The 60,948-nt window shown below is 37.3% G+C and overlaps 1 protein-coding gene, 1 long non-coding RNA gene and 1 pseudogene across 2 annotated transcripts; 2 read left to right on the top strand and 1 right to left on the bottom strand.

The window, feature by feature from the left end:
- Positions 1–8,793: 8,793 nt before the first annotated feature.
- LOC141631188 (uncharacterized) lies at positions 8,794–11,212 on the top strand (annotated as a pseudogene).
- A 13,740-nt stretch (positions 11,213–24,952) lies between these two features.
- Positions 24,953–27,924, top strand: LOC141627094 (uncharacterized). Its single transcript, XR_012536655.1, has 4 exons — positions 24,953–25,117; positions 25,217–25,284; positions 26,266–26,352; positions 27,759–27,924. It is a non-coding gene; the product is annotated as an uncharacterized LOC141627094 (long non-coding RNA).
- Positions 27,925–59,834: 31,910 nt separating this feature from the next.
- Positions 59,835–60,584, bottom strand: LOC141631187 (uncharacterized). Its single transcript, XM_074443889.1, has one exon. The coding sequence runs from the start codon at positions 60,582–60,584 to the stop codon at positions 59,835–59,837; it is 750 nt and encodes a 249-aa protein (XP_074299990.1).
- Positions 60,585–60,948: the final 364 nt, after the last annotated feature.

Here is a 60,948-nt window from a genome sequence, read left to right as displayed (position 1 = left end):
GCCAGGACCGTCTTCTCAGCGTCCTCCCTAAGCTTTCGCTCAGCGAGGAAGTCCTTCATGGCGGCCTGGAAGTCCTCCTTCGACTTCTCGGCCTCCTTCTTAGCAGCGGCAAGCTCGAGCCTAAGCCGTTCAAGCGTAGGGGCAGCTCGAGCCATGACCTTTTCTTGCTCCATAATATGAGCGCCGGCTAGTTCAGCCCACTTCACCAACCTCTTGGACATCCTTATGCCTTCCGCCGTAAGCTGAGCGGGGGAAACCTTCTGGGATGAGGAGTCGACGGTGACATTTCTATCGCCCGTCTGCACAAGCTGCTTCTCCAATTGCCGTTCAGTGAGAACGACGGCTGGCGGCGGCTGATCTATAAAAAATCCAGACAAAGCATCCATGTCAACATTCATCGACATATCGTAAAGCTTTGTCATCGTGGGCGCTTTAGGGAACTCGCTAAATCCGAGCCATGGGTTAGATCTGTACCAGTCCTAGCCTTCTTGGGCAGAGGGCCGGCTGACCCCTTCTCTTTCCCTGCCTCTTATTTGAAGAAGAAGGATCCTCCACAACGGTGACCTCCTCTTCAACATCGACGACCACCTGCTACTTTTGGACTACGGGGATTGAAGATTGAGCTGGAGTTGACGCCGTTGCCGCCGTAGACGTTGTTTTTGGTCTCCGGCGCGGCACGTTACCGCCGATCTCCGCTCGAGCCGCCGCCACATCCATTGCCTTCATCGCCTGCTCTATAAGCTCGTGCGGGGCCGGTCTGCGATCACGTGGTGTGGCCTTAGGATGCAGCTCAACAACTCTCCCGCCCTGGTCGAGTCCCAACCTTTTTAGGATATCGGCGGAGAGATTCTGGCCGAATTGATCTGCAAGAAACAGAAGCAAGAGTTAAGTAAAAGAAGTAAACCGGGGCAAATACAGAAGCATAAAAAGCAAAAGTAGGCCTCACACCGACCCCACTCACCCTGGCCGAGGGCCGGTATGAGGCCGACGTGGCAAAGCAGCTCGTCTTGAAGGACGATCTGCGTCGGGGGCATCCATCCCTTCGGCGTGCCATTCTTCTCAGCCTCGAACAGGCTCATTGCCCGCTCTTCGTCCTCCTTAAGATAGACCTTCTTGGCGTCCATCTTAAGCTTATTCCGGGAGACATATCTATCATGCTCCCCCTGATTCTCACACCGCAAGTTGACGCGGCTCTGAAAGGACCGGGGCAGTGGATAGTCCTCCGGCACCTCAACATATACCCACCGCCCCTTCCAGTCCTTGCAAGATGTCAGCTTGGAAACGGTGACGAAACCCGGCTCGGTCTGTATACTATACCACCCCGAGCCGCCTAGGGTAGTCTGCCGAAGATGGTGGAGCCGGCGGAAGAGGTTCACCGTTGGGGCCTCCCCTTTGACGAGACATAACCATACAAAGCCAATAATAGTCCTAATGGCCAACGGATGCAGTTGTGCCACGGCGACGTTCATAGCTTTGATTATGGCGGCGACGTGTTCATTAAGAGGAAATCGGAGCCCATACTCCAGATGTCTGATATACACGCCGATACAGCCTTCGGGAGGGCAACAGACCACCTGATCACCCCCAGGGATAACAATTCTATACCCCCGCCGAAGGACTAATGATCTTCAAAAAGATCAGGCCCGGAACAACTAGCGAACTTGTTCGTCCAAGCACGATCAGGATTGATCGAGCAGGCTTCGTCGTGCCACGAATAACGCGGCCTCTCTCGTGGTCTCTCTGAGTCGGATTGGGTCTCTTCATCATCATCATCATCGAAACCCTCCAAAAATTTCTCCTCAATTTCAGGAGAAGGCGACTTGGGACCCCCAAACCCTATCGGGGTGACAACCAGTGGCTCCTGTTCATCAGGACGCGACGGTTCGCCCCCCGGTGCAGAGGTACTGGGTTGAGCATCAGCAGAAGACATGGTGACAAAAATTATTTAAACAAGTAAATAGTTGGGAAAAAATTTGTTTGTTTACCTTGGAAGAAAGTGTTACGCCGAGTAACGCTTTGAAGACTAGAGAGAAATTTCTTCGAAAAAGCTAAGAGAGAGGAAATTTTTTGAGAAAATGAAGTTTGATGGCCAAAATGAGGGGATAACTGCTCTATTTATAGAGCAAAGCCCATTCAGTGGACCAATCAGAGCAAAGCCCATGAAGCGTCCACCAAGCCACGTGTCAGGCATGCAGCCACGGAATGCCAATCGACATACAATTACCAATCTTCTTCGACACGCTCCTTGGTATCTACTTGCCACCGGCCAGCTGATCAACCAAGCTTGGCAGCACCGGCCGGGGACAATCAAAAGCACACGGCACTCTCAACCTTGGTCTCGGCCAGCGTCATTTTTCTTTTCCACATTGGATGTCCATTACACAACCATGTGGAGGGGGGATATGGTACGGCTTGAACAGAACCAAGCCGAAGAAGAAGCTCAACATGCGCAGAATACGCTCAACACTCATCGAAGGTCCATACCACGGCATAGACTACGCTGGGGGCAAATTGATGGGGCATATTCTGCACCCGCTGACCGAGTCAACATATTGAGCAAGATCAAAGCCAAAAGACAGCAAGTCAACGTATTAGACAACCTAACCGCGCGCGGCTGTCGGCTGTCACTGGGTCTCGGTCTCGGCAACTAGCCGGCCGAGAAGCATATCCGCGTACTCACATCCAGTCCCCTCGGCATGGAGTCAACCAGGCCTGTCGTCCAGGCATGGGTCCCTCGGCCGAGGGTAAGACAGTCTTTCCACCTGCTAGCCACTTGGCCACTACGTGACAAAAGGTGAAAGTCTATAAATACTCCTCAATTCCCATTGAGAAAACGATCCCAAAACCAACCGAAAATCTGGTATAAACTCCCTTATCTCTCTACAATATACTTTGCCAAGTTAACACACAACTTAAATCTCTTTAAGTTTACTGACTTGAGCGTCGGAGTGAGTACGCTCGGTACCAAGCCGAGCCCTCACTTTGTTCATCTTTACAGGAGAGACCGAAAGGAAGAGACAAGCAAAAAGACGTCATTCATCAAGCTTACGTGGTCACAAATCCTGCTCCGGAATTACACTCGGAACACCATGTCTGTTGGATAATTGCGGGGTTAGGGTGTGGCCGACTGGTCGTCGATTGCAAAGGATCGTGGTTGAAAAGAAATCGAGAGAAGAGGCGGTCTTGGTCATAAAACAGTCGGGAATCAGGGTGGTGCTCGGAAGATGAGAAAATCAAGACCCTTAAGTAGTGAAACATTGATAGTCACTTTTGCGTAATAGAAATGAAAGCAAAACACAAAAGAACTACTTCCTCTGTCCCGGTCATTTGTTGTTCTATTCTATTTTGGAGTATCTAATGACTTTAGTCAATTGTTATCCTTTATATTTTAAGAATGAACAGTTTGATCATTCACACTCAATTTGGTTCACTTGTCATTTAGTAATTGACCCCCTCCTTTTTTCTTGGTCTTTCTGTCAAAACCAAAGAACAACAATTGACCGGAATTGAGGGAATACTAAATATGATGAAGGACAACCAACAACAAATTGCAAGACAAATTATAAAGCGCATGTGAATATTTGATAATCATAAGCATAGTACTGTCAGGTTCTTATACAACACATTATTAATCAGCAATAATTAACAACACAAAATCTCATTATAGACGGTATATATCCGTCTATAACTAAAGACGGACCAAATACAATACCACATTCCTAATAGGACAAGCAACAAGTGGGGTGGTGGGGGCCAAAAATATCACCACTTTCAAGCTATTTGACCCGTCTTTAGGCACAGACGGATAAGACTAGCTGAATTAACAATCAAGAAGAATTAAAATATTAAAATTAATTAGTATTCCAAATATAGATTCATATTTGGTTGGTATTTGCAAATTACGAGCAACAGTCCACAAGTGGGGATCCTCTGTCCCATTTGATGTCCCAATCTGTGTGTCACTTCAATCACCTTCTAACACATCAACAAATTAATATAATTATTGCAATATTTTATTTGCAACAAGTGATGTGTCAAAAAGTGAGTGGAGTGACACACACAATGAAACACAAAAGTGGGATATAAAATCCTTACTGAACAGTCCACATGCATGTATATTTGTACATACCTTACGTCCATACCCCATGCTAGTTATTCAAATGATCCGTTTAATTAATTTGCTGAAAAATGTTGAGCAAAGTATGATGTTTCAAGTATAACAATGTTGAGCTCCTAAACTAGGAGTACATGAAAGCACTCAAATGAATTGAATCACTCATATCCCCTTTCGGTCATAGGCAAATACCACGCGTTTTAATTCGGTTTCAAGTGTCGGAAATGACCCGGTGATTGAGTATTGGTCTATTGGGCATACATGGCTATTTTTAGCCTTTTAAGTTAAGTGTTGAATTGTCATGTTAGACATTGTTTAAAATACACTTGAGTAGTCCGGTAATTATGCCGGTAATTGTATAAGCAAACTCGAAAAAAGTACGAAATTTTTAATTAAAAGCTTTGAAATTTTTATCTTCAACAGGGTGAGCGCTCCTATTACCCCTTCCCTAACTCCATCGTTGTTAGGCAAAGTAAAGTACTAAACTTCAATCAAGCTTTTTGGAAATCGAACACACTTGACTTTGTAATGTCTCCAACGACACTTTATCACATATAGACTTTTTAAGATAGAGCCATATTGCCATGTTAGACACCAGAAAGATATACGAAGCCCATATTATTATTATTAGGGTTTTTTTTTATAACTGCTACCATAAGTAAACCAATTTTTGAGAACTGCTACCAAGGTAATAAAAGTTTAAAAAATGCTACCATAATTCTTGCTTCGTTAGAAATCCAGTACCAATTCATTAAACGAGCCTACTTGAATCAAGCTAAGCCATTCATTTCAAATGTTTAGTTTAAGTTATATTTTCCATACCTATTATACCCTTCCCCCATCTTTATAACATACCCTCTTCTTCACTTCTTTACACTTTAATTACTTCAACCGTTCAACTCCATTAATTCTTCTTCAATTTCTCATTTGTTCTTCCCTAATTCTAATTTCCCCAATTGAAGTTATTCATTGAATCTTTCTCTTTGAATCTATTATCAGGTAACAATTCCTTTCAATTCATTCATTCTCTCTCCTTCTACTCCATTAATTATTACTTTTAAATCTCGCCACTGTCATTCTTAGGCAAATTAAGGCATATGATGATGAGGTTGTGGTTAATCGAAACAACAATATGAAGAGAAGTAGAACATTGTTGAAATGGATTGTTGTTGTTGTTGTTGTTTGCCTTTTAGTAGTTTTATTTAGGCTTCTATTGAAACTGTAAGCTTGTCAGTTAGATAGCTTATAAGGCAGATGGCTTCTAAGGCATATGTTAGTTGATAGGTTTAGCAGCTCAAATGAAATCATTTGAGCAATTTTCTAATGTAAAATGAAAAACCTATCAATAAAGGAGGGTTGCATTTTCTGTTCAAATGTTGTTAAAAATAGACATGTTGATTCAATTTTTTTCTTCTTTTGATTTCCTTGTTCAAGTAACAATAAACTGGAAAAGAGACAATTAAACCAAGTAACATTGAAATAGATTGTTAAATTGTCTTACAAACCCATGATGAAATAAACACTTAATTGTTTGACATAATTGTTCAACAAAAACCAAAACATAACTAAAAGCATTACAAGTCCATCATCAGTCCTCAAAAGTTAGCTTCTTCTTTGAATTTGCAGCAAGTGCTCCATGATTGGCACTAGCTTGACCCTTGGACACTTGGTTACTGGCTAAATGAAGGGCCAGACAGTGCATCCACCACTGCAGCATCTTGTAGCTTCTTTGCCTTTCTTCTTGCAACACCATCCCTTACCTTGGCACTCCAGGCTGATTTACTTATCCCTGATCTTGTTGCTGTCACCTTCTCTTTTTTCTTGACTCATTGGAGGGTTCTTACAAGTCTTCATATTATGGCCATTCAAGCCACACTTGCCACAAGTTTTAATCTGCCTCATTTTTTTGGGTTATCCACTAGTTCCCTCTCCTACCTCTCTTCTCCTATTTTTTAGCTTAGGTCTGCCAGGCAACTTCTTGAATGGTGGTGGTGTAGGAGATGTGAGCCCAACTTTCTCCTAGTCTTCATATCCAGGCATGGATGCTATGGGATGCTGAAATGCTCTCAAATAGGTGGCTTTGGTGTAAGCCTCATCAACATAGTCTAGGACCTCATGTCTTTGGTCTGTTATGCACATCATTGCATGTGGACATGGAATTCCTGTTAGCTCCCAAGTCTTACAAGTACCTGTCCTATTTGTGAGATTAACAACCTTTTGCTTCCCTCTATGAAGCACCTTAAACTCTTCACCAAATGCAGGGATTAAAGTGCAAAACCTGGTTTCACTATCAACCCACTTCAAATACTTTGTTACAAAGGGCATTACCCTATCCTCAAACCCAGCAACTCCTGTCCTTTTATCGTAATGCCTTTTCATGACATATCTTCTTATCCATTCCATAAGGCTGATAATAGGCTTATCTCTGGCTTCTTTTAAAGCTACATTGAATGACTCACATATGTTGTTCAACAACATGTTGGACTTGCTTGTTGTTGAGAATGCATGTTTTGACCAGTGCTTGGCTGGTATGGCAGATAGGTATGCATGTGCATCCTTGTTCAACAACTTGAATCCTTCCATTTCTTTATGGAACTCACCCCTTGAACATGCCCTAGCTGCAGCCCAAAAATGACTCCTTCATCAGTGTACCAGGCCATTGCAACTTAAAAATTAGCCCATATGTGTCTTGCACAAAGCCTTATTTCTGCCTTTGGAGTGACAGTATTGAAAGCCTCCAATAACTTCTGTCGAAAATACAAAGCATTGTCAAAAAAACAAAAAATGTAGAAAATTGCATAGAATAAGGTAGTTACATATTAAAGTGTGCACACCTTTTGTCTGTCTTACATTATAGTCAGCCCTTCTCCATCCACCTTCTCTATATCTTCCATCAATAAGCTCAAGAACCAAGTCCAAGTCTGGGTATTTTCAACCTCAACCACAGCCCATGCCACAGGATAGATGTTGTTATTTCCATCCATACTGACAGCAACTAAACACATGCCTGGGTATGGGCCCTTAAGATGACAGCCATCAACACCAATCAGTGGCCTACAACCAGCCAAAAAACCCACCTTGCAAGCCTTCAAACACACATACATTCTTTGAAACTAGGGGGATTTTCGACATGGTCCACAACAACAATGACTATTGTTCTTGGATTATAGGTGATCAAGGCATGTGCATAATCCCACACTCTACCATATTCATCAGCCCCGTCACCATTAATCATTAGTTTTGCCCTAGCCCTAGTTAACCATGCTTGGGAATAACTAATTTTCACCCCCATTGTCCTATACACATTTTTCACAAATTTAGACAAATCCCAACCAGGATTTTCTCTCCAATCCTCAAGATATTTTTCAGCTAAATATTCTGAAGAGAGTTTCCTAGTAACTCCTTTAAATGAACATTTATGGGTCAAGTTCATTGTTCTAATCACCATAAACTCCTTATTATCTGATGATGTGGCATATACTCTAAATGGACACAGAAAATTGTGACACACACACACACACACACCTAATCTTACTTCTTACCTTGTCCCATGGACATTTACATTTGTATTTACTGTAGACTGTTACTTTTACTTTACCATTATGTAAAAAATAATAGTCATACCTATTTTCAATGGCATGAGCCCTCAGTGCTTGCCTCCAGGGGCGTATCAGGCCCAAGGCAGCCCAGTGCGCCTGAACTGGGCCTCTAAAATTTGGGCCCAAGTTCTCGTTATCCTTTCCTATGTAAAAAAAAAAAAAAAGAACTACCAAACCTAATAATGATAACGTTTGAGTCAATAGTCAAGATATCAGTATAATTAATCCTTCAATCACTCCTTATATTTCTCCTTCCCAATATATCGATTGAGATTTCCCCAAATAATCAAACGTTCAAAAATCTCTAAATCTTTGATTATATATTCTTGAATCTTCACACAATTATGGCACTGATTTACTATCACTTCTCATCCCTCAATTTTTCCTTCAATCAAATTAGTAATTACTCATCGTTGTTCATCAATTTCAAGGCGAAAGGTTTACACAGACGAAATAATCTAAAGATAAGGTATTAATTCCTCCCTAATTTTATGAATTTTAGTTTTAATTCATTTGTAATTCATAATTAATTTCGTTAATTCTTTAAATGGGTCTGAAAAATTATCGACGGCGACGGGGTTTAAATATCTGGCCAAAATCTACCCCTCAATTGTTCATTGTTGCAATATTGACCACTGACCGTCTAAATCATCCAAAGTAATTAGGCATATTTGATATTTCAGTTTATCAAAATTTCACGCCTAACTCTTCTTTTTTCATTAATTGGGGATCAATCATATGACTAAATTATTTATGATGTTTTTATTGAAGGTTCTCCTAATCAAATCTATAAGTTTTATTGATGGAAATCGATTCAAACCGTGGAGTATAGAACACCTGTACATCGATTTCAAGACTACTGTATCAGGTTGTTTCTTTAACTTCTATCAATTTTTAATATGCCACCGAGAAAGTTTGATTCCGGGTCTGAAAAACGTAAAAAAAGGAAACGAATAGAAGAGTTAACTCGATCCCAAACCGGAGCCCTTGATAAATTTTTTGTGAAAGAGTCAAGTACTCCGGCAGAAAATGCTATTGATGATGATAATTTGGTTATTGTTAACAAAACGGCTGCAAATTATGCCCACAAAGACGACTCTTGTAATGTTATGGTTGCAAATGATAATATTGTCAATGACGATGATACTACTACTAACAATAATGATGATGATTACAATGAAAATAATAATGATAATGATAATAATAATGGCAATAGGATTGATGATGCTACTGTGAACGAAGTTGTTGGTATAAATGTTGATAATGTTGAGAGTGTTTTAGATATTTTTGATCCGAGAAATTGGAATGTGCTTGACAATGATACGATTAGTATTTTAGCTGATAAAGGTCCCCGGAGAGATTTATCATTTGAAAAAGGGCCCAAGGATAGACGATCTAGACAATTTTCTTCGACGTGGTTCACTAGAGTCTTTACAAAATGGAGAGAAGTGTGATAGGGATTGACTTGTATATTCCAAAGAGCTTGATAAAGTATTTTGTTTTTGTTGTAAAATATTTAGGAAAGGGGGTGGTAGAGGTCAATTAGCTAACGAGGGTTTTGGGAATTGGTCTCATCTTAGTGAAAGACTTAATGAGCATGAAAATGGTGTTGAACATTTCACTAATATGACTGATTGGTACGATTTACGAGAACGAGTTCGGAAGAATAAAACAATTGATAAAGTGGCTAAAAAGAAAATGAAAAAGGAGAAAGAACATTGGAAAAAATTATTGCAAAGAATTATATATGTAGTAGAATTTCTAGCAAAACATAACTTGCCCTTCCGTGGTAAGAAACAAAGATTGTATCAAAATAACAATGGTAATTTTTTAGGTTTAATTGAAATGTTAGTGAAATTTGACCCTATTATTCAAGAGCATGTTCTTCGTATATCTAATGCTAAGATTCATTCTCATTATCTTGGTCATAATATTCAAAATGAATTGATACTTCTTATTGCTTCTATTATTAAGGTTGAAATTATTAAAAATGTTAAACAAGCAAAGTATTTTTCGATTATTCTTGACTGCACTCCTGATATTAGTCATCAAGAACAAATGTCATTGATTTTGAGATATGTTGATGTGTCGTCTAATTCTGTTTGTGTTCAAGAGTCTTTCTTAGGATTTTTGAATGTTGACGATACTACTGGTCAAGGTCTTTTTAATGTTTTAAAAAGTGAGTTGAAATCACTTGACCTTGATGTTGATGATGTGAGAGGACAAAGTTAAGATAACGGGTCAAATATGAAAGGTAAACACCAAGGTGTACAAAAAAAACTTTTAGATACAAATTCTCGAGCATTTTTTACTCCTTGTGGTTCTCATAGTCTTAACGTAACATTATGTGATATTGCGAATAGTTGTGGGAAGGCAAAGGATTTTTTTGGAATCATTCAACGAATATATACTATTTTTTCAAATTCAACAAAAAGATGGAAAATTTTGTTAGAAAATTTACCCGATCTTACTTTAAAACCGTTATCATCTACTCGTTGGGAGAGCCGTGTGGAAAGTGTTCAAGCTATAAGATTTCAAATTGCGGAGGTACGTGAAGCTTTACTTCAAGTAGGCGAAACTGATAATGATTCTAAGATAAGGAGTGAAGCTAACTCCTTGGCAAAAAATGAACTTGTTGATTTTGAGTTTTTGGTAGCACTAGTCATTTGGTATGAAATATTATATAGAGTTAATTATGTTAGTAAAAATTTACAATCCCATGATATGGTTCTTGATATAGCAATTGAAGATATTAGGAAATTGAATTTTTTTTGAAGAATATAGAGAATTTGGATTTTTGGATGCTGTAAGTGTAGCTAAAAAAATTGCTGTTGAATTGAATGTGGATCCAGTATTTCCAAAAAAACGAGTAATTCGAAGGAAACGACAATTTGATGAAAATCAAACAAGCTTATCTGATGAGGTTCACCAAACTACCGAAGAGTCATTTAGAGTGAATTATTTCGTATATATTGTTGATCAGGCTATCGGTTCACTCGGTAAAAGATTTGAGCAATATAAAGAGTTTCAAAGTATTTTTGGATTTTTGTTCACTTCTAATAATTTGCAATCATTAGATAATGAGACTTTAAATTCTCAGTGTATTAATCTTGAAAAGGCTCTTACTAATGGCAAACAATTTGATATTAATGAAAACGATCTTTATATGGAGTTAAAATTGCTTAAAGAAACTTTGCCTAATGAAGAGATGAAAGCCATGGATATCTTAGCGTTTTTGAAACGTAACTGTTATTTTCGTAATGCATTTATTGTGTATCGAATTTTGTTGACTATACCTGTGACGGTTGCATCTGCAGAGAGGAGTTTCTCAAAGCTGAAGTTGTTGAAATATTATTTACGCTCCACAATGTTGCAAGAAAGACTTAATGGATTGGCATTGATAGCCATAGAGAAAGATTTGCTGAAAAGGGTTGATTATGAAAATTTGATTGATATATTTGCTTCAAGAAAGGCTCGTAAGAGGTTACTTTTCCAATAAATAGGAGTACAAGAAATATGGTTGGAGTATTTTGAATGAATAAATGATGTAATCAAAGTTAAGCAAATGGAAATTTAATATGTTCGGGTTTTTTTTTACAAAGTTTCGAGTGTAATTTTAGGGCCTCCTTTTTTTTTCGCACCGGATCTCCGATTGTTTTGAGACGCCCCTGCTTGCCTTAGTACCTCAACACTGGTGAACTGTAAACCAGTGTCCAACTTCACCTTTTTCTTAAAGTCAGTGGCAGGGTTGAAAACAACACCACCACCCCCTCATCATCTGAACCCTGAAGGCTTCTCAAATCATCATCAGATTCATAGACTTCCTCCTCTAATTCTTCTAAAAATTCAGCTTTACTTTTCCCTTTATCCCCTTTTCTCTTATCCTCTGTCTTTTGGAACAGATCTTCAGCAACAAGGTCTTCTTCCTTAACCTCAAAATCTGAATCTGCAAGGTCAGATTCCCCTTCACTTACTACAAATTGTTCCCCTTCATCATCTTCACTAAGCACAGGTTTCCTTACAGCTTTGCCTTTTTTAATATTTTTTTTACCAACCACTTGTTTTTTTCCCTTCCCCTTCTCAGTCACCTTCACAGTCACCTCCTTTTTACCCTTCTCCTTCTCAGCCACGTGCTTCTTACCCTTCACCTTCTCAGTACCCTTCACTGCCTCACTAGCATTTACCTACTCAGGTCCTCTAACTGGCACACTACCCTTCACCTTCTCAGGTCCTCTAACTGACACACTACCCTTCACCTGCTCAGTTCAATTCCTCCAAAAGCAGCACCACCTACAGCAGATCTTTGTACACCATGTCCACCAACACCAGATCCACCAACATCAACAGATTTAACCCCACCTAAATCAGACACAGAAGCAACACCTTCAACTTGAACAGTAGGTTTCACAGGTCTTCTAAAAGGTATTTTTGATGCTGTTTTTTAGGGTACTTGAAATGGTGTTTTTGAGGGTATTTTGAATGATGTATTTGATGTTGTTGGGTGAATAACCTGTAATGGTGGTATGTCAAGAGGGATGTCCTCATCTGAATCATGAATATAAAAGTGGTTGGTAAATCTAGGGCTCCTTCTAAATGGGCTGCTGGAAGTGGGCTTTTTTTTAGGTGATGGCTTTTTGGAAGGCCTAGCTTTTTGTCCAATGAGCTCATAAATCTTATCTAGCTCATTCACCAATTTTGTTCTGTATTTATGAGGAGAACTGATGTTTGGAGTTACAAAGGGAATAGCCCTTGTGGTGACATACAAGTCCACCCTGTTATCCTTATCCCTTGACTTGAGCACATCAGGAATATCCCTATCATTTAATACTAGTGTTCTCCCAAAATTCAAAGTCAAACCATGCCTCCTAAACCATATAAAGACACTCACATCCTGGCCCACCTTTTTTTTGCTTCATTAACTATCATGCAGTAAGTGAGTTTGGTACTCAAAATACCAGTCATCAAAACAAGGATACCACCAACATATTGGGTTTTTCCAGAAATAGACTCAAAACGCCCACCAACATGAAGTCTGACATCAATATAGAAAGGAGTATCCATCCTAAAATTAAACAGTAGGATATTAAATAATGCTATTAACTTTCTAGAAGAAAACCCATTAAATTAGACAAATCTATTTAATCAATCAGGTTTAAAGTGATAACAAAGACAAAAGTTGAATTAAACAAATCAATGGAACAAATTTCAATCAATTGAAAATTCGACACTACTACAAAATTAAGCTATTGCAACATTTCGACCGCAACACTTATTTTTTGTGTTGCGTTTTATAATAAAAATATTAGCTACGCAACACTTTTAATAAAAATATTGCATAAAGTTCTATAATGCATCGTTTCAACAAAAGTGTTGCTTATATGAATACCAAATGCAACACTCATACTCAAATAGACAAATACTGCCTGATTTTTGATTTTTTTTTATTAGGCGGTCAAAATAAAGTAGTGAAAGTTAGGCGGGAAGCAAAAATGAACTTTCGAGAATACAGCGCTTTAGCCTTTAGCAAAAAAAAAAAAAAAAAACACCGCTTCATCTTCATCTCTATCAAAAATACACCGCCGAAGACCTTTTGTCTTCTTTCAGATGATCTTCATCTTCATCTTTCAGATCATCTTCATTTACCATATACTGAAGTCCTTTCGTTTTCTTCTTCTACGTACCATCTTCGTTATTTGATTGCTGATTCCAGTACGACGCCGTAAATGTAAGCTTTCTAATTACGATTCATCTTCTAAATTTTTTCAATTATTCTCTTTTCTATTACGAGTCGATCTCATTTTATGGTATATTATCGTAAATTGGAGCATAACTTTATGAATTTCGAGTTTTATGATTCTTGTATTTCCGTAAAATGGGTTTTAGTTTCGATAATCTGAACATTCAATTTGTTGAATATAGCAAGCAGAACGTACATCTTGATTCATTAATTGCTTTAAGATTCCTGAAAATATAGAATGTTAATTCGCAACACGATGTGTTTAATGGAATTTATCCAAACAATTGGAGAAGTCAATAGATATCACCATCAAACACTGGAATTCTTATCAAACTGGAAAAACTTCAATCTCAGTGAAGGTCAACCCTAAATTTAAACAAGTGGTTGCTTAACATAACTCTGGTGATTGTAATGGGTGTTGATCTGATATTTAGTATGATGCTAATGTGGGGATTTTGAAAGCTCCTTTGTTGGTGATTGTGTAGTTTGGTGTTACTAGGTTGCTCTCGATTTGATTTTGAAAGCATGATGACAATTTCAAACTACGGGTTAGTTTAGACATCATTGGATTTGAGGTAGTATCCTAGGGGAATGATATATTTATCTTCATTGATATGAGTTTCTACATCTATACTTTGTCATAGTTTTAGTACTTAGGGTTCTAAGCAATGCTGATTTGATTCAGCATATGACAGATGCTATATATTCTTGGTGTAATAATGGAAGCAACTGTATCATTATCAGACGTCTCCAATAACAAGCTTTAACACTAATTGACGTTAAAACCAGTGAAAAACATTAAAATATTTTCAAAAACTTTAGTTCAAAAATTTTTTTTTATAAGGATAATAATTCCATTAGCTATAGATAAGCTCACGGTCATTGATCCAAGAACGCAACAATTATTAAACGACAATCAACAAACAGGTTAGTACCTAACAAAGAGCAAACACAAAGAGACTACAACATAAGATCCTAAATCTACCCATCTTACCCGTCTCTCAAGTTTATTATTTTAAGGTCAAGTTATTTAGTGCCTACTGCCGAAGATTGAAGATTTGTTCAAGTATTGAAGAATGCTTTTTCTTCCTTAAAGATGTTCCTTATTCTTTTTGTATCTCGCCTTATTCTTAATCTCTTGGTGCCTATCCTTCTTCTAAACTCTCTATTCTTCTTCCTAGGAAGTTACATTTGTATCCTCCCAACTTGTCCTTTCACCCTTGCTAATCCTCCCTTAACGCCTTCTAGATAGTTCTCTTTCTTTTGTGGGGTGTTAACCTTAGTTGGAAAATTCGATTTTTGAGGAGATTGTTTGTGTCTGACCCTTAACCCTGGCTTTGAGAAGTCGTGATGTTAGAAAGACTTAGGTAAGGTGATGAGACATACTTAGTGATTCTTATACCTAGTTCCTTGACAAAGTAAGTATAATCGATTGGTGGATTCTTTGTGTTAAGAGTGAGTTGCCTATGTTACTAAAATTATAGAACTTGGCTTTGTTGTTTATGTTTGGGATTTGAAAGCTTAGTAGGTTGAGCGTTATTACCTTAGGAGTAAAACATGGAGTAAAGTTTATGACGTGATTTTGGAAAGAGATACCTTTAGGATGTTAGATTGTATAAAAGAACTTTTGAACTTGGATTTTTGATTGATGGTTTACCATCTTTAGGAGCTCATAGTTGACACTAGTTGGATATGGGTATAGCGTTGTTAGGAGCTTTGACCTTGACCTCATGGAGGTGGTTAGTAGATGTTTGAGGATTTGAAGTGGTGAAATCACACTTATAGTGAAGTACCTTGTTTCATGGAATAGCTTAAGATGATGTAACATAAGTGTTTTGAGGAAACCCTTGGGAGTGATGTTATTTGGGATTCAAGTACTTGGCGTTCCCTTCTTGTCTAATTCCCTTCTTCTTCGACCATAAGTGTTACCGTTCATACCTCCTTTCCTCGCTTCATCTTGCTCCTCCTTTAAGTTTGACACTCGTATCTTGGAAAACTCTATCTTTAACATCCTTGTAATTTTGACTTCAATTTTTACCCTATGAAAGTCATTATAGCTCTTTTGTTGGTTAAGCTTGAACCCTCTTAGCATACTTGTATTTATGATGCCCAACTTACTTTTCATTTCACACAATTTCAAAATATTTCAAACTACTATTTTTGGTTCGTTGTTAAAAATTTATGTTACCATTACAAAATTTTCCCTACTTGTAAAGATTTGGAAAATGAAAATTCGATTTGATTCTCTAATTGTTCTTTGAGTATAGACTTCCTTATCATGGTTTTGAGTTGCTAAACCTGAGATTTTTGTAAATTTTATCCAATTTCTACTCACTTTGATCTATTATGATGCCTTTGTCAAAGTTTAATATTATATTGCAGGAATTTAACTCCCCTTTTAGTTATTTAAAGGTGAAACCTTTATTTCTATTTTGGTTTTTTTTTTGCAAAAGAAAATTTGAGTAGATTACCTTTCTCTTATTTTGATTTTAACGTTGATCGGATGTTAAAACTCGTTATTAGAAACGTTTAATAACTTGTTCTACTCTTGTCGATGAGTGATTTTCGGTTTTAAATTTGTCTTTGACATGGAAAGTTAGCGCTCTTGGGTGCACGACAAGGGCAATTTCGTTCCATGAATGAGACTTATACTTTTGAAAACTCTTCATTAATGTTTTCGAAAGTATTTTGATTTTCGATTTATACAAATGATTTACTTTTTGACCTTATCTTTGATTTGGAATGTGATGTTCTTGAATACGTAACGAGGACACTTCCGTTCCTCTGATGAGAGTCTGGTTCTGTCGGAAAATTTTATTTGAAACTTTTGAAAGAATTTTAGGTCTTACAATAAGTAACCTTTTAAATGTTTTGGTTACCGATTCCAAAGTTCCAGTTTTGTTTTATATAACCTTTCATTTCTACTTTCAAGTTTCGAGGACGAAACTTTTTAAAAGGTGGGGTGATTGTAACACCCCGTATTTTAATAAGTTGGATAAAATTCTTTTAATTGCTACTTTATATTTAATTACGTTGGTTAACGATTTATATATTTATTTTCTCAGCTAATTAATTAATTTCTTTATTGATGGGGCATATTCTGCACCGCTGACCAAAGTCAACACACTGAGCAAGGTCAAAGATATCCACAGCAAGTCAACGACTTAGACTGTCTAGCCGATGCATCCCATCGGCCAGATAGCCAGCGTCTCGGCCTGACAACCTGCCAGCCGGGACACATACCCGCGTACTCATATCCAAGACCCTCTGCCGGCCTGCCATAGGTTCATCGGCCGAGGGTAGAACGGTCTTTCCACCTGATAAGCCACTTGGCCACTTGGCCACTACGTGACAAAAGGTGAAAGCCTATAAATACTCCTCAACCTTCTTTGAGGAAAGGATCTCCCAACTAAACCTAAATACACTATTCATCTGGTAACATCTCTCTTATCTCTCTACAATACATTCCTAGCCAATTAGCATACAACTTATACCTCTAAGTTCACTGACTTGGGCGTCGGAGTGGGTACGCTTGGCACAAAGCCAAGCCCTCAGTTCGTTCATTGTTGCAGGGAAGGCCGAGGGAGACGATAGAAGCACGAAGGGTCTAACCCAAGACATTATTCTACAAGCCACGGGTGGTAACGATACTTGCTCTGGAATTATACCCGGAACAATTGGCGCCGTCTGTGGGAAAAGACACTAGAAGCTAGTCACATTGATTCCCAAACAAAAACCCACCCAAAAAGCTAAGAAAATGTCGAAACAACAAGATGCAGTCGTAACCGACGAAACCACATTTTACCAAGATGATACTTTCAACAATTACGAGTCGTACGACCCTCCACCGGCGGTGTAATCCAACCGGAGTTCGGGATGCCATCAATACCCGACACGCCACTGCCAGCCAACCAGGTCACCATCATGGGACATGTGGTTGACGTAGCAAGGCTGAAGATGCTCCTAGACCTAATTAGTAATACGCCCGCTCACACTGTCACGTCGACAAGAGCGGCGGAAACTGTCCGGGAGACCAGGGCCCAAAATATGACTCCGAGAAATTTGAACGGAGCACTAGGAGAAGCCGGCCCAATCAAGACGCCGGGGGAGCCCAAAGTGGGCGCGGTAGACCTAAGTCCTTCCCGCACTCGGGGGAGGACAGCGTCCCCGCCACACGAACGAGGCTCACCCCGAAGAAGCCAGGAGGAGTCCGACTCGGCGAGTTGGAGAAGAAGCCCGAGTCGAAGAAGGAGCCCCTCCCGTCACGGAGGAAGGAGCCAGGTTAGGGACGCAAGAAGCCGATCGCCGCGTGTCGTTCGACACATGGTTAGGCGGCCCCTCAACGCCTACGTCTTAGAAGTCCGGTGCCGAACAAGCTCAAGCTACCACCTCGTCGTACAAGGAGATGGTGATCCGATCGACCACGCGAGGCTTTCGAGTCTTACATGTCGGTATGGGAGCGGCCGATGAGGTCAGTGCCGAATTTTCCCAACAACTTTGCATGGGATGGCTCGGAGAGGCGGTACAAAGGACTTCCTGACGGCTCGGTGTATTATTACGCCGACTTGAAGGGCGCTTTCCTAGCCCGGTACTCTGCCCAACAAGAGAAGGGCCGTAGAGACATCGACCTCCCGACTATCGACAGGGAGGGGCGAGTCTCTCCGGAGCTATGTGAAGAGGTTCGATGGAAAAGTCCAGCAGATTCGAGAAATTAATCCCGAGCCGGCGGCCTTCGCGATGAAGGGCCTCCCGGGGAGCCTTAAAAACGAGCTCATCAAGAGCGGAGGCCTAGGCCGGACGCCGCCCGAGAAAGTTGGCCGACCCGAGGCCATCAAGGTGGAAGACTACCACAAAACACGGAAGATCCCCGCGAAGCCGAGCACTCCGAAAAAGAAGAGTCACGGGCGGGACGGCCCGGGACGAAGGACGCCGCGACAACAACGGCTCGCGGTCCGAAGGAAGACGCCGCGAGAATAACGAGATCACGGTCGGACGGTCCGACCGGAAACAAGACTCGGCGGGCGCCGGGTGGAATCCAGGAACGTACCACCAGAGGCGGTATAGTGAAAAAACCCCTCTCATCGCATCAGCCGCCGAAGTCTTCGCCCTGAGCAAAAACGAGGGCCAGAAGTGGGAGAGACCCCCCAAGCCAAAAAGTGACGGTGACACGAGCCAGTACTGTGAGTACCACGGCCACACCGGCCATTTAACCAACGATCGCCGCCATCGAAGAATGCCATAGAGGAGCGATCCTAAGGGAAGCCTCGGCAAGTACGTTGCAAAAGGCCAAAAGACCGACGCCGGCGGTTCAGATAGGAAGTCCGTCTTCGAGCGAATTGGCGTGATACATGTTGTCATCGGGGGCAACGAAAACGGAGGGTCCGCTCATGGGCACAAGCGGCACCTAAACGAGCTATACCAGGCCATCAACTTTGTGCCCAACTCAAGGATCCCCTCTGCAAGCATCCCCGATATGACTATCGGAAGAAAGGACTACGAAGGGGTCATCGCCCCTCACAGCGACCCGCTTGTAGTCAATTTGGACATATCCAACCACCTGGTCAAGAGGTGCCTGATTGACACAGGTGCATACACGAATATCATGTTTAGGGAGTGCTTTCTCGGCCTTGGCCTGAAGATCAAGGACTTAAGCCCCTGCACCAACCCCCTATACAGCTTCGCTGGGGCCGGCCTGGTGCCGCTGGGATCAATTAGACTCCCGGTGACGTTCGGCGAAAAGAACGCGGCTAAAAACATCCTAGCTGAGTTCATCGTCATTGACGGCTCGTCTGCCTACAACGTTCTCATAGGCCGAGTCACCCTGAGCGAGGCCGACGCAGATGTCCCATCCGGGCCCTAACGCTGATGTATGTCTCGGACCGGGGGGAAGCGCATAAGCTCGTCTCCAAAAACGAGAAGGATGAGGTGGTCAACGTCCAGATAGCCGCCCGAGGTTGCAACATGCAATCCCTCAAAGAGGCGAAGAAGTCCGAAAAAGGAAAAAGCCCGTCCTTACAACAGGGGGGCGACCTCATGGATACGACTAGTGGCTGATTGGGGGGATGTGCCTGTGATGAGCCGTTAGGGCATTGGTAATCTCGTAAAATTTATGTAGCTGCGGAGGTGTCCGAAATAGCTGTGGACACCCCGACGCATGTTTTTCTTTTTAAACCATCCAAGCCTTTCATCAAAGCAGAATTTTGCCATCAGTTATCTATCGAGAAACAGACGCCGGCTCACACTGTCATACCGACAAGAGCGGCAGTCTCCATCAAGAAACTAGCGCCGTCGCGTCACCCCCAAGTAGTAGACGCCACGGCAATCACCCCAAGAGGTTTGATGCCGTCGCAGTCACTCCAAGTGGTAGACGCCACGTAACACGCTATCAAGAAACAGACGCCGGCTCACACCGTCATACCGACAAGAGCGGCGCCTCCATCAAGAAACTAGCGCCGTCGCAGTCACCCCAAGTAGTAGACGCCACGGCAGCCACCCCAAGAGGTTTGATGCCGTCGCAGTCACTCCAAGTGGTAGACGCCACGTAACACGCTATCAAGAAACAGACGCCGCTCACACTGTCATACCGACAAGAGCGGCGCCTCCATCAAGAAACTAGCGCCGTCGCAGCCCCCAAGTAGTAGACGCCACGGCAGCCACCCCAAGAGGTTTGATGCCGTCGCAGTCACTCCAAGTGGTAGACGCCACGTAACACGCTATCAAGAAACAGACGCGCTCACACTTGTCATACCGACAAGAGCGGCGGTCTCCATCAAGAAACTAGCGCCAGCTCACACTGTCGCACCGATAAGAGTGGCAACCACCCTCGTAAGGCGGATACCACGACAAGAATTAACGGCCGTCCGCACACTACGTTCGCAAAAGCAAAAGTGTCTTGGAAGCATTGAGACACAGTCGAGATACACACTTTAAGACGGCCCCGGCCAGGTCAAGACGGAAACGAAAAGAGCGCTCAATCAGGAAAACGGGAGAACTCGACAAAGATGAGATAAAGACCTCGGCCAGGCCGAAGGCGAAAGAAACGAACTATTATTAGAAGATAAGTTACAAGAATTACAAGTGAAAAGAATACAGACGACGGCCGTCCCCACAGGGATAAGCCGAAATATAATCTACCAAGGTCAATTTGTACAAAAAGAGGCAAAAACTAGCATTATGTTCGAGAACCGAGAGATAGCGGAGAGGAAGGGCTGAGTAATTGACCCCTGGAAAGCTGAAGCAGACCTGCTGTAAACTTGTTCTCATCAAGCAGCACATGGTAGCATGTGAGGAGCTGAAACAGATCTGCTGTAAACTTGTTCTCATCAAGCCGCGTCTTCTTCGGCGGCAACCCAAATGAGCTTTTTTCTAGCGGCCTCGGCCTTGGCCTCGGCATCCTCAAATGCCCTCATCCTTTCGGCTTCTTCCTTGGCTACTCTAGCCCTCTCTCAAGAAGAGTCGCTTTCTCCGCGCCGCCTCCCTCTCCATCTTCGCCTTCACCGCCTCCTTGGCCTTCTCCGCCGCGGCATCCACCTTAGCCTGGAGCTTGTCATCAAGCGGACGTCGAATCGCTTACGGGAAGGAACCATCAAGAGGGAAAATCTCCCCGATAACTTCCCTAGCAAGCATCTTCGGACAAATCCGAACTCGGCGCAAGACTTGGGAAGCGGTCGGTTTGCGGCATCTCGATGTCCGCCTCCTTTTGCTTGATGATGGCATCTCCGCCCCGAACCACCTCCGCCCCGAGCCTTAAATAGGTCCCGGGACTCGTTCCTCTGCTTGAGGTAGAGGTCGGCGCGCCCTGAGCAAGCTCACATTTCCTCCGCAGATTCCGCGGCTTCGGTAGCCGCAGCCTCGGCTTTAGCCCTCTCAGCAAGGACCTCCTTTTCAGCGTCCTCCCTGAGTTTTCTCTCTGCCGAGAGCGCCTTCTCAGCTTCTCCCCTAAGCCTCTGCTCGTTGAGGAGATCCAGCTTCGCCGATGCAGCCACCTGCTTTGTGGCATTACGCTCATGAACAGCCCGAGCCACGGCCTTCTCTTGCTCCCTGAGACGAGCAGCGGTAGCCACGTTCCACCTCGCCAGCTCCCTAATAAGCTTCGTGCCCTCCTCTATAAGCTCGGAGACGGAAGCCTTCTGGGATGAAGGGACGACGGTGGCAATTTGGCCACTAGCCTGTGGCTGGGAGACGAAAGCCGTCCGAGATGAAGGGTTGACGGTGGTGCATTGATCACCAACCTGTGCAGAGGATCCCACCGCCTGCCGCCCAACGCCACAAACCGGATAGGTACCATGCTTGGGCTTCTTGGCCGGAGGAGGCACTTCCTTGCCCGCGGTAGAAGCTGTCCTTTTCCTCCTACGAGATAAGAGGAGGTCCCTCCGCATCGTAGTCCCCCTCATCGGGAATTTCAACAACCTCCACCTTCTTAGGGGAGGGACGGGGCCCGAAACCGGCGCCGCTTTCCGCGCCCGACGCACCACACCGGTAACAACCCTCGCTGCGCCTCCTCCTTGCCCAAGACCTTTAGCCGCTCCCATAAGATCATTCGACGACATCCTGCGGTCATGGGCTGGAGCCTTGGGGTGCAAATTAGCAACGGTTTTATCTTTGTGTAGCCCCATTCTCCGAAGAAGATCCTCAGGTAGTTCCGGTCCAAAGTGGTCTACGAAAGAAACAAAGCAAAAGTCAAGTAGAAGAAATGAATCGAAGTTCGAAAATCAAGAAACATTGAGAGCGGCGGAGGGCCTCACACCGACCCCACTCACCCCGTGCTAGGGCCGGTATGAGGCCGACATAGCAGAGCGGCTCATCCTGAAGAATGATCTGCGTTGGGGGAATCCATCTTTTCGGCATCCCACGCTTGTCCACCTCAAAGAGCCTCATCGCCAGTCTCTCATCCTCCGTAAGAGGGACCCTGCTAGCGTCCATTTTAAGATGCTTACGAGTGACCCATCTGTCATGCTCCGCCCTAGTCTCACACCGCAGATTAACCCGGTGCTGGAAGGAACGGGGCAGCGGATAGTCATTCGGCACTTTGACATACACCCACTGACCTTGCCAGCCCTTGCAAGAAGAAGGTTTGTCAGCAGAGACATAACCCTGCTCCGTTTGTACACTGTACCACCCAACACGGCCAGAGAGTGACGGTTTGAGATGATGGAGTCGGCGGAATAAATTCACCGTCGGAGCCTCTCCCTTAAAAAGACAAAGCCAGACAAAACCAATTATGGTCCTCATGGCCAGGGTGCGGTTGGGCAACAGAACGTTCATGGCTCTAATTATGGCCACAACGTACCCGTTCAGCGGAAACCGAAGCCCGAACTCCAAATGCCGCAGGTACACGCCAGTACAGCCCGGCGGAGGGCAGCATACAGCCTGACCCTCCTTAGGGATAACAATTTCATATCCCCTACCCAAGAAAAAATGATCCTCGAAAAGTTTCCCGCCGGAACAACGGGCAAGCTTACGGGACCAAGCACGATCAAGGCAGATCTTACAGACATAGCCGTGATCCATGATGTACTGTCTCCCCTCACTAGGGCGGGACCTTTCCACTTCATCACCAAAATCATCACCAAAGTCGCCACAGGAATCAGAGTCCTCCCATTCCTCAAGAATTTGAGGATCAACTTCAGGAGAGGGAGACCTAGGGCCCCCCGACGCAGGTTTACTAGGTCCAGCATCAGCAGAAGACATGTTCACAACAAATTACTAACAAAAAAAAAAATAAAAGTTCGCTTGTTTACCTTAAAGAAAAACACTCGCCGGGTCAAAAACTCCGAAGATCAAGAAGAAGAAAACCCTTGAAAGTTTGGAGAGATGAAGATTTTAGAGAAAAATTTTCGAAAAATAAAATGGAGGCCAAAATCACGGAATAACTTCCCCATTTATAGAGGAAAGCCCATGAAGAAGGACCAATCAGGGCACAGCCCATGAAGTGTCAACCAATCAGCGAACACACACGTGTCAAGCATGCAACCGCGGAATGTCAATCGTCAATTGGTTGAATGTCAATCAATGCAACAGTGACCAAGCGTCTTCAACAAGCCTATTCACATCTCTGCGACTGTTCATTTCAAGCAAATTCCTGGGTATCTACTCTCCGCCGGCTACCGATCAAGCAAGTCATGGAGCACCGGCCGGGGGCAATCAAAGTCACCAAGACTCTCGGCCCTGGTCTCGGCCAGCGTCATGTTCCTTTTCCACATCGGATACCCTTTACGCATCCATGTGGAGGGGGATATGGTATATGGTGCGGCTGACAAGAGCCACGCCGGTACACAAGAAGACACCGATCTGAAATTTGCGGAAGATTGTGCGAGAATATACGCTCGGATACATCGGAGCCCATACCACGGCATAGACTACGCTGGGGCAAATTGATGGGGCATATTCTCGCACCGACCCAAAGTCAACACACCGAGCAAGGTCAAAGATATCCACAAAAAGTCAACGACTTAGACTGTCTAGCCGATGCATCCCATCGGCCAGGATAGCCAGCGTCTCGGCCGACAACTCCGGTAATGGACACATACCCGCGTACTCATATCCAAGACCCTCTGTAGGCTGCCATAGGTTCATCGGCCGAGGGTAGAACGGTCTTTCCACCTGATAAGCCACTTGGCCACTTGGCCACTACGTGACAAAAGGTGAAAGCCTATAAATACTCCTCAACCTTCTTTGAGGAAAGGATCTCCCAACTAAACCTAAATACACTATTCATCTGGTAACATCTCTCTTATCTCTCTACAATACATTCCTAGCCAATTAGCATACAACTTATACCTCTAAGTTCACTGACTTGGGCGTCGGAGTGGGTACGCTTGGCACAAAGCCAAGCCCTCAGTTCGTTCATTGTTGCAGGGAAGGCCGAGGGAGACGATAGAAGCACGAAGGGTCTAACCCAAGACATTATTCTACAAGCCACGGGTGGTAACGATACTTGCTCTGGAATTATACCCGGAACATTTATAATTCGTTACGTTAAATTTAATAATCATTAATAAGTTCTTTTAAAAGTTAGCTCGAGTTTGTTTAGTTGACTTTTTATGGGTTCATGTAAATAGTTTTATTTATTTAATAACTTTTTGTTTCTTTCTAAGTCCCTTATCGAAGTCGAGCTAAGTGGGCTCCAGACGGATCAGTTAGCTATTTCGAGTTTGTTCCGCTAAATTAGCAAATATCTTTAAAAACCGCTAATTTAGTTAAAATCTCTAATAATTCCGATTCGAGCTAATTTCGTATTATTTTAGTTAACTAGCTGAGTTTATTTTATTTTCATTCATTAAATTTATTTATTATTGAGTATGTTTTATCTCGAAAAACTTTACTAAAATCGCTTCTATTTAACTCGAGACGATTTTAAAAACGAGTGAAATTACTTAACGATGAAGAAACGTACGTATAATATATAGCAGGCAAGCAAGCTCGTCACTCATTCTTTTATATATTATTATTATTATTATTATTATTAATAATAATATACTCACGTCCCCACCCCTCTCTTCCCCTTTGTTTATTTGCAACAACAACAGTAACACGCAGCACCGAATCAACAAAACAAAGACGCCATTTTTAATCGACCCTTCAAACCTCAGATCCCGGCCCATTTCTCGACCAAATTCCGTAATTTTTGTACCATTCTCTTCCCCTTTCCTTCCTCCTCCTTTTAAGGTAAGAAAGTCTCCTTTTTGTAGTGGTTTCGTCTTTCGCCGTCTTATAAAAGTGTCGTCTTTTAGCTTCTTTATTCCGTTTTCTTGCCCTTTTATGAAGGATTCGAAGACCCGGGGTGAGGCTCGTGCCTTGTGGACCATTTATTCGAAAAATAAGGGGCGTTTAAGGTAACACGATTCTATCGGCCCTAATATTATTATTATTATTTGGGGTTTTAAGTAGAACAGGTAACATGGAATTGGATTGTGTGGTACTTAGTCATTATTGAAATAGCTAATGGTGATAGATTTTAGTATGAAAACCTGTTCGTAAGATTAATGCTTCTTAGTGAAGTGAGTTTTGAGTTTTTCTTATATAAAGGATCTCTAGTATACATTACGGAGTATTATATTTAGAATGGTTCTCAAATCTTTGGCCGACATGGATTATTTCGACAGTTAAGTATGTTTTGGTAATTAGATTTTGTGTACATATGGTTCAATATGGTTTAGATGGTGGTGGCGTTGTATTGAATTTTGAGCAGCATGGTTTTATTCCCATAGGAATTATGTGAGAGTATGCATGTGACCATGAATTATGGATATATCATTGTACCTCATCGAGAGTTGAGGCACTTAATTATTTGGCAACGACTCTGAGGTTTGGTTATGATATCTGGAATGGGTTTTACGTAGTGTGTTTTAATTGTCGCTCTCTTTGTACAAGGCTAGTGGGTGAGTAGCTTGGAGTTATACTCTAAATGTTGAGCAATTCCTTTAATGGAATATTTGACAATATCGATATTGAAATTGAGATGGAAATCTGGTTACTATGGAGTATTATATTATAGGACGGAGTAATGAGAGAGATGGGGTAGAGAGTTGAGATTGAATTAATTTTTGGGACGAGTGACTTTTATAAGGTTGGCCTAGCAAACGGCTTTGGCCGTGGCTCTTTAGCTGGCCGTGGCTGTTGTAGCCTAGCAAAGAATTTGGCGATGGCTTTGCCGTGGCCTAGGCGATGCTTTGGCTAAATCGCGAGTTTGCGCCGTATCTATAAATTGTTTTGACGCTAGTTTGGTTTATTTAAAATATAATTAAATTAATTTCCGTCTCATATTTTATATAACGATAATTCGTTAATATCGTCCTTTCACATAATTATTTTAGGTGACTCATATGTGGTTGAAGATGAAGAGTAATTTTGGGTTTTAGAAGCTTTCTCAAGTTTATTGCTTGTCTCTTTGCTAGCTTAAGGTAACTATTCCGAGTTACTCGACGAATTAATGTCACATTAGTAGTTAATGTTGTGCTTGTTGTTTGTTAAGTGTTTAGGTGATTGATAATGTGTTACTTTCGTTTTTCACATGATAGAAATTGGAAATAGCATGAGAATAATATAGCGATAAAATTTGTAATTTGGGCCAAAGTAGGCCAAGACTCTGAGCTGGGCCAGATTGACCGAACGAGTTTGGTCAAGCTAGGTTTAAACCAGTCAGCCTCGATTTGACCGATGACCCGTCGCGGGACTCGGGTCGAGGGTTTGTCTTTGAGGTGAGATTCGATGTTTTATGTTATGCCTTGATATTTGTAATTATCATTTCACATGTTGGTTGTTGGATGCTTTGGATGCTTTATACTTGAGTCTTCTTGCCTTGTTGCCATTTTAGCTTGTTCTCATGAATTATGAGATTAACGGTTAGCAGGAATTTGGATTATCATTGATATTGAGGATATTGTTGGATTGTCTGCTGAATAGACATTTATATAGCCTTTCACATGATAGAATGTTAGCATTTATGTTGGTAAGTTGGACTCTTTGCCCTCTTAGGGTTAAGTGGGTGTCTTACTTGTCTTGTGTGGTGTGGGCTAAAGTATTCAAGTCGGGACTAGGCGGGACTAGGTCCTAGGTGAGTATTTCGGCCTTCATCATAGATAGGTCTTTATAGTCTTTGACGAGTATATGTTCACTGCTTGATAGCCTTTGTGTTCCTGACTAGTGGATTTATATCCAAGTTGGGGCATGACCTCGTTACTTATTTTGATAGTAAGTGGTCAGCTTAAGTACTAGCCAACCCTTTGGTGGACTCCTTAGGGTACTCACTTTGTTTTAGAAAAATTGTGGGTCTTGGGTGCGGTGGTGTGTATCCGCATGTCTAGGTCTGCGCAGATTTTAGGCTAGGGTTGTGTTGTGTCTTGGCCATGTTTTATTAATATTAACCGCTGAGCCAAGATACCGGTTCGATTACCTTCCCTACCTCGTGGTATAGACTCGAGTTACAGAGTGACTATTGACGGTACTAAGAACTTATGCCTGTCTTTGATATATTGCCCTTTCTTGTTTGATGATTCTATGAATCATAGAAGGTGAGATGCAAGCCGGCTATGGTTGATAGAGTTTGGATTCCTGGATGTTATGTGATTCACATGATAGTGTAGTATGAGCCGGTCTAGTATTCACATGCTAGGACTATGTGTTGTTATATTATTGTTCACATGATGAGCATGATTGTCTAGCATCTATATGCTAAGGCTATGAGTTATTCATATTCATATTCTTATGTTTACATGTTATATTAATTATGACATTTCGTGGCTGGGAGAACTCGGAGTTACTCCCCACTGACTGTGGCTTTCGTATTTGTATAAAATGCGAATGACAGGTAGGTGATGCATATATGGGGTACATGGACGAGCTAGCGAGCAAAGTAACCTTGGGACCTAGACTGGTTTTATTTCATTGTGACCCTTAAACCCTTTTTATGTCACATTCATTTTAGGGACATATGTCTCCCTTTCTCATATTTGGTTTGTATAACTTCTTTTATTTTGGACCTTGCATGTTTGACACCTTCCCTTTTGGATATCTTTATAACAGGTTCAGGTTTTAAAAATTACAGGTTTTTACCCAATTGAACCTATTACAAACATATCCTGTCAGTTTTTCTGTAAAATTACGTGTTTACTTTTCCGCGATAATTGAGGGTGTTACAGTATCGACTTTCATGCTAACAGGTTTCAACTCAGTTCTTAAGTGTCACCATGTAATGATTTTACCAGCTAAGTGAAGACTGATTGGCTAATCTAATGGTGTAAAAGCTGAAATATTTTCTGGGCCCTAAACATTCAGAAATAGTGAATATTAAGTTAATCTGAACTAATTGATGATCAAATATGAGTTAGGATGAGTGAATAAATGTAAACTAAATTGTTTGAGTTGTTGTTGGTAGTTTTTTTCTTTGTTGTAAATATGATTCATTTCTCATTCAGTATCGCTCTTGCAAAATATTTATAAGATATGACCTTGTTTATATTTTCTTTCCCAGGGTTCAAATGGGTAAGGCAGGGAATCAAGATGTCGTCGTCAACGAGTTTGAAAGAATTCAAAATGAAAGGATTGCACAAAATTGTTGGAATATGTGTCCTCCGACAATAATGCGATCACAATTGTCGATCATGATGATCACATGTTTAAATCTCATTTTTAAGAATACGTAAGGGATGATTCATTTTATAGTCAACTGATCAACATTAATCGGTAACGATTGGCTTGCTAGAGTTTGACGTTACTGTCGTGGTACGGTGGTGGTCAGTTGATCCCTTAAGGTCACACCTAAAGGATGATGCCCTTATCCGTAAAGTTGATTAATTGTATGACGATACAAGTTAATCAATACTTTAAAATTGAACAATTCAATTTGCGAGAGAGAATATTGATATCTTATTATAATGGGATTAAATAAGATTTATTTTAGTAATTGAAATACTTTATTACTAAAATTGTTTATTGTTTGTGAAACAATAAAGATAAAAATGAATGGTTAATTATAATTATAAGATGTTGTGAATTATAATTTTATGACCCATTTTATTTATGTGATCAAGTATCACTAGTCAATTTGTTGTACGTAATTTAATTAATTCATGAAATGATATTTATGTGATAAATATGCATCAAATTAATTAATAACATGTAACATACTACATGTGACATATTGTGTGACAAATGACAAATTGACAAAATAAAATGGTAGTCCATTTTATGTATATAGACCGAAATAATGGAGGTGGAAGGTGTTAGTGGGTGAATTATTTTATGAGATAAAATAACCTAATCATGGCCTACCTACAACTAGCCTTACACCTACTCTTACACATCTTACACACCTAATTCTTGTGAAAACAAAAAGAGAAAGTAAGATGCCCTATGTTGGTAGTCCCAACCGTGAACCCTCCTCTAGATTTAAGGGAATTAGTTCTCTTATTCATTCATTCTAATATATCACATGCAAAAGTTCATGAATTTTCTCTTCTCTCTTTAATCTTCATCAAAACATGAGATTTTTGATTCAAATTGTTCATAAAAGATTACTAAAATTATTAGTGTAATATATGAGTGTTAGTAATCAATTTTAAGGTAAACTACTAAACTAATATCTAGCTAATATTATTTAGTGGGGATAAGGGATAATCTTGGGTGCAATCAAGAGGAGAATCTCTATTTTGGGATTTTTGGAGGATCATCCTTATATTCATGGAAAGCTCAAGAACTAACAAGAAGAATATCTTGTTGGTGCCCATAAAACCGAAATCCCATAGTAAGGAAAATGTTTTTCCATCTCTTGTAATTTATGTTTGCATGCATAAGATCTAGTTTTATTTTTATGACTAAATTAAGATGTAACATATATGAATATGTTGTGTATAATGAGATATAGATTTTCAAACAAGCGGTATCAAGAGCCTTAGGTTGTTTGCATGCAAATCGGTTATAATTTTTCCGAGTTATACGATTAACATATAAAAATTATAATATTGTGTTTATTATGATATATCACGAAATTTATTATACATGTTAAAAATTCTGATCCTAAAATGTATTTAGGATTTTTGGGTTAATTTATGGATTTTTATTGTTCATTTTATATAATAATGGCATTAAAATGTGCTTTTTATGATAAAAATGTCATTTTTGGACGAAAAATAGCTGAACTTCGAATTTTCCAGTGGTTTTTGGGTATGTTTTCACATTATATTATTTTTAGATGACCTGTAAAATTTCATAATTTTTGGAGTTTTTATGCTCGAAATATGGATTTTTCATGATAAAAATCGAATTTAAATGAAAAATAGGTTAATATGAGAAATATTTCGAATCTGGTCATTGAAATTTAATATGTTGTCACATGAAATTTTACAAGATGTGTGTAAAATAATAGGCTATAATGAAGTCTTTATGCATGATTTATGAATTTTTGATGAAAAATAGCATAAATAGTGACTTTAATTAGTGAATAATTGCTAAACATACTTCATGACCAAGGAAAAATGTCACATGTTGCATTTTATTACCTTTTTCAGATCTAAAATTTAAAAGTTGATAAATATAATTTTTCTCATGTTTTTATGATTATAATTGATAAATCCGTTAAACCGCAACATTGTTTTTCCCGACAAATTTCGAAAATTTTAACCTAATTTTTTGAACATTATGAGTGTCATGGTATTTTTCCAGAATGTTCATGAGTTTAAATTTCAAATTTTGAATCTATTTGAAATTTTTATGATTTATTTGAAGTTTATAGTATTTTATTGTAATTTTGAGTCCATTAATGAACAATTTTGAGAAATATAAGTTAATTATTGTCATAAGTTAGTGGAGACTAATTTTGAGTTCTAAGTTGGTTAGGGTAATTAACTTGTGCATAAATATGATTTTATGTAATTTATTGTGATTTTAAAAGGTTGAATCACGCAAATCCGTAAAAAACCATTTAATATACGATATTGGCTCCTTAAAGGCGATTTAGCATAAAATTGGGCATGTTCATATATATTATAATGCTGCATTTTATTTATAATTGTCATAATTTTATTTTATGTAATTTTTACTTAGTATGGTCTTAGTTTTTAATTGGTATTACCCGAAATGTATGGGAATATCGATTCGGTTGTAATTTATTGTGATCTCGAATCACCGTTTTGTAATTTAATAAATTTATTTTATTTTAATTACAAATGTATAATAGGAAATTATATAATTTGTTATGTAATTTATTTATTTCGGAGTTCCTTGAAGACGGTGTCACTCAAGGAAGACGATACATAAAGACGGTGTTACCTCGAGATGCGTTCCAAAACCGAAGTTCAAGGGACCAATGGTGTTGGTTTCCAAATATGTAATAGTTAATTAGATTTTCTATTTTAGGAAGGCCATACTAGGATTTTATTTATGTTTTGCATTTTATTTATATGTTGCATGCATCGCTAAATCGTCATAACTAAAACATGCATTATCATTAAATCGAGTTATTCGACCGTGTCAATTACAATTATCGTAGTTCACCGCTTTAGTTCACTTAAAACGTGATAGATAATAAATTGACATGACCTCTCGCTAAAATAAACAATTGAGACTTAGCCTTACCAAAAAGTAGAAACCATGAAAACATATTTCATGAGGGAGTGCACTCGGCTACCTGGGTAAAAACCTTGTTACGTAGGGGAAGTGGGTGATAAATGTCTATCCACCGAATTCATGTTGATAAGGGATGAATCGGCCCTACCGTGCCCAAGTTGAAGTGGATTTGGATCATGGACACATTTATTCAAAATTTGGATTGAGCTCAACGGAAGTATTCGTGACCGTAGTCGCATGTGTTCCGGGCTAAAGATAAATATTAATGTAATTTTATCGACCAAGAGTTCTAAAAGTAGAATCGATTAAAGCGTTAATCCACCGAGTTATATTGATAAGGGATGAATCGGCCCTACCGTGCCCAAGTTAATATGAATTTGGATCTTGGAATCATTTATCATAGTTGGGTAGAGGTCACTATGTAAATGCTTTACTTGTTATTATATTTACAAGTATTATTATAACGATAAATGTTAAGTTTTTTCCACCATTCCGTTATCATATTGTTCTATTTCTTTACCACAATTCATATACGATATCATTTCGATTTTTGATTCAAATCTCCATTAAAACATCGTAACTAAAGACAAATATGAATTTGCTTCCAAAACCTCATATAAACCATTGCTAAGGATCTCTTGCGAAGAGTATAGATAAAAGTTATTCGTGATCAAAAGGGTTTTTGATTCTTGACTAACATATCTACTTACAATGAATTGTTTCTCATATGCTTAATTGAGTTAAGTACTTTGAAACTTTACAACATTTTGGTAACTAGATTTGTTTGAAATCAAAATTGACCAAAATACCGTAACCACTTCAATGAAAGTTTTAAAGACTAAACGATTGAATTGAAGAGAAGTCTTCATAAGATTCAACTTTGCTTCTCTAAGTAAAGACTCATTGAAATGAGTAGGAGCATTCTCTTAAACCGTTAAGGATAAGGTTTTAAAGAAGTAAAATTAGAATGGAATTGATACAAGGTAATGTTAAAAGTAAAGTTATTGAGAATAACGATACTAAACCTATCAATCCCGACCGATATATTTTCCATTGTCTTAAATGTTGGACACTAGAAAGAAAACTACCTCAAATTATTGAAGAATCAACAAGTTAGTTGTGGGACATCTAATGGGACCTTCTTCTTTAAATGTTTATTTGATTGACATAAATTTTGCTAGTACTACTTCGTCAATATTAGAAACCGGTGGTGGTTTTCATCATTATGTTTGATACATGGGATGATTAGAATATGACGACTAGCAACCATGAAGTCGAGAGATAGAGTCATTGTGTACTAAATCTAGTTTTTGGGTTTGGAGTTGTACTTAATTGTGACTATTAAGTACATAAACTCTAAATAAGAATATAAACTTGTTAAGATACAAAAGAGGTTTCACTTTTGTGACCCTATACACCAAGATTTGATGTATGGCTAGCCCATTATTAAGGTGAATATATTCTAAACCAAACTAGAATGATACATCATGTAGATGATGCAAGACTCAAATTGGTATCCCAAGATTAAACCTTAAATTCTAGAATGATGAACGCAAAGAGTTATCGAGTACTCTTGAAACCATTAGATCTTATGGTATATGCGTATCTTGTATTCAAAGCAAGATGTCTCGTGCTTTTTGGTTGAAAAGGAGATCGAGGTTGTAAATCATTTATCCAAAATAGGTTGATCATTTTCTTTTACCAATGATTTAAGTTGACGCTAATGTGTTCACTTAATAAGGTAAATAGAGAAATCTTTGAATAAGTTCAAAGAGTTCGAGGAATCACGATTTAGTCGTGATGGGATTATCAAAGTGAAGACTTTTATATAAGCCAAATGAAATGTGATATAGTATCACAAGTTAATCTCTCTTAACACACATTATGGGATAATGTGTGGTTGGATAAGAAATCAAACGCTATTTGATATGGTTTGGACTTCAATCAAGTTACTTTGAGTTACTTGATCCTTTTGGGGATTTTATCATTTTGTCTAAATTATTTTTCCACTAAATCTAAAACGAATCATATGAGATATGAACTGGTAGAGTACCATGCTTGTAAGTTTTCAAAAGAAACAAATGCTCATTTTTTCCTTATTATAATCACGAGTACAACGGGTTTGTGGCTCGTGAAGCTGTCTTTCTAAAATACAAGTTATTTCTAGAAGACAGAGTGGGAGAAATTATTCAAGAACCACAAAGAATGTTATGTCGTAAGAAACTGGTCTTTCTTGGCTACATGAGACGTTTTGTGTAAGACGTTGTTTCTTCAAAACCTAGGAGGTTAAAGTCATCACTTGTTGAAAATGATGAAATAGTGTTACTTTTAGAAAGTAAAGAGCTTGAAACTTACAAAGAAATTGTTTGATTCAAGTTGATTACTTCTAGAAATAATGAACATATGACTTACATGAGAATGTTGAAGTCACAACTCAATACAAGGCTTAGAGCCATAAAAATCCTAAATAAAAGGCTTGATTAGCGACAAAGAGTTTTGCACTAATAAAGAGAGGTTTCAAAGCTTTATTGGTAGCAAAGGGTTTTGCACTAGTTGAAATGCTTAAGTCTATTTGGATCTTCTTAGGGATTGTGTTTCATTATGATGATATACATATAGCAAGTGAATCTAAAACCCACTTCTTCAATTAGAAGGAATGTATTCAATACATGCCTTGAGTTTTGTAGATTCTTGCAATCCTAAGATAATGTGAAACTTAAGAGAGGGTCTTAAGTAGGACATCATTGAGTTGGAATCAACATTTTTGATCATGTGATAAAACTTTTCTCAATAGGTTGAGAAGTTATGTTTATAGATGAAGTTTAGTGGGAGTTACGGAAATTTTAATTAGTCTTATATGTGGATGACATATTGATCATTGGGAATGATTTAAGACTTTTGGAGTAATATAATACATCTTTAATATCCAGATTTATGGAGATAAATCCACATAATATTAGCGTCAAATAAGAAGTCTTATGTTAATAAGATTCATGACTAGTTCAATTAAGTTGAACACATTTGATTGATTCCATTTGCTTCCGCTGCCGAATCAATTAAATAGGAAATGATGTATAATACTTCATATACTTTGAGTATGATGAATTGTTTCAAATCGAATTTAAGTAATAATTACCAAGTAAGCCATGAAGATTACCCTTAAGTGCTTGCAGAAGCATTAAGGATATAATGCAAAGTATTTTTGATTCAATTTTGGGTAAGGGTGTTACACAAGTGACAATTGACAATTGAGATTGCGCATGGTTTCCGACAAAACCATAATCAAAACACATTAGGATGGTTAAGATACCATTGTGGCTATGTTATTTAAGAAATAGATTTTCTAGAATCGTTCTAGGCAATAAAGAACAATGAGAAATATTTACGACGGAAATTGAGTACACTTGCAATCATGAGATGTGCAAAAGGATGAGTCCCGCACATTGTGAAAACAGTGGGAGCTATTTTAAGGCTAGAGAGCTTATGTCTAGATTGTATCTCGACACGTACTCAAAAAGTTTTGTAATGCAAATGTATACATTACAAAGGAAAACGAGTATGTAGTAAGGTTGAGTAAGGTACAAGAAGTTGATAAAACTTACTAATCAAAGCCTTCTCATAGGCTTAACATAATGAGTCATGTCATTTCAATTGAATTGAGATGAACAACTAAATTCAAGATCAAACTGGATTATAGAATATGAAGTAGTAATCAGTCATTGACTATTCATATGTGATAATCACATTTGTCGTTCGAGTTTTTCAATCTAAAAACTCCTTTTATACCTTGTTACATCCAAACGGGTTGTAGAGACAATATTGAACCCCGTTAAAGTGAACTCGAATTAACATGGTATTCGCCCATAGTTGCTTGTATGAGGTGACGTCTCGAAGTGACTGGAGTGTGATGCGATTGATGGCAAGTTCAAGTGTCATAGAGTCATATGAGAATGACTAGTCGATCACATAGGCAGACTGTTGGGAACACTTTGTCGGGCAGTGACCGCTTATAGAGTTCTGGCAAATTTATATAGCCTGGTCATGGCGAGAGCTACTATAGTATTCTAATGAGTCGATTCTTTTGACTAAAGACTGTTCGCCTAAGGTGGCACAGTTTCAGATTAACTTTGATTTGTGTTACTACGACCTTCGTAAATTGGGTCAAATGGGCATATTTCGGGTTATGATGGCTGTGGCTAGTCAAAGTGAACAAGTGCAATAGGAATTGTCCACTCCTTGTCAGGGTTATAACAATATCTCAGGGCCACTCGAGGAGTAATGAACTGGAAATGCGTGGCCACGCTCGGAAGGTATCTATGGTAGATAAATTCAGGTCAATCAGTTATTCTCCAGATCGAGGAAACCACTCTCGATATGATCACTCGCAAGTACGACCCGAAAGACACCTTGCATTGAGTGGGAGATAGTAATAGAACAAGAGAATTGGTGATGCACACTTGTCGAGGACAAGTGGGAGATTGTTGGAATATGTGTCCTCTGACAATAATGCGATCACAATTGTCAATCATGATGATCACATGTTTAAATCTCATTTTTAAGAATACGTAAGGGATGATTCATTTTATAGTCAACTGATCAACATTAATCGGTAACGATTGGCTTGCTAGAGTTTGACGTTACTGTCGTGGGACGGTGGTGGTCAGTTGATCCCTTAAGGTCACACCTAAAGGATGATGCCCTTATCCGTAAAGTTGATTAATTGTATGACGATACAAGTTAATCAATTCCTTAAAATTGAACAATTCAATTTGCGAGAGAGAATATTGATATCTTATTATAATGGGATTAAATAAGATTAATTTTAGTAATTGAAATACTTTATTACTAAAATTGTTTATTGTTTGTGAAACAATAAAGATAAGAATGAATGGTTAATTATAATTACAAGATGTTGTGAATTATAATTTTATGACCCATTTTATTTATGTGATCAAGTATCACTAGTCAATTTGTTGTACGTAATTTAATTAATTCATGAAATGATATTTATGTGATAAATATGCATCAAATTAATTAATAACATGTAACATACTACATGTGACATATTGTGTGACAAATGATAAATTGACAAAATAAAATGGAAGTCCATTTTATGTATATGGACCGAAATAATGGAGGTGAAAGGTGTTAGTGGGTGAATTATTTTATGAGATAAAATAACCTAATCATGGCCTACCTACAACTAGCCTTACACCTACTCTTACACATCTTACACACCTAATTCTTGTGAAGACAAAAAGAGAAAGTAAGATGCCCTATGTTGGTAGTTCCAACCGTGAACCCTCCTCTAGTTTTAAGGGAATTAGTTCTCTTATTCATTCATTCTAATATATCACACGAAAAGTTCATGAATTTTCTCTTCTCTCTTTAATCTTCATCAAAACATGAGATTTTTGATTCAAATTGTTCATAAAAGATTACTAAAATTATTAGTGTAATATATGAGTGTTAGTAATCAATTTTAAGGTAAACTACTAAACTAATATATAGCTAATATTATTTAGTGGGGATAAGGGATAATCTTGGGTGCAATCAAGAGGAGAATCTCTATTTTGGGATTTTTGGAGGATCATCCTTATATTCATGGAAAGCTCAAGAACTAACAAGAAGGAGATCTTGTTGGTGCCCATAAAACCGAAATCCCATAGTAAAGAAAATGTTTTTCCATCTCTTGTAATTTATGTTTGCATGCATAATATCTAGTTTTAATTTTATGACTAAATTAAAATGTAACATATATGAATATGTTGTATATAATGAGATATAGATTTTCAAACAAAAATAAGACAAGGCTACAACAGTTTGAAGTTCTCAATAATTCTAAGTCACTGTCAGGTTTGGTGAAAAGTACCAAGGGCAACAAGACGAATGAGAAGGAGAATATGATTATCAATGATACGAAAGGAAACCGAGATACATATCAATGAAGAGCAGATGATTGGAAATCGAGATGGACAAGAAGCAATTTCAAAGCAAACAAATTGTGACAAAAGTTTCACTATGAGACTTCATCTTACATAAAAAAAAACAGCAAGAAAAAAGAAAAGAAGCGGTTAATTACCATGTTAATCCTTCGCCACATTTTGGGCCTGGTACTCAGAATATAAGTAGTAGTTGAGGCTGAATTTTCAGTGTGTCTCTCGATCTCTAGAGGAAGATCTGTCAGCCATATCCCTAAGTGTGGTATGATTCATTTCGGCATCTTATTTTGGTTTCATGAACTTATTATGCAACATACTAACTCTTAATTTTTATTATCAAGCATCACTGGATCACCAAGTTCAGTTCAAAGGACCTGAACTAGACAAATATAGGGATGATCCACTTGATTAGGAGGATGAAGGATTATCTGACTCCATGAATGAATTTTGTAAAGAATTAGTTAAGCAAGAACCTGAACACGAACAAGAAGCTATTGAAGATGAAAGTGAGGTGCAGATGCGAAAATAATTGTATTGTGCAGATGCGTTGTTCTTGTAACAGGGACCATCGTATGTCCCATAGAAACATGCACAGTGTTGGTCGGAGAAGCTTTCCAACAATATGTGAGCTAATGGTAATTTTTTTTAGTACGATACTTCAATTACCACTGCTTATCCTTGCTGTTGACTGGTAGTTTTGCTTTATATTTGACCTCCTCCTTCACTATATGCATACTCATATGTATCTTAGTTCCGTTTCTTAGGTTATCATAGTCCATGTAGCTTATCTGTGCATTAATGCTCATGGATAGCCACTCTTTAGAAGATTTAATACCACCCTCCTGTAACTACAATCCCAATATAAATGCTTGTGGCTTTCAATACCCAGACCACAAATACAGCATCCATCATCATTACAAACACCAAGCCTGCTCAACCTATCTTTAGTGTCTAGTCTCTCAAGCATACACGTCTCCATCCATCTCCATTTATCTTCATATTGATATAAGCTTTGAAAATGTTATTTATACAGTATACATTATACAGAGGGAGAGGGCGAGGGAGAATACGACTGAGAAGATATTACGAAAGATACTGGAAAGCCCCCCTGAAGTTGTTAATCAATACTTTTCTTAGAGGTACGGTTTTAAATGTAACGCCCCGTAATTTCGGACCGTTAATATATTTCGAAAATAATTTATTAATCAAATAAAATTTGATATTTAAGTATTTAAAGTAAAAATAATTCAAAGAAATATAATTTTATTATATTTTGAAGAAAAGTATTTATTTTGATAGTTTCGAGATGTTTAAAAATAGTTTAAACCGTGTAAAACTTTTTATTTCGAAATAAGGGCGTATCGGGGGGAAAATGACAATTCTTTTGAACATCGGGTAAACGAATTTGGAAATGGTTCGTATGAGTATTCAATTTTCTTGTAATCTCGTGTTTAAAAACTTTGGTCTTGTCGGAATTTGCATTTGACCTACGGTTCTAATTATTATCGAAACGCAGTAATTTAACCGACTCGTAAAATCCCGACTCAAACCCGCTCTCTTCCTTTCCTTTCTCCCTTTTCCGCGGACACCCCTCCCCCTTCCTTTCTTTTTCTGTTTTTTTTTGTTCTTTTGTTCATCTTCCTCTACCTTCTCTAATATTCCATCATCAACACCATTTTTATACATTTCAAGCTTAAAATCATCACATCTTTCTCGTTTCTTATCGGATTTTCACGAAATTTACATTTCCGGAATCCCCTCGTCGAGATCTACAACCTAGTATGTTTTAATTTCAGTTTTCTTGAAGTTGTTTTAAGACGAATTTTGGCACAAATTCGGTATTTATACTTATTGTTGTGTTTTTATTGTTTGTTTAGGTGAAGAATTGGAAGACGAGTTTGGGGACTCGTATATTGTCGAGGATAGCGGCTAGTGCTTGTTAGGGTTTGGGTTTTAAGGTGCTAATTGCTCATTTTCTAGCTTAAGGTAACATATTTCGAGTTACTCGACGAAAAATCGTCACAATCTTTATTGTTTTTGTATGTTTTGTGATTTTTGTTTGTGTAGTAATTTTCACATGATGCAATTTGATGCATGCATGCTTAATTTATGTCTTTTGTTAATTTAAGTTAACATAGTTGTATTGGGAACGATTAATTAGTGTTCAGACGATGTTATAATGAACAAAAATGGAAAAAAAAAGAGGAGTAAGGGTGGCGGCAGCAGGCCGGCAGGCCCATGGCAGGCCCACGGCTGGCCCGGGTCGGCCCGTTGCTTGTTTCGCGGTTTTCCATGCATTGTTCGTCATTTTAGGTTCATTAATGATATAATTAGAATAAGTAATGTATGGGTAAACTTTTGAATTAAATCAAGTTAGTAGTAAAAATTATGTTAAAGGTAAAAATTATATTTATTTTGGTAGTTGCACATGTTAGTATAGGTTAGAAAATGAAATTGTAAAGATTAGGCTCAGAATGAATTATATAGCGATAATTGTAATGTTTTGTTGATTGTGCCGAAAACTGAGCCTTAGTCCCTTTGACTGATGCGATGTCAGTTAATTGAGTGATTGGTCAGCCGCAATTTAACCCGTACCTGTCGCAGGGCTTAAGGAAAGTTGCGGGAGTTGCGGGAATTATAGCAATACATACGCAACTTAAGGAAAGTTGCGGGAATTATAAAACTGGAAGGTTCCTCGTTCGAGCCAAGGGTGACTCGATCGAGGCACCAAAGTTCAAGAACACCCAACTCTCGACATTGCGAAATTTAGTTGATTAGGTTGGTTCCTCGATCGAGTCGATAGTGACTCGATCGAGCATGAAGTTCCTCGATCGAGTCAAGGTTGACTCGATCGAGGCACCAATTTCCTGCTCCGCGCACTGAACTTCAAACGACCGCCATTTCTTCGTTACTTGTCAAAAACATGCGATTTTTGCGGCGTTGGAAAGCTAAGAAGATAAGCTTTCACCTCCAATTAGAATCACTTGAAAATCTGTTGTAGAACTCGAGATATGGCTCTTCAAAGGAGGCACTAATGATAAGAAGCTCTTTTCTTCGTGTTTTTTTCTTAACTTCTCTTCCTTCATTCTTATAGATTCTCGTGCCATGCTTCGTGTATCCCTTCATGCTCACTCCACGATGCCCATTTCAATCCTTTGCTCCTCAAATGAATCATTTCTACATTAAACATCAAAAGGCGGAAGTATCAACATTCTAACATAAAAGGCATGTAAATGATATAAACTAGCACGAAAACCGTATCAAAAGTAATTAAGGGGAGGCATAAATATGTATATAATTATGACTCATCAGGTTGCGGGTAAAAATTCGGTTGAATGAATTAGATAATCGGCCTTTTTCTTGTTTTAGGCCATTTATTATATCTCTATTTCACATGTGTAGTTAGTTGAATTTAAGTAGCTTCTTATATTGTAGAAACGGCCCTAGATTCCCTGAAGCCTTTAACATGGTTAATATTGTTAGAATTGGAAATTAGTATTGAATACTTATTGAGGATATTGTTGGATTGTTTGCTGAATAGACATTTATATAACCTTTCACATGATAGAATGTTAGCATTTATGTTGGTAAGTTGGACTCTTTGCCCTCTTATGGTTAAGTGGGTGTCTTACTTGTCTTGTGTGGTGTGGGCTAAAGTATTCAAGCTGGGACTAGGTCCTAGGTGAGTATTTCGGCCTTCATCATAGACAGGTCTTTATAGTCTTTGACGAGTATATGTTCACTGCTTGATAGCCTTTGTGTTCCTGACTAGTGGATTTATATCCAAGTCGGGGCATGACCTCGTTACTTATTTTGAGAGTAAGTGGTCAGCTTAAGTACTAGCCAACCCTTTGGTGGACTCCTTAGGGTACTCACTTTGTTTTAGAAAAATTGTGGGTCTTGGGTGCGGTGGTGTGTATCCGCATGTCTAGGTCTGCGCAGATTTTAGGCTAGGGTTGTGTTGTGTCTTGGCCATGTTTTATTAATATTAACCGCTGAGCCAAGATACCGGTTCGATTACCTTCCCTACCTCGTGGTATAGACTCGAGTTACAGAGTGACTATTGACCGTGCTAAGAACTTATGCCTGTCTTTGATATATTGCCCTTTCTTGTATGGTGACTTTATGAATTGTAATAGGTGAGATGTAAGCCGGTTACAATTGATAAAGTTTGGATTACAATTTGTTATATGTTTCACATGATAGTTTAATTTGGTCAATTTAGTATTCATATGTTATAATACTTGGAAATTAGATTAATTATCTTCTTGTTTACATGTTTTACTACATGTTACATTAATTTTGACGATTCGTGGCTGGGAGGACTCGAAGTTACTCCCCACTGAATTGTGGCTTTCGTGTTTGTATAAAATGCGATTGACAGGTTGTTGATGCTTTGTTGGGGTCACGGGGAGCTAGTGAGCATAAGGAACCTTGGACCTAGTTTTGGCTATTCTTATAGTAAACCTTTTAACTTTTGGTTTTGTATATAATTTGAAGGGACATATGTCTCCCTTTTCTATTTTGGGTTTGTATCATTACATTTTCTTATCGTTAGCTATGGCATGTAAATTAGTTCGTTAGCATTGCAGGTTTTGGCACCCGCCTCTTGGGAATGTTGGAAATGTTGTGATTGGTTTAGAAAATTTTTTGAAATTACAGGTTTTTACATAGTTGGACCAATTACAAACATATCCTACCAGTTTTTCCGTAGATTTTAGGTGTTAATTTATCGCGTTATTTAAGGGTGTCACATTAAAACTCTGTACATTTATTTCATGTTATTATCCGTTTCCAAGACTTTTGGTGTGGATAGGAATTGATAATGAGTCAATCTCTGAACCGCCTTAAAAGGTGGCTAGTACCTTAATTCCTTTGTTATCTTGCTTGATCGATGCACCATAAATGTGGCTAGTACAGCCTTAAAATGCAATCTTGTTATCATTAAAAACCTTGGAAAGTTGTTTGGATGTGCTGTTGAAATTTGTAGTTCAAAGCCATGGATATGTGTGTAGAGATTACGATAGGGAAATTCACATAAATTTTAAAAACCATATCAGTGTTATACTGTACTTGAATAATTAATAATGATAGTTGATGGCGGGTTTTTTTTGAGTTGTGTCAAGATTTGCTTGCGCTTTGGCTTGTGGTGGTCAAATGTTTATCATCATGGCGCCATTATTGGAACAAGATTAATCTAGTTATTAGGGGGGGTGGGTTATTGTTGGACTCCTTTTGGGGAAAATTATTGGCATATCTTCATATTACTTCAGATTGTTTAAGAACAAGGTAATGAAATTGACACTAATTCATTACCATGGAAAAAGTGATTTTGAAACATTTGCATAAGAAAGAGGAATGTCAAGATCCTGATTCTCACTGGAAATGAAATATGAATGTTTAAAACTTTTTTTCTTACTTACTAGTATCTTAATAGAAATACAAAATGTATAACTAAAAATTGTTTTGATGGTGGATTGTTGTTGGCCTCTTTTTTTATAGTGGCATTATGATATTTATGAATTTTTTTTATTGTATATGCTAATTTGGAGTCTTACGTATTTGCCACAGGAAATGTGTCCGGAATAATGAATGCTCTATGGAAGGAAGACTGATTGTTTTAATTAGGGATGCATTATAACGCATTAGAGGTCGGAATGTGTATTGTTCTTTGGATACTATTACTATTTTTATTTTGTAATGGGTTCAAATATATTAATTATATTGTATGCTGGATCGTATTATTCGTGATGTATAATTGAACTCGTGTGTTGATACATTTTGATCAATGATAAAATTTTGGTTTTTGAATGAAAATTGTTATTTGGAGTTTCTCCTTCACCATATGCGTACTCATACATTGTCATGTTAAAATGTGTTCGACAACAAGTGAAAAATATATTATTTATATATAATTTCTTACAATAGACGAAATGTTGCATTTGCTCTATAATCGTGTTGCATTTACCGGTCATAAGAATAAAATAGTGTTGCATAAAGAAAAATGTAATGTTGCTGATTCATTGGTAAAAGGGAAAAGGTGTTGCATTGTTACCATAAAAGTGTTGCGCTTGCTTTAAAAAGAAAATGTTGCAATTGTGAAATATATGCAACACTTCTATTAAGTGCTGCGTTTGAGTAAAAAGTGTTGCAAGAAGTGTTGCATGTAGCTAATGCAACGGGACTTTAACCAGCACTCATGAAAGTGTTGCCTAAAGTCTAAAGCAACATTTTTAAGGCAATACGCAACACTTGCCAAGTGTTGCTACAGCTTCATTATGTAGTAGTGCGAAAATTAGAGTTTTAGGGTTTTATGGAATCTAACAAGCAATTCAATTAATGACTATATTGTCTTTTATAGATTACAATGAATTAGTGATAAGAAAGATTATCTACTACCATAAATAATGCCAAAAACTAAATGTTATCTTTGAAGTGGATGAGAGAAAGTATATCTTAAAACTTTGAACTTTATGTGTGTCTAGCAAAGGTTTTCGAGGTATCTTATTTGTAACAGTTCCAAGACTATACAACTGGATGTACAATGAGCATTGTATATCCAAGGTTATTTTAGTGTTTTTTTATATATTTTTGCAAAAAGAAGGGTAACTAATTCAATTTTCAATCTAATCCTCATTCTCTCTCTGACTGTTTCCATATTTTTCTAACTTCTCTTCATATTCCTCCATCATCCAGTTAATGAATCATCTTCTCCCTTAAATTATTATAATTAATTGATTATGCGGAACTGAGCACATCTTGAAAGAAGTTTTTTATCCAAAATTTATAATGCATGAAAATAGTTGAAGCTCGTATTATTTTTATATTAGCTCGTATTCTTATCTGAATATCTCGCATTCTTATGTGCTCGTATTTTAAAGCTCGTGATCATTTTAAGCTCGTATTCTTTTTACATTAGCTCGTATTCTTATCTTAATAGCTCGTATTCTTATGTGCTCGTATTTTTAAGCTTGTGATCCTTTTAAGCTCGTGTTATTTTTACCTTAGCTTGTTTTAAGTTCGTGATCCTTTTAAGCTCGTATTCTTTTTACATTAGCTCATATTCTTATCTTAATAGCTCGTATTCTTAGGTGCTCATATTTTTTAGTTCGTATTCTTTTAATAATAGTTCATATGATTGCTGTAGAAATTTACCTCAAAGTATTGTTAGATGCAATTTTCCTTCCAGATGATGATATAAATTACTTCTCGTTCACGAAATATTGTTAGATGCGTTTTTCCTCCTTGATGATAATGTAAATTGCTTCCCTTTCACCATTTTAGAATCAAAATTATGGAGAAGAGAGATTTGTCGACTGTCGTTTAAGAGAAATTTAGAGAACAGAAGGAAGAGGGTTTGTCGAGTGAAGAGAAATCGGAATTAGGGAAAAAGAAGATGCGTAGAATTTATTTAATTTTTGTTGGGCTTAGATAGATATATAAAATATATGGGCCTGTTGTACAATGCTACTGTACAACAGGATGTAGGATCCTATTTGTGTATTTGTAAGTGTTTCAGGCGTTCTTGTAAGTTTGGTTTTCATTTGAATGCAATGGGCGACGACAAGATAATTATTGTAAAGTCACTGTATACGGTATGCCAGATTGACTTAGAGGATCTGTTCTTTTACACAAAATTTCAGCTTATTTTAGTTCAGTTCAGCTCTATTCAGTTCAGTTCGAATTTCTTCAGTTCAATTCAGCTCATCTCTTCACAAATTAACTCATACTTTAATTTAACTCAATTCAGTTCAGCAGTTTTCAGCTTGAAAAAAATGGCTTAGTTAAAGATTAAAAATTAGTGAGGAAAATCATAGTTGTCTATCTAATAAGCCTAATTTCTGGTAGGGCAAATGTTGGATACTTTGAGCATAACTATGATTAAACCTAATCATAGGATTTTTTGGGCTAAGAAATAAATCTACTTCTTGGAAATTTGAGCTATGCAATAAACTCTAATGAACCTTTTTTTTTTGAAGAAAATTAATTTGGGCTTTGATAAACCATTTTGGTACAAGTAATCAAGAATTACTAGTTAAATTTTGTATGTGACATATTTTATTAATATGTTGATTTTTAATATGTTAAAAATACATTATAGTGTAACATGTCATGTAACATGCGACACATGACAAAATTGACAAATGACAACATAAAATGGACCTTTCATTTTATGTTATGTGTGCCGAAATGGAGGGAGTATTAGAGTTAAATTGTGTTTATTATTTTAAATAAGGGAAACACAATGATTGTACTCTAGTTGTAGCCATGCAACCCTATTACTTTTGAGAAGAGCAATTTTTCCATGCATTGGCCACAATACTTCCCCCAACCGGTTTTTAGCATGAAAAATGGCAAAAGTTTTTCATATAATTATTCACTACTTCATCATCTATTTTTCTAGTGTTAGAAAAATTAATCAACTCTCTACTTTTGTGAAAAACTTTAGAGAAATAAAACTCACAAAATTCTTCTCTCTTGGCCGAAAATACAAGAGAACAAAATACCATTTTTGGGTCCAAATTTTAAGTAAGATTAGTATTATTACTAGTTCATAATAATATTAGTTATTAAGGGTGTTCCTTGGGTATAAACTTTTGGGAGAGATTCTAATTTGAATCTTAGTTCATTCATTGTTGGAAAGCTCAAGAACTAACAAGTAGGAGATCTTGTTGGTGCCCAAAATCCGAAACACCAATGTAAGAAGTGACGATTTCTTCTCTACTTTGTTTTATGTTTGCATGCATAAGATCTTGTATTTATTTTATGACCAAATAAATTAATTCATATATGAATATGTATACTAATGAGATTAATTAATCCCAAAAAGTGGTATCAAGAGCCTTAGGTTGTTTGCATGCAAATCGGTTTATTGTTTTTCCGAGTTAATCTTATTAACAAATAAAACTTGTAATTTTGTGTTTATTATGATATATCACGAAATCACTTTGCATGTTAAAGTTTCTGGTCCTAAAATGTATTTGGGATATTTTGGTTCATTTATGGATTTTATTGTTTATTTTATATATTATTGGCATTAAAATGTGATTTTTATGATAAAAATGTTATTTTTGGACGAAAAATAGCTAATATTCGAATTTTTCAGTGGTTTTTGGATATATTTTCACATATATTATCTACTGATGGCATGTTAAATCTCGTGATAAACTAAGTTATTTTGCATGAAATATGGATTTTATAAGCTTAAATCGAATTTAAAAGGTTTTATTAGGTTAATATGAGTTATATTTCGAATCTGGTCATGGAAATTTAATATGTTGTCACATGCATTTTTACTCAGTGTTTGTAAAAATCTTAGAGGTATTGGACTCTTTTAGCATTATTTATGAATTTTTGAGTAAAAATTAAATAAATAGTGACTTTATTTAGTATATAATGCTAAAACATATTTCATGACTAAATAAAAACGTCAAATGTTGTATTTTATCATATATTTCAGATCTAAAAATGAAAAGTTGATGAAAATAACGTTTCTCATATTTTAATAGTCATATTCGTTAAAAACAATAAACCGCAACATTGTTTTTCTCGATATTTTTTTCAAAATATTTAACCTAAGTTTTGAACATTATGAGTGTCATGGTATTTTTCCAGAATGTTCATGAGTTTAAATTTCAAGTTTTGGAATTATTTGTAATTTTTATAATTTAATTTGAAGTTTATAGCATAATTTTGTTTTTTTGGTCCATAATGAACAATATTAAGAAATCAAGTTGAGTTATTGTCAAAATATTAGTGAAGACTAAGTTTTGAGTCCTAAGATGGTTAGGGTTATGTATTTTTTATTTATTATTTGTAATTTTCCCGGAGTTTCCATGAAGACGGTGTTACCTCGAGATGCGTGCCCAGACCGAAGATCAAGAGACCAAAGGAGTTGGTTTCCGAATTTGTAATAGTTTATTAGATTTAATATTTTAGGAAGGTCATACTAGGATTTTATTTTTATGCTTTGCATTTTATTTATATGTTGCATGCATCGCTAAATCGCCATAACTAAACATGCATTTTATATCGAGTTTATCGACTGTGTCAATTACAATTATCGTAGTTCACTGCTTTAGTTCACTTAAAACGTGATAGATAATAAATTGACATGACCTCTCGCTAAATAAACAATTGAGTCTTAGCCTTACCAAAAATTAGAAACCATGAAAACCTATTTCGTGAGGGAGTGCGCTCGGCCAAACCGGGGTACAAACCTTGTTACGTAGGGGAAGTGGGTGATAAATGTCTATCCACCGAATTCATGTTAATGAGGGTTGTATCGCCAAAGCGTGCCCAAGTTAATGTGAATTTGGATCATGGACACATTTATCCGAAATTTGGGTTGTACTCAACAAAAGTATTCTCGACCATAGCCGGATGTGTTTTGGGCTAATGATAAAAATTAATGTAATTTTATCGACCAAGAGTTCTAAAAGTAGAATCGATTAAAGGGTTAATCCACTGAGTTATATTGATAAGGGATGTATCGCCAAAGCGTGCCCAAGTTGATATGAATTTGGGTCTTGGAATCATTTATCAAAGTTGGGTAGAGGTCACTAGATAAATGCAATAAAACTTGTTTATATTGAAATTTACGAGTATTATTATTATTATTTTAAAAACGACAAGTGTTTTATTCCTTCTATTTTTTGTTTTGTTGACCACTTTTATTTCTCATAACAAATGGCCGCACCAAACAACAACGCTCACGCTCTCACTAATGTTTCATGGCTCTGATCCTTCATGGATCGTTGTAAACTTGAAAAGAATGGGTCAAATTTCTCCGATTGGGATGCCCAACTCAAATTAGCCGCTCAAGGTGACGACAATTTTCGTTACCTCATTGAGGCCTCTCCACCCGAACCTAATGCTAGGTCGAGTGCCGCCACTAGGGAAGCATATGAGGCTTACCACAAAGAGTCCGGCGCTATCAAAAATGTGTTGATTTTTGCTATGGAGGCGGATCTCCAAAGGAGAGCCTTTAAAATGGGCACCGCTTATGAAATCTATTCCAAACTTGTGACAATGTTCTCACAAACACCGAGGATCGTCCAATATGAGGCGGCCTCGGCATTCTTTGATCTCGATTTCAAGGAGGGCCAAAAAATTAGCCCTCACGTGCTCAAATTGTTGGAGGTAGTCGAGACATTGAAAATTCAAAAGGTTGAAATCCCCAAGGAGCTCATTGTTGATAGGATTCTTCACTCCTTATCCAAAGTCAAAGCATATGTGCAATTCCAGGTGAATTTCAATATGCAATACAAGGACGTGTCTCTTGAGGAGTTGCACAAGTTACTTGTGCAAGCCGAAAGAGACATGGGGCTAAATGTTAGCCCACCTAAGGATGCGCTAAATATAAGCACTAAGAGCAAGGGGAAGTTCAATAAGAATGGGAAAAAGAGTAAGAGGCAAGCTTCCATGAACACCAAGGCTACGACTTTTGAAACTTGCACTTCCAAACCCAAGAAGGGTTCTCTTGATAAATGTCATTATTGTAATGGTGTTGGACATTGGAAGAGGAATTGTTCCAAGTATCTTGGTGACATCAAAGCTGGAAAGATCACTCCAGTAGGTCAATGACTATCCTTTCTTTTATGTTTCTAATTCAACTATGGTATTTTGATACAAGTTGTGATAATGTATCCCCTTTTTATTGTAAATAGAGTCTCCTCCAAGCAAAGACAAGGGAAAAGAGAAGCAAGCTTAAGAAATCATGAAGGAGCTAGGAGTAGCTACCAATGAAGCTCGGCTTTTATTACTGTCTTTATTTTAATGTTATAGATTTTAGAACTATTTTGATTTCCGTGTTCGACATAGAAATGTGTGATCCTTTTAAAACAATGGTTGTATTTTGGATTTTGGTGGCTTGGCTTGCAACCCAAGTCACCCCTTTTATCGTATTTGTTTGTTCTAAAAACTCGTCTTTATATGCTTGCACATAGAAACATATGAACATCTACTTAAAGTGAACCAGTTGACAATTATAATGATAGGATTCATTATATGTCCACAAGTTGGAAACTTGTGTATGATCAATTATAAACTGATGTTGAGTTGATGAACTCTCCTAAAGGAATTCAATTACCAAGAACACTCATCAAATCTAAAATCTACTAGTCAATCTATGAGATAATCCTCCTTCTACTTCAAAATCATTGTTTGTGTCTCATAAGTTATCTTTGAATATTTAGTGTATTTATTCTAAAGATAGAGTGGGAGAAAAATGAAGACACAAAGAATAATTTGTATGCTTGAGTAAATTAGATCTACGAAAAAAAGAATGATTTGTATACCAAAATAGAAAGTATACATGAATAGATGAGATCTACATGACAAAAGAGATCAAGTGAAGTAATCGAAAGAATATGTTCTTAAGATAAGTGAAGTAATCAAAAGAATATGTTCTTAAGATAACTACACGAGGAGACCAAAAGAAAGTTCTTGAAAGATAATGACTAAAGAAAAGTCTCAACAAGAGATTTTGCTAGTTTATGACCTAGATATAAATAGAGTTTCAATATTGATATTTACTTAGGAGCCTAAATGGAACAAAGTTGCATCCTTGAATATAAATGAGATTTATGATTAAAAATTGCAAAGAAAGATATACCCCAAGAGCTAAGTTAATTGTTAACCACACTAGTGTCGTTACTTAACCTCATTATGAAAATGAAATGGTTAAACCTCCTTCCGAAAAGGGTATTTTGAGAAGGACATGTATTAAATGGGATTTCACATTTAAGTAATGACATTGCTACGCATCATTATAAAAATGAATGAGTTAGAAATTAAAATCTCTTTCCATAAGTTTAAGATTGAAACCTTTTCAAAATAGGTATTTTGAAAAGATATGTTGGAAACATGTATGGTTTTATCTTAATAACTTGGCAAAGCAAAATTGATTTCAATTCTTGAAATGTTTCGATTGAGTAGCCAAATACGAAACATGTGGAATTGAGTGGGAGTTTGAAATTATCATGTGAAGACATGAAATTTAGTGGGAGCAATCATCTTGTAAAATTTATAACTCATTACTCATTGAGAATGACGAGCTGGTACTGTCTTTCACAAAGAAGTATTTGAGTTTTCAATTCTGGATGAAAATGGACTAAGATGAATCCAATCACAAAATGGGATGTTGGATATGCATTGAGATATGCACATCAAATCAACAAGAAACGTAGGTTGTTCATATCGATGAAAATGGAATTACCATAAGCAGTCACGGTCATTCATTGAACCTAAGAATGGTTTATTACATGATTAAAAATTACTAATGTTTCCGCCATTAGATAATCATGCACATGTCCTATAATGAATCATACGCTTAAGAGCATGATGAATCATTGGTAAGCCATATAAGAATCGTCATGAATTCTCGAGGAGAACTAATGAGCTATTATAGTATTTGATAGAACACTCTGTTATGTGACAAGAAGTTGCACATATTGAAGTTTCGAAAACGCGTAAGGATTTATGAAAATCCTAAGCTAATTAAGCTAAAAGGAGAAATAAGAAATTTGAAAAGATACTTGGTTATAGTAAGAAGTTACTCAAAAGTAGTATTTTCAAATTTGCTAGGACTTATGAGAAGTGCTAGGTTAATCATCTTGACAATTGTTACAAGATCCTACAAAACATATACCTGGTACATTATGAGTTGGAAGAACACTTGACTAGTGCAAGTTATGTCGTCCACCATAATTCGTTTGTTATGTGATAAACAACAAGGAAGTTCTCTCAAAATAAAGAACCTAAACCTAGGTTTGGGAAACTAGATATATACTTGGTGAGATTCATGCTATGTAAGACAAACATGAAAATAAATATGCAATTTAAGAGTTTGAACACATGGACACATAGTGTATTAAACTCATGTTGCAAATGACTAGTGTTTACACACTTACAATATACATCACAAGGTAGTAATATGACATTGACTACCCGAATGTGATGTCCACACTTGTCGTTTGAGTTATTATTAACTCACCTTATACTTTGTTACATCCAAACGGGTTGTAGAGACAATTGAACCCCGTTAAAGTGAACACGGATTAACATTGTATTCGCCCATAGTCACTTACATGAGGTGACGTCTCGAAGTGACTAGAGTATGATGCGATTGATGACAAGTTCAAGTGCCATGGAGTCATGTGAGATGACTAGTCGATCACATAGGCAGACTGTTAGGAACACTTTGTCGGGCTAATGACCGCTTATAGAGTTCTGGCAAATTTATATAGCCTGGTCGTGGCGAGAGCTACTATAGTATTCTAATGAGTCGATTCTTTTAACTAAAGACTGTTCACCTAAGGTGGCACAATTTCAGATTAACTTTGATTTATGTTACTGCGACTTCGAAAATGGGATCAAATGGGCATATTTTGGGTTATGATGGCTGTGGCTAGTCGAAGGGAATAGTGCGATAGGAATTGTCCACCCCTTGTCAGGGTTAAAACAATATCTCAGGGCCACTTGAGGAGTAATGAACTGGAAATGCGTGGCCAAGCTCGGAAGGTATCTATGGTAGATAATTCCGGTCAATCAGTTATTCTCCAGATCGAAGAAACCACTCTCGATATGATCGCTTGCAAGTACGACCCGAAAGACACCTGCATTGAGTGGGAGATAGTAATAGGACAAGAGAATTGGTGACGCACACTTGTCGAGGACAAGTGGGAGATTGTTGGAATAAGTGTCCTTCGACAATAATGCGATCACAACTGTCGATCATAATGATCACATGTTTAAATCTCATATTTAAGAATACATGTGGGAAGTAATATTTTACAGTCAACTGGTCCACACATATCGGTAATGATTGGCTGACTAGAGTTTGACATTACCGTCGTGCGACGGTGGTGATCAGTTGATCACCTTAGGTCATACCTATAGGGAAATACTCTTAATTGATTATTTAATTAATCGTATGTCGATACGAGTTAATTAAATTGCTTAAAATTGACGGATGATTTTGTGAGTAAAATTAACGTGTCTCATTGTAATTCGATTAAATAAAATACGTACTAAGTAATCAAATTGTTTTATTACTTAGATAAAATTATTGTTTACGAAACAATTGAAATTGAATGAATAATTTATTATAAATACAAGACGTTGTAATTTATAATTTGATAAACCATTTTGGTACAAGTAATCAAGAATTACTAATTAAATTTTGTATGTGACATATTTTATTAATATGTTGATTTTTAATATGTTAAAAATACATTATAGTGTAACATGTCATGTAACATGCAACACATGACAAAATTGACAAATGACAATATAAAATGGACCTTCCATTTTATGTTGTGTGTGCCCAAATGGAGGGAGTATTAGAGTTAAATTGTGTTGATTATTTTAAATAAGGGAAACACAATGATTGTACTCTAGTTGTAGCCATGCAACCCTATTACTTTTGAGAAGAGCAATTTTTCCATGCATTGGCAACAATACTTCCCACAACCGGTTTTTAGCATGAAAAATGGCAAAAGATTTTCATATAATTATTCACTACTTCATCATCTATTTTTCTAGTGTTAGAAAAATTAATCAACTCTCTACTTTTGTGAAAAACTTTAGAGAAATAAAACTCACAAAATTCTTCTCTCTTGGCCGAAAATACAAGAGAACAAAATACCATTTTTGTGTCCAAATTTTAAGTAAGATTAGTATTATTACTAGTTCATAATAATATTAGTTATTAAGGGTGTTCCTTGGGTATAAACTTTTGAGAGAGATTATAATTTGAATCTTAGTTCATCCATTGTTGGAAAGCTCAGGAACTAACAAGTAGGAGATCTTGTTGGTGCCCAAAATCCGAAACACCAATGTAAGAAGTGACGATTTCTTCTCTACTTTGTTTTATGTTTGCATGCATAAGATCTTGTATTTATTTTATGACCAAATAAATTAATTCATATATGAATATGTATACTAATTAGATTAATGAATCCCAACAAATGGTTCACACAAATTGTTCAAAGAGACGGTCTTATATGATAAGACCTCCCTATTTGAAGCCCAACCCAAATTGTATTGTGGTTTTTAGAGGGAAAAAGAAATGCAACTACCCACCACTTTTATTGTTATAGTTTTTGTTTCTCTTTCATCATTTTCTTTCTCTCTCCATTTTTACTCATCCTGGTAATCTTAGGCCCTGTTTGGTAAACAACGGATTAATATTAGCAGAAGCAGATTTAGAAAGCAGATTTAACTAGCATAATGATTTAGCGGGTTTGACTAGCAGATTTATTTAGCAGAATTGTTTTAGAAGTGTTTGGTAATTGACAGTTTTAGATTAGCAGATTGTTTAGATTCTTTGTAAAATGACAAATAAGGATATGAATAAATTATTTATTAAATATATAAAAGTAATGTTAGTATTTTTTAAGGGGGTAAATATGACAATATTTTTTCATTCTAATCCGCTAACCTAATATGCTAGTAGGAGCAGCATATTGCAAAATAGCATATTGGACCCCAATATGCTATTTCAATATGTCATTAACCAAACGATCTAAATAGCATATTCGTAAGTCAAATATGCTAAACCTCTCCAATATGCTGAAATTTGGCCAATATGCCATTTACCAAACAGAGCCTTAATTATTTTGTTCGTGTTTGCTTCTTCTTCGACATCTCTGCGAGTAGTACTTCTAATAAGATTTTTTACCCATTGATAAGACAAAGTAAGTAACTTTTTGTTTCTCTTACCTTAATTTGTATTTTATTTTTGTCCAATTTCTAGTCCAATTTTGGTCATTATCGCATTTTTTGGGTATGGAACGACACTTTTACAATTTCGAGTTATTTTGTGGATTTAGCTAGAATTTTGGTTTGATGTTAGGGTTTGTTAAATTTTTGTCTTTGATTTACTTTTATGTTTGACCTTTTAGAACATTTTGTTTATACGCATTCGTCATTCAATTTTGTCAAGGTTTCAAATTTGTGAATTTTAGTCAAACTTGAAATCTTAGATGAATGTCAATCCTTTTTTTATTACACTTGGTATTAAATAGAAATTTTAAATGAACTTTAAGTAGATAACTTGAAATTTTAACTTAAAAACTCAGATTTTAAGTTGCCCTTTTCTCGAAAGCTAACTGGCTCAAATGGAAGAGCAGGTGCAGTGGCACAAGGTGTGGGTTTGAATCCCACGTTGACTGCGTGATACTTAGTATTTGGCAACAACACGACTATATTGTCGTTAATTATAATTTGTTTAGAGAAATATTTGTGTTCAATTCAATTGTTATAGTTCTACTTGAGAAATCAATAATAAGCTCAAACTCGAATTTGTGTTTAATAACTTTTAATTTTAGTTTGAAAAGTTCAAGTATTCTAGAGATCTAATTTTAAAATATTGGTTTAAACTTAGGGTTATTGTTTAAAAAATCTTTATTTTAATTTGAGAACTAGAGGTTTTAAGTTAGCTAAATAGTCGGAGTTATAAGTATGAGGTTTTTTATATTTTAAGTTAAAAACCCATAATTTTAACTATAAAACTTTTGGCCGATTAGTTTGAAAATTCAATGTTAATTATGATGAAAGATGAAAACCTATTATTTTGTATTTGAAAAACCGCATGTTAAGTTGAAAATCCAATATTAAAACTCAAGTATTATGGTTGTTCAGTTGTTCACATGATAAAGAAATTATAAAAATTCAAGTTTATAAAGTGAAAACGTACTATAACTTTTTAAATTTTAGATTACTCACCTTTTAATTTGTAAATTATGTGCTTTTAACTTAAGAACTAGACATTTTAATTTAATATCTAATATTTATAAGTCAATGTATGAAACTTTACATTAAATAACTTAAGATCTAGTGTTTACAAGCCATTGTATAAAGCTTTACGTTGATCTAGATGGAGCTGTGTGATTTATGAACTATGACCGTAATACTACACTACTATTGACTACATTTGTTTAATGCTTGTATTAGAGAAAGTGTGTGGGACCCAATTAAAGGTAAAGTTTCAGTTTTTTTGTTTAGTCCACGTTTCCCTAAATCTAACTGCAATTTTTTTTTTTTTTTTACCAAAATTCTCTTATTGGGCTAGTATCTCTTATTGGACTCCTCCTATACTATAGGACGGTCCTATAGGAGAGTAGCTGAAGTTTTAATGAAAAATTAATTTAGGGTTATTTCATGGAAATAATCCAACCTAAACCTCATTCTCTCATATTAATCCATCCTAATGACTGAGAATAATCTTAGCTATTGCATCATTTAACTTGTACTGAACTTGGTCCTTTTTTGACCTGATACAACCTGTTTTCCAACAGGTCACATTTGGTCCACCACTTTTCTATTTTTTTCTGGCTCTTTCCTCATTTCTTCTTCCTTCTTCAATTCTTCATTCTCTGTGCAATTTTTTTTTCTTGTTCTTCTTCTTCCTTATTGTTGAAACTCCCAGATTTGAAAAGAAAAAGAGAACATTCAAGTATTCAACCCCAAATTCATAAAAAATCCAGAAAACCCCAATTAATTAATTAATTAACCTAATTGCCCAACACATAAACCCCAAGTTCATAGGATTTGCTACAATTGAAATAGCACTTGAACTCAGCATCATTTCCTTGCGAAGAGTTGATAAACAAGACACCCACCAGCATGTTTGTATACCTATAACATCTATACTATTCTCCTGCTTCCCCATTACCCACTCAGCATCATTTCCTTGCAAACTAAATTATACTGCCACATAAACGCCAGCACCATTATCAGCCACCACAAAACTCATTCCCTAACTTTCTCACCACATACAATTAGAGGTCGTTAAGGTTACCATGGTCCATGACTCTAATTTGAGCCTTTTGCGGCCATATTGGCCCCCATGGATTGCATATCAACCGACATCAGAAGCCTATAAAAATATCGAGATAGAAACCAAAATCGAGAGTATACCAAATCAGTATCCTTTGCAACCGTGCCAGCGAGAATGGTTTTGGTGGTGGTTGTTGTTAAGTGTTTGATATGACTGATGACTAGTTTGGTGATTAGAGGTAATATTGGTGATGAAGGGTGTTGTGGGGGTTTTGATTTTGGGTGTTTGGTGATTGATGATGGAGAAGATAAAGGAGTGAAGATTGAAGAGGATGCAGTTTAGCTAAGGTTGACTAGTTAAGGGTTACATAGTCAAGGATACCGGTTCTTCAGGTTTCCATTCCATGGGTTTAATAAAAGTTAAATGATGCAATAGTTAAGATTATTCTCACTTAAACATTATGACGGATTAATATGAGAAGAGGGGGCTTAGGTTAGATTATTCTCATGAATTAACCCATTTTAAAGGCTATCTACAAGAATTTTCATTTGAAACCATTAAATATATGGGAATATGATTTAAAAAAAAGGAAATTTGCATATAGTCCATGGAATATGCTTTCTTGATACTAAACATCTTGCTGACAATCACCTTTATCATACTCCCGACGTCCGAATCATTTGTTTACTTTTTTTTTCTTTTGACACAAAAATTAATGGAGAGACGATTATTTGAGGGTAGTGTTATTAGATGATAAGTGGAAAATAATAAAATTAGATGATCAAATAACTCATTAGAAACATGTCTAATATAAAAAGGTAAACAAATGAATAAGACACCCTAATTTGAAACAGGTAAATAAATAAGCAGAACGGAGAGAATACACAGTATTAAAATACTAAATAGTATTTTCATTCATATACCCTTTATAAAAACGAAATGATAAACAAATAATCGAGACGAGCGGTGTAATACGTAACATGAAGAACATGTATACGATTGTGACAAGAAAATGTACAGAATCAGTTATAAACTTATGGCCCAAGAAGTTTCTATATAGTGTGGACTATAGAGAGATAATATGGAGATGGGCTTAAACCAAGAAAGTACAAAAATCAGTTATGGCCCAATAAGACGATAGCCCATGTCCCTCTAAGCTAAAATGGTGGCAGCTAGATATGGCAGGTCAACCGGGTCGGATTCGTGCTGGGTTAATTTCGGGTTCACAAGGGTTCGGGTCGAGTCGTTTTCGAAAAAAAACTGATATCAAGTTTTTTTTTATGGATAATAATCAGTGGCCGACAATAAACATTCGGATTTGATTATATTGAGTCGGGTCAATTTGGGTTCATATTAAGTTCGTGTGTCGGGTTGAGTGTTGGTCGGATTATTCGGACTGGGTCAATTTTGTCAAGTCTAGTGACACCCAACCAACCAATTACACGTACGCTTGTGTGAAGATTAACTACAATGGTGGAACTGTCGGGCCTCTAAGGCGAGTTAGGCCTTGTTTTTCTTCATTTTAATTTTAATTTATATTCAGTTCCGTTAAACTCGCTCTAAATTTCGGATGTCTTTAGTGCAGTTCATATCTCCTTAGTTCAAATCTACTCAACTTATTTCTATGGTTAAACTTTAATAAATTCATTTAGTTAGTCCATAAGAACATAAACTCGGTGTGAAAATTTTTTTTATTCTTTGGAAGGATTGTGCTCTTTAGTTCTTACACCTAAGCCTTTATAATATTTTATTTGGTAGATCGTCTTCAAGTGTAAGGACAATCACAATAATTTTTCACTCGGTATTTATGCATGTGGATTGTCAAATTGAAGACATGTTGAATGGTCGTATCAAAGAGTTGCTTACTACTCCCTCCAATTTCCTATTATCTTCTCTATTTCCTTTTTTCACACAAGTTTGATTATCTTCCTTCTTTCCTTTTTTGGTAAGTTTTATTCATTTTTTATTAATTTCTCTCTCCTAAAAAATCAACAAATCTTATTAGAGCAAGTCCAATGGTGTAGTTTAGGGACTTGCTTGCAATTTCATAAAATTGCTAGTTAGTTGCTACACCATTGGAGAAGGTCAATTAGGATGGGCAGGCTTAAGCAGTTGTTTCGTTAATTTACTTTACTACGTTGGTACACATTTACAAAACAACCAATAGAAATTTAGTTTTGATTTATTCTTAATTTTTGATTTATTCAATAAAAGCAAAACTAGTATATAAAACCTAGCTAAACCATTGGAATAGTTTAGTTGCTTAGAATGGTTGTAGCTTATAATATGATGTGGATTTGCTAAGCTAGAATGTTGTTGCTTACCATTGTACTTGCTCTTACTTTATCTATTCTTTATTCATCATTCATTCTTTATTATTTTCTCTCACCTATAAATTTCACTACTTACAATACTTTTATTCTACTTTATTCCTTCTTTCTTCCCCTTTCTTAATTTTTGTGCCCGAAAAAAGGGAAGATATAAGAAAATAGGAGGGAGTATTTATTTATTCCTTGGACCTTTGAACAACTGTTTTACTATAACGTACGAAGGTAAATAGCTCCCAAATGGACGCACAATGGACCATGGTCCAAAACAAATCTCCAAGACAAGAGTTGTAATATTTGGCATGATAATTGATTTTGCATACTACTCCCCAAAAGTTTTAAATGCTTTAAAACTGTCAAAATTTAAACTTAGGTTATGACTCAAGAATACCATCACTCAAAATATTAAGTATAAGTGCAATGACTTTATTAGGCAAAGATATGCTTTTTTTTTCCCCTATTCATGCATCAATAAGAGGGGTATATGTATCTGTACAAAAACTAGGAAAAGACAGTATAATCCTTATTGAAAACCTTATTATTGCAGGTGCAGGCTCGCAGCTCTATCCACCGATCAGTCGACCACCCGACCTCTTAGCAACCTCATTAGTCATTCCTTTAGTATGAAAAAGGGATTATCAAAAACAATTAATTTAAGGAAATAACTAGTCACTCAAATTGGAGGAGTAGACCTTGATATTTCCCAATTAGGATTCTCTCCATTTATGACTCTCTCCATTTCCTTCCATTTCTTATTAACATTCAAGATTTCGTTTTGAAACGATCCAACGGTTGATTGTTTGATGAGTTGGATGATGAATAATGATTTAATATTGTTGTATTAGAGGAAATGGAAGAAAATGGAGAGAAAAGGAAATGGAGAGGATCCATACTCGATCTTTCCTTTATCCTTACTCATGGGATGCTTTTCCCTTCTTCCAAAGCTTTCCACCCTTTTTTTTGACAGCTGTAAAAGAAGTGTTTTACAATCGCAGGGCTTGCTTAGCCAACCCGTGCGCTATATTGTTAAGACGCCTAGGAATAAAATTAAGACTCAAACAATGAAAGAAACTAAGACGATCACGAAAATCCTCCAGGATCCCCGCAATCATATGATCGTCCTTGTCAATCCCCGCAATCTGATTGATAAGTTGTAAACAATCAGACGATAAATCAATGTGAAGTATTCTCTGCGCCTGTGCCCATACCAAAACATCTCTGACTCCGAGTGCTTCTGCTTGTAAAGCCAACTCAGCTCTGGTGCGCACCTACCTCCGCTCGATTTTCCTTCCCGTATGATCGAAGGCAACCCAACCGACCGCCGCTTCAAAGTTCTGTATCCAGCTAGCATCCACTTTGACCCTTACCAAAGCACAATTGTTATGGTTGCCGATAAGGTTGACAGGATGACCATTGCGAATGGCCTCACAGTCCTCTTGTGTCGAGCCTTCTTCGGAGCTTTGCAGCATTGACAGGGGTTGTTTTGTAGGTGGGGAGTTACATAGGACATGCACTTTCTCCCGAATTGAATTAAAGAAACACCCCGTAATCGTATACGGGTTTAAATCCAATTCCTGAAACATGACCTTGTTTCTTAACGACCACAAACCCCACAGGATGACCACAAAAGTAATCATCTTGCCTTTGCCCCCTTCACTAATGGATAAGTACCTCATCCAGTCATAAATCCAGTCAGAGACCGAAAGTCCCTCAGCGCTTTCCACTCGGATGCCTAAATCCGAGCCCGCCCATAGCCGTTGAGCAAGACTACAATCTCGAAAAAGATGTTCCAGGGTTTCAATGCATTTTTGATCACCTCCGCACATGCCACAAAAAGGTTCAACATCAAGCTTACGTTTATGAAACTCAATTCCAGTAGGCAAAGCCTTTATGATAATCTTCCAGATAAGAATTTTCCAAACCACAGGGATGGGTAAGTTCCATAGCGTTTTCCTACAGAACTCCCTCCCTCGATCATTGATTCTTGATCTGTCTTTACTGGTTCCTCTTGTGGCCATGTATCTATTAAAAATAAGCCCATATCCACTCTTAACCGTAAAGGTTCAATCCTATGTAAGTGGCCAAAAAACCGTATCCCTCAATCTAATTTCGCATGGCGGGATGGCAAGAATTCGAGTTGACCACTCATCCTTGAACACAACATCAATAAAAGCAGCATTCCACTTACCATCCAGATGAAAAAGGTTCCTTACTTGCAACCGTGCCAAATGACTATTGGTCAGTTCTAGCCACACATCTTTCGGTTGCGGATGCTTGCCCCCCACCCATCCAGAGGTCCACACATTCAGTCTTGAAACCGTCCCGATCTTCCAACCAATGTTTTCCAGAACAAAAGACAACCCATGTAATATGCTACGAATG

Source organism: Silene latifolia, chromosome Y (genome assembly GCF_048544455.1).
Source record: "Silene latifolia isolate original U9 population chromosome Y, ASM4854445v1, whole genome shotgun sequence".
In the NCBI taxonomy this organism is placed as follows: Eukaryota; Viridiplantae; Streptophyta; class Magnoliopsida; order Caryophyllales; family Caryophyllaceae; genus Silene; species Silene latifolia.
The sequence above is the reverse complement of the archived record's forward strand: the minus strand, read 5'-3'. Positions and strand labels throughout refer to the sequence as shown.

Excerpts from the sequence above, each read along its gene's own strand:
- LOC141631187 (XM_074443889.1), bottom strand. The coding sequence starts at position 60,584 with ATGGCCACAAGAGGAACCAGTAAAGACAGATCAAGAATCAATGATCGA.